The sequence below is a fragment of the Elgaria multicarinata genome, chromosome 3, assembly GCF_023053635.1.
Source record: "Elgaria multicarinata webbii isolate HBS135686 ecotype San Diego chromosome 3, rElgMul1.1.pri, whole genome shotgun sequence".
Lineage (NCBI taxonomy): Eukaryota > Metazoa > Chordata > Lepidosauria > Squamata > Anguidae > Elgaria > Elgaria multicarinata.
Window position 1 is genome coordinate 170,939,990 of NC_086173.1, and position 72,089 is coordinate 171,012,078.

At 43.4% G+C, this 72,089-nt stretch overlaps 2 protein-coding genes across 2 annotated transcripts in view; both read right to left on the reverse strand.

The window, feature by feature from the left end:
- LOC134395776 (vomeronasal type-2 receptor 26-like) overlaps window positions 1-9,890 on the reverse strand; it is a 17,402-nt gene extending 7,512 nt beyond the window's left edge. Inside the window, exons 1-3 of the mRNA XM_063121938.1 lie at window positions 9,886-9,890; window positions 6,388-6,679; window positions 2,296-2,511 (exon numbers count right to left, since the gene is read on the reverse strand). Of these exons, the coding sequence (XP_062978008.1) occupies window positions 2,296-2,511; window positions 6,388-6,679; window positions 9,886-9,890 (513 nt within the window). The remainder of the gene's footprint in view (window positions 1-2,295; window positions 2,512-6,387; window positions 6,680-9,885) is intronic.
- Window positions 9,891-16,514: 6,624 nt separating this feature from the next.
- Window positions 16,515-51,776, reverse strand: LOC134395777 (vomeronasal type-2 receptor 26-like). The gene is made up of 7 exons (XM_063121939.1): window positions 51,697-51,776; window positions 31,299-31,590; window positions 29,093-29,262; window positions 28,435-28,498; window positions 21,866-22,093; window positions 19,566-19,692; window positions 16,515-17,425 (listed from the first exon to the last, which is right to left on the reverse strand). The coding sequence occupies exons 1-7, from the start codon at window positions 51,774-51,776 to the stop codon at window positions 16,515-16,517; spliced, it is 1,872 nt and encodes a 623-aa protein (XP_062978009.1).
- Window positions 51,777-72,089: the final 20,313 nt, after the last annotated feature.

Genomic DNA, 72,089 nt, shown 5'->3' on the forward strand with positions numbered 1-72,089 from the left:
TATTATATACTCTTTCTGAATGCTTGGTTGCTTGTTTGTTGTACTAGATTTTTCTGTACTTGTCTACTACTTTATTTGTTCCATGGTAGCAGTATGCTGAATCTGTGAGTATGGATATAGGAAAGGTGATTGGGAAAGAGTGTTAAATGTTAGCAAAGGTTAGACTATGGTCATCCAGTGAAGGATTTGCAGTCAGAAAAGATATTTGAGGGAAGGGGAGACTGTATCACACAAAGTATAGCAAAAGCTTCAAAATAATAATAATAATAATAATAATAATAATAATAATAATAATAATAATAATTCTTACCTGCCTCTCCATTCTGATCAAGGCAGGGAATAACAGTAAATATAAAATACATAAAAATGAATTAAAACATAACATACATTGTTAAAAACCCCATAAAAACATACTAAAAGCATCCTAAAATTCCACTGGATAGGCCTGCCGGAAGAGATTAGTCTTTATAACTTTCTTGAATGCTAATAGACTGTTAAGTTGACGAGTCTCTTCCGGCAGCAAAAAGTACAGTAAAAGCTGCAAAAGTAGGAATGAGTGAAGTTAATTTCAGATACATTGAATGTCTCACTTGTCCTTTATTCCAATGATTTTAACATTAAGATGTTATGTAGAACAGGTTTGTCTTAATTGTGTGCTGTGAAATCAGACATGTGACCAAGGCCATGTTTGGGTCCACACGCACCCCTGGGGGCTGGGCATGTTGGTGGGTATGCCCCCTTTGGGGCAGCCATATTGTCCTCCATTTTGGTATCCAAAATATGGTCAGGCTAGCTGAGGGTGGGATCTGTGTCACTAGGGTGACCATATGAAAAGGAGGACAGGGCTCCTGCATCTTTAACAGTTGCACGGAAAAGGGAATTTCAGCAGGTGTCATTTGTATGCAGGCAGTCCCTAATGAAATTCCCTCTTTATCACAACAGTTAAATCTGAAGAAGCCCTGCCCTCTTTTGTATCTGGTAATGCTAGGCAGGGCTCCTGCAGCTTTAACTGTTGTGATGAAGAGGGGATTTCATTAGGGACTGTCTGCATACAAATGACACCTGCTGAAATTCCCTTTTCCATGCAACTGTTAAAGACGCAGGAGTCCTGTCCTCCTTTTCATAGGGTCACCCTAATCTGTGTTGGTCTGGGGTTCTGGTTCTATCAGGTCCTGGTCACCAGATTCTTTTGATTACCAAGGTGAAAGAAGCCACTTGTGCAAAAATAGTTATTTTAAAAACAGTAATTTTAACATATTATTGGTAGTAGTAGTAGTTGTTGTTGTAATCCTATCTGCCGTTCACCACTCCAAAATCTTGAATGTGGAGCAGTATACAAGCATTGTAAATAAAAGGAAGAAATCCAAGTTTATTGATAAAAATGGATGCAGAATATCAATGGAAAGGAAGCTCTTTGCCACATGCTGAATATCTGAGTCTCCAATATAGAGGGAAGTCCGTTCCTTAGGGCCACAAAAGGCCTCCAAGCATGTTCCACTTTGAAGTGACGCCAAAGTAAGAAGGGTTATTCCCAGTGCCCGTTTAGGAATGCCTGGTATCTCATGATGAGATAAAACCCAAAGATGCACCAGAACAGGTGAGTTTCTAAAATATTTTCATAGTCTGATTCCAAGACAATGAGTCTGCCATGGGACAGCTGTTTGTGGGCTTCCACCAAGATACCTGCCATGGCTGGACCCTTTGATATTCCATCCGGCTGCCACCCACCAACAGCATCCGCTTGGATCTAGATGAATAAACAGCATCTAAGGCACGGGCCACAGCCCAGACAGTGTTGTAAATGATGTAGTTGTCTAGAGAGAGGCTTCTGTCATGTATCTCCTGGGGTGGTGGAGTCACCAGTTCCTCTCTCTCTTTGCATCGTGTCCAACCTTTCACAGACAACACTTCCTTTGGCTCAAAACAATGAAATGCTTTCTTCACAAACTGCACCATAGCAGAGAACACTTCTGCAAAATCATCATATTTTGTTTTCCTCTTTGTCTGGATGAAGAAGGAAAAAAATCCATGGATGTTTTGGTAAGATAAATCACTATACACCAAATCCAAGGTGAGGTCCCACAAAGCTGTCGTGACCCAGACTTTCCCTGCAAGGCGATTCAACAAAGGCTCAACGTAGTATTGTACAAATAACATCCCATCTATGAAGGAACGAGTCTCAGCATAGTAAAGAAATACGTTGACTTGTTTCAAACTGAGAAATGAAGCAACCTGATTTGATTCTAGTGAAGTTATTCTTTTTGATGTTTCTGGGATTATTTGTGAGATGGCAACACAGATACCGCTCCTAATAAGCAGAGGGATCATGACCCTCATGAACCTCTCTCCGTTGTTAGTGTCTGGGACAATGAGACCGACCCACACCCATCTGAAATGCAGGAGCACTTTGATAATCTCTGGATACTGGGTTTCTTCTGTGGGGACCATGCGGTAGAGCAGAGGGAACTGAGTTTTATCGTTCAGAACATGGGAAACAAATGCGTAAGTGGCCTAATGAGGAAAAGAAGAGATGGGGGATTTATTTTGTTTACAGATCATAGAATCATAGATTAGTAGAGTTGGAAGGGGCCTCTAAGGCCATCAAGTCCAACCCCCTGCTCAATGCAGGAATCCACCTTAAAGCATCCCTGACAGATGGCTGTCCAGCTGCCTCTTGAAGGCCTCTAGTGTGGGAGAGCCCACCACCTCCCTAGGTAACTGGTTCCATTGTTGTATTGCTCTAACAGTGAGGAAGTTTTTCCTGATGTCCAGCCAGAATCTGGTTTCCTGTCACTTGAGCACATTATTCCGTGTCCTGTAGTAAGGGATGATCGAGAAGAGATCCTGGCCCTCTTCTGTGTGACAACCTTTCAAGTATTTAAAGAGTGCTATCATGTCTCTTCTGAAATACAATATTATTAATATCTAGTAGGGGTGTGCACTCCGCACTGCAAACTTGGTGGTCCAATAGACCTCTGAAATCTCGGTGTGGTTAGGGGGCGGTCTCAAAACCGTCGGAAGCCCATGGTGCAGTTAGAAGATTCTTTGGAGCCTCGATTGGATCCGTGGGTATCCGAAGGTTTTTCAAGTGATGGGAGAGCTCGTTTCATGTTGATGGACAACTAACTGAATACTTCCATATTAGGAAGACGCTGTCGCTGATGGGTGGGGGAGGGGTAGTTTTGAGATTGACATCTGTGGCTAACCAATAGCCACAGTCTCCTCCCTTTCCCCCTCCTCTCCAATTATGTTGCTTAGGGGGAGGGATAGCAAATCATAAAACCCATTTGTTCTTGGATCTCATCCCTTGTGGAGCGTTTAGAAGGAAGGAGAAGAGATTCCAAGAGAAAGAGAGAGAGAGAGAGGGAAAGAGAGAGAGAGAGAGATCACTTTGTTAGCTGTGCTTGCTCTGTCAGCTTTATTTCTAGTTGCTGAGAGAGAAAGAGCTCCTGCTTCCTCTCCCCCCCCCCCCGGGTTTCTTTTCTCTCTGTGTGTCTGTCTGCTTTTACTTGCTTGTTGTAGTACCACCCCATGCTTGCGTGTTTGTGTGTGTGTGTTCTTGTTCTACCCTATTATCCCCACTGTCATGTATAGCTTTACTGTGCCTGTATTGGGAGTAGGTGAGGCAGGTAATCAATCAGAAACAGATTCAGACTCAAAAGACGCCGAGCTAGACATCAGGCAGTTAGAGCCAGTGGGGGAGGAGGTTCACACAGGAGAGGCTCCAGCTGAGAATCTGCCCCCTCCAGAGTCTATCTCTTTAGGCCAAATTCTATGCTTTTACGGGACAGGGAGTCAACTTCCGGGGGTGAGCAATCAGAAACCTTACTTGATGCTAGGAATTGCCAGAAACTAAAACATTTAGCAAGGTTAGCAGCAAAGAGACAGTTGGACACATTGCATGAGAACTCATCCACGCATCAACCACCTTGAAGTGATGAACATTTGAAAAGCCTTTTCTTTGAACGGACAATTGTCTTACTTAGTTTGCGTAGTTTCTGCCTAAGGGAGAGTTTCACAGAAGGCGCCTAGTTTGTGTTACAGAAGTGTTCATTGCTTGCAATAAAGCTTTGTAAGTTGCCTAGCACTTCGCCTCATTTGTCTCCCAGAGAAAGCTGGAGCAGCTACAGTACATGACACCCACTGAGAAATTTAAAAAAAGAAAAAGGAAAAATCCTTTATCTTTCATTAAATCCCAGTCTTTCTGTCTCAGTCAATGTCTGTTCTTGTTGAAATCCAAGTTTTTTAAAGCACCGCACCCCACACTTCCGCTTTGTTGGTGTGTGTGTGTGTGTGTGTGTGTGTGTGTGTGTGTGTTTTACTGTTATGCAGTCTACTCCCTCCCACCAAAACTATATAAAATACAAAAAAAAAACCTCTTTATCTTTCCATTCCAATCCTTTATCTTACATTTCATCCCTCAGTGCCTGCTGTTATAGTGTGTGTGTGTGTGTGTGTGTGTGTGTGTGTGTGTGTGTTTAATCTACTAACCCTACACTCCTTTGTGAGTTTTCCCATCTAATTCCATCCTGTATCATGGAATGGGTGCTGCTGCTGGCTCTGCCTGTGTTGGGGGAGAAGGAGAGGTATTTCTAGTTTCACCACCACCACCAAAATTAGGTACACTCTTTTCTCTGCTGTCCCTGCTGCTGCTGGTGGTGGAAGTGGTCATCCTTCCAAGGAGCAGGAGAAGAAGGCTGTGCCCCTTCCTAGAGTCAGAAGACCTAAAGACAGCCGTGCACACCCTGGTAACTTTGAGGCTCAACTTCTGCAATGTGCTCTACATAGGGCTACCTTTGTGCGTAGCCCGGAAACTTCAACTGGTTCAAAATAGGGCAGCCAGGTTGGCCACCGGTACACCTAGGGGTGACCATATTAGATCAACTTTAAAATCTCTTCACTGGCTGCCGATTAGTTTCCGGGTGAAGTATAAAGTGTTGGTTATGACCTTTAAAGCCCTACATGGTTTGGGTCCAGGCTACCTGCGGGATCAACATCTCCCATACAATCCGCCCTACACACTCAGGTCCTCTGGGAAGAATCTACTCCAGTCAACAAAAACAAGGCTGACAACAGTTACCCAGAGGACCTTCTCTTCTGCTGCTTCCAGATTGTGGAATGGCCTGCCAGGAGAGATTCAGCAATTTAACAGCCTTCCGGAATTTAAGAAAGCCATAAAGACTGATCCCTTCTGGCAAGCCTACCTAGTTGATTTTTAAGATGCCTTTTAATAATCTGCTACTTTTAATAATTTATTAGTTTTATGTTTTATATATATATATATATATATATATATATATATATATATATGGTTTTTGTACCTCACCTCGATCCAGAGGGAGAGGCAGATGAAAAATAAATTATTATTATTATTATTATTATTATTATTATTATTATTGCTGATCTCTATTTTGATAAACAGAAGATGCACAACTGTGCATCAGCAAAGTAAAGGAGAAAAGCTCCCTCCATAAATGTTCAGGGGTGAATTAACACAGAAACAGAGGGGTGTGTGGGTGTGAGTGTGGGTGTGTTTATGGGGGGGAGGAATGGTTTGAGAGGGGGAATTTTAATAATTCCTAAAAATAAGAGGATGAACCAATCTGATTCAAACTTGGCCTGCCTAAAGTCCTACTTAAGAGCTATCAAGTTGCCAATTTCCATCTCTTTATCTTTAAAAATGTTGGTGGTTGTTGTTTTTTAATTAAAAAATTAAAACCATATTTTTAAAATAATAATCTAAAAATCAAGAGATGAAGGGATCTGCTTCAAACTTGGGGTTGCTAAAGCCCTACTTAGGTCCTACCAGGGTGCCAAATTTTAAAAATGACAGAGATGCATGCATTTTTGTTCATTCCCATTGACAATAATAGCACAGTTCTCAAAAAACAGAGTGGTTTTCCAACGAGTAATGATGTTTGGATAGCAGGAGGACTGCTAAACATTGGGCAAACTCAGTCTGGCATCCACCCACCCACCTACCCACACACACACCCTTGATAGGAAATAACACAATATATATTTTCATAGCAAAATAGCAAATCATTTCTTGATATAGGACATTTTGGGTATGTTGCTGTATCTTCAATGGTTGTATAGAAAAGGAACTTCAGCAGACGTCATTTCTATGCATGCAGCAACTGGTGAAATTCCCTCTTCCTCACAACAGTTAAAGCTGCAGGAGCTTCGGCCTCTTGACCAGATGCTAAAGAGGGCAAGGCTACTCCAGCTTTAACTGTTGTGAAGAAGAGGGCATTTCCAAAGGTGCTGCATACAAATAACACCTGCTGAAATTCCCTTTTCAATACAACTGTTGAAGATACAGGAGCCCTGTCCACATTTCCATAGGATCAGCCTGTGCAAATGCCCCACCGCACCTCATCCTACCTGTGGGATTTTGTAGATGTTGGTCATGGTTGAAATCTGGATGGAGTTTTCCGAGTCGGCCCCCTCAAGGACAGCCAGCAGGTGGCTCTGCTTTCCACAGCTGTAGTTTGGAACACTCTCCCGCCCAGTAGAAAGCAGGTCTACCAAGGCATCAGAAGACATTCGGGCATCGAAATAGTTGTCATAGATGTTGTAGCCCAGGGTGAGGTTGGGTAAGATCTGGGGATTCTGGTTGATCTCCCAAATGGCAAACAAGAAGGACAGGAGGTTCCAGGACTTTGCGGATCCTTTCCTGCAGAAATATACACAACTAGCAAAAAAGCCTGTCATACGACATGTGTAGAGGAGCAGTCTGGTGAGGAGGTTAGTGAGTTTGGGCCCCTCTGCTAGGCCGGAAGCTCCTGGTAGTTATCTTTCTTCGGAACTTGGAACTATCCTAGAAGGGCGCAGTTCCGAGAAATGTCCCTAGATGGCGCCAGAGGGCAAAACCTAGAAGTGGCTTGGAGGCGCCCTCTGGCCTTCTATCTTGGAACTTCCCTAGATGGCAGTTATTTTTCTTGGTAGAGGACAGTTGTTTTTCTGGGCACTTCCATAGAAGGCCCTGTGAGCTCAGAATTTTTAAACATGCAAATAGGAGAGAATGCAGAGGCAGTGGATTGGCCTATAAGTGCAAATAGGAGAGAACATGCAAATAGGAGAGAAGGCAGAGGCAGTGGATTGGCCTACTGGTTGGCAATGTCATTGTGACATCACCAACCAGTAGGCCAATCCACTGCCTCTGCCTTCTCTTCTATTTGCATAAGTGGCTTGGAGGAGGCCTCTGGGCTTTTATATAGAGAGATATCTTCAACCTGCATTCAATGGTTTTAATTTTGTGAACCGTCCAGAGAGCTTCAGCTATGGGGCAGTGTAAAAATGTAATAAATAAATAAATAAAAATAAATAAATTTTAAAAAATGATAGTAATATATTTAGGTCTTGCTCTTTGAATCCATGAGCCATTCCAAGCAACATAAAGGGAAGCATTTCACTCCTAGACCTTTAATCAGGGTTACACTGATCCAGATCCAAAACCAGAAGCACAACAACTAATTCCCATGCAGTGCCCTAGTTAAAACAGTGGAACAACCCAGACATGCAGGTGAAATCCACTTTGAATGGAAATTACCTTAAAATGTTCATTCATCAGCGTCTGCTATAAATCTGACTGTTCTGTGCTAAGGTTTTCATCTAAAATGGATTAGTTCTGTTCCATAAACTGCAATTCTAAGCACGTTTTTCTGGGAGCAAGCACCACTGAGTTAAATGGGGCTTACCTCTGAGTAAACATGCAAAGGGTTCATTTGAGTTCTGTATGGAGGTACAAGCATGTACATTGATGGTGCTATATAAAATAATAATAATAATAATAATAATAATAATAATAATAATAATGCAGATTGCTCTAGGAGTGTAATGGCTTTCTAATTCCTTTTGTGGCTTCCAGCATTTTGTGATTGGCTAGGGTGACCAACTGTCAGGATTTCCCCGGATTTGTCCTGGTTTTTGTTCTTTCCATGGTGTCAGGGGGGATTTTCTATAATTTTCAATAATGTCCTGGAATGGCATACCTTCCCCTTTAAGGCTGCCATTAGCATGGCAGGAGGGAGTGACATGCTTTCTTGAGGCACATCATTCCCCCACCCCGAGCTCCAATTGAGGTCTTAAAGGGGAAAGTGGGTCATTCGTGGACATTATAGAAAAGGCCCCAATTGGAGTGGATGGTGGTGGTGCAGAATGAAATCCTTTCCCCTCCTCCACTCCAATCGGGTTCTTTAAGGTGGCGGGGGAATAACGTACTTTCTGCAGGACTCAGAAAGCTGCTTCCCCACACACACGCTAGGTGTCCTCTTTTTTGGTTTCCCAAATATGGTCACTCTTTGATTGGCCATACACACACACACACACGCACACACACACACACACACACACACACGAAGCCATTTTTGTTACACGGACACCCCACCCCAGCAGACCCACAACACTTTCTCAAAATGGCAACTGTTCCCACAGGTAGGGTGACCCTATGTAAAGGAGGACAGGGCTCCTGTATCTTTAACAGTTGTATTGAAAAGGGAAATTCTGCAGGTGTCATTTGTATATATGGAGAACCTGATGAAATTCCCTCTTCATCACAACAGTTAAAGCTGCAGGAGCTATACTAGAGCGACCAGATTTAACTCAGAGGGACGATACTTATTCCTGGTGGGAAAATTAGAAGGCCAAGCTATTACACTAGCTTCAACATATGCACCTAACGTGCACCAATATTCTTTTTGGTCAAGGTCTTTAAGAAACTACTCAGTTTGCAATCGGGGTTCTAGGAGGTGATTTAAATGCTATATGTGATTTAGTCTTGGCTAGGAAGCCTGGTTCTCAATTAGATAAAGGCTCCATTGTTGAAACGTTTCCATTTGATTGACTCCTGGAGATGTCTGAATCTGGCATTTAGGGGTTTCTCTTATTTTCCCCCAAGGTTTCACTTTTTCTCCAGGTAAGATTATATCCTGGTCCCTCCATCATGGATCCCTAACCACATCTCATCCAATATTCTCCCCAAAATATTGTCAGACCATGCCGCAATCGAAACAGACTTAAATTCCTCTTACACGTAAAACAAAAATACTACTTTTCTGGTAACAAACATTCCAAAACGTTGGCCAGAGTGCTTAAAAAGAAACATACGAAATGCAAAATATATTCAATTAGCAGGAACGAGGACACCCTAACGTTTGATCAAATGCAAATTAATTCTCTGTTTGCAGACTTTTACGCACAGCTTTATCATATAACCTCTCTGGGGTAGATCTTATATCAAAATATTTGAAAAAAAAGTGGCATTACCCCAACTAATGAAAACCAACAAACATGGATATACTGGTGGAGGAGGTTGAGCAAGCCATTAAAGACTTGAAACACAATAAAGCTCCCAGTCCAGTTGGATCTGAAAGCTCTTTTAATAAACATTTTAGAGACATGTCTGGAAGAAGAAATGTTGGACATGGGCTATTTAGGGGCCCTGCCTTTTCAACCTATAAAACAAAGGAGCTAAACAATATTCAAAACCCATACACTAAGGCCTTAGCTAGACCTAAGGTTTATCCCGGGATCGTCCCGGGGTCATCCCTGTTCATGTAAATAACACACAGGATATCCCGGGAGCAGCCAGGGATGACCCCGGGACGATCCCAGGATAAACCTTAGGTCTAGCTAAGGCCTATTTTTCCAGTCTGGGTGCCTGTTTACCCTACCCTGTGCCTGTTTGCATTCTCTTCCCCTCCTAATTGTTTTATTATGATTTTATTAGAATGTAAGCCTATGCGGCAGGGTCTTGCTCTGTACAGCACCATGTACATTGATGGTGCTATATAAATAAATTAATAATAATAATAATAATAATAATAATAATAATAATAATAAGTGGCACTCCAGGCTGTCTCCAGTGTGGTCTCCCCTCACCCCATTCTGCTAGCTCCTTCATTACTCTTAGATACAGTTCATCGGAGATTTAAACTCATTCAGAGAAATTAGGTGTTCTTTGACCATTTCTTTATCAATCTCAAACTGCAATCCTGCCTCCTCAACTTCTGCTTCACTTTTTCCAGGAGGGGGTCATAGACCCGCTTTTAGGAGAAGACCGAGGCAAAGTAGGAATTAAGCACTTCAGCCTTTTGTTTGTCGTCTGTTATCAATTTGCCTTCCTCATTAAGCAGTTGAACCACCCACTGATGATCTATTTAGATGGCTCACTAGTTATCCAATATAGAGTAGTTAAAAGAGGGATTTCTTGCATTGTATTTTGTTCCATTGTAATGATTTTTGTTTATCCTTGCTTTTTGCCTTCCCTGTATTTTGTCTTTTGTGAAAAATCTTGCAAAGTCTGTAATCCACCAGCAAATGTATTTGTATTGTGAAGCCTTAGCCACAGATGATCTAAAAGAAGCTAGCAAGCTTGAGTTTTGTATTGCTTTAAGGGGGGGAAATTAAGCAGAACCACCTCCATTTTTAACAGGAAACTGCAAAGTCTCCATTGCACACCAAGCAAAATGTCATAATGCCCTGTATGAGAATGTCTCCTTGTGTGCGTCCTTGCATCCTTGATTACTAATATAAACAAGAGTCCTGGCTCCAGCTGTCTGTGCCGAAGTTAACTCTCTGTAACTTACTGTCAGGCCAAAGGTATTGTTTACAGGACTGTTTAGCATAATTAGCTATGCCCCAGTGTTATGTTCTGATTGGTTAATGCTGCTACTGGGCCCTGCCCCTTGAAAGCTTTAATACTGTACCATATTCCCTATGTCTTTTGTCTGATTGCTCCCTTTGAAGAGACCAGGCCTTGATTACTAATCAATAAAGCGCTTTTGAACCCTCTGTCGCTGGAATGGTGGAGTCGTGCTTAAGGGCTGTTTGGATCTCGTCCTTGGGTGAAAAGAACATTGATCTAACAAATATATCCCAGTAATTTAGATACAACTATCATCACTAAAATCTCTGAATGGAGAGAAAAGGCATATTTTCGAATGAGAGATTTTTATACCCAGGATAAACCAAACACAATAGAACAACTCAGAGCTGATCTAGGAGACCTAGGCCTAGGATGGCTACAAGAAGTACAATTATCCCACCTTCTTAGAGACCCCAACATCAAGACATATTTGCACTGGGAACCTTAACAGGATTAGAACAAGCAATGCTAATGGTCGGGGAAGGAGGGAAGGGAATTATAGCTTTAGTTTACGTTATCCTAATAGACACCCAGATGGGTTCAATGGTGGGCTTGAAGAAAGTGTAGGAAGGAGATTTTGGAACAGAATTAGATGATGCTAGCTGGAACAAATTATGGAACAATAGACCATTTAGATCAATATCAGCTTCCATTTGAGAAACTTCTCTGAAAATACTGCATAGATGGTATCAGACACCAATAGAGCTAGCACATATTACTTTCTGTAAACTGCCCAGAGAGCCCTGGCTATGGGGGTGATATATAAGTGTAATCAATCAATCAATCAATCAATCAATCAATCAAACATGCAGCCCCTTGGTTGGAGAAGCTGTGGGGTAAAAGGCACAGATTTTCATTTATGGTGGACTTGGCCACATATACAAGAATTTTGGATGTTAGTACATAGAACATAAGAAGAGCCCTGCTGGATCAGACCAAGGGCCCATGTAGTCCAGCACTCTGTTCACACAGTGGCCAAGCAGCCATCGGCCAGGGATGAACTAGCAGGACATGGTGCAACTGCACCCTCCCGCCCATGTTCCCCAGGAACTGTTGCACACAGGCTTACTGCCTTGAATACTGGAGGTAGCACACAACCATCAGGGCTAGTAGCCATGGATAGCCTTCTCCTCCAGGAATTGATCCAACCCCCTTTTAAAGCCATCCAAATTGGTGGCCATCACTACATCTTGTGGTAATGGGTTCATCATTTAACCATGTGCTGTGTGAAGAAGTCCTTCCTTTTATTTGTCCTGGATCTCCCACCCATCAGCTTCATGGGATGACCCCACTGGGCTCTAGTATTTTGAGAGAGGGAGAAAAATGTCTCCCTATCAACATTCTCCACGCCATGCATAATTTTGTACAGCTCTATCATGAATGCCCAGGCCTGTAATCATTTAACAGCTCTGTATGCTTCCTGAGCAAAGCCAAGGGGCATTTTGCCTTCTGTATCCCATATACTGCAAGGAGCAACAGAATCAATAGTTATTACTGGAGAAAGGATTGCATAAGAGCCAGAATTATTTTTATTATCAGTATACAAAGGATTTAATGCAACTTTGAAATGTACAGATTTATTATTATTATTATTACTAACTGCCACTCACCAGAATTATTTTTATTATCAGTATACAAAGAATTTAATGCAAGTTTGAAATGTACAGATTTATTATTATTATTATTACTAACTGCCACTCACCAGAATTATTTTTATTATCAGTATACAAAGGATTTAATGCAAGTTTGAAATGTACAGATTTATTATTATTATTACTAACTGCCACTCACCAGAATTATTTTTATTATCAGTATACAAAGGATTTAATGCAAGTTTGAAATGTACAGATTTATTATTATTATTATTACTAACTGCCACTCACCAGAATTATTTTTATTATCAGTATACAAAGGATTTAATGCAAGTTTGAAATGTACAGATTTATTATTATTATTACTAACTGCCACTCACCAGAATTATTTTTATTATCAGTATACAAAGGATTTAATGCAAGTTTGAAATGTACAGATTTATTATTATTATTATTGCTAACTGCCACTCACCATAATTATTTTTATTATCAGTATACAAAGGATTTAATGCAAGTTTGAAATGTACAGATTTTTTTAATTATTATTATTATTATTAACTGCCACTCACCAGAATTATTTTTATTATCAGTATACAAAGGATTTAATGCAAGTTTGAAATGTACAGATTTATTATTATTATTATTACTAACTGCCACTCACCAGAATTATTTTTATTATCAGTATACATAGGATTTAATGCAAGTTTGAAATGTACAGATTTTTTTAATTATTATTATTATTATTATTAACTGCCACTCACCAGAATTATTTTTATTATCAGTATACAAAGGATTTAATGCAAGTTTGAAATATAAAGATTTATTATTATTCTTACTAACTGCCACTCGCCAGATGATTCCACAGCAGTAAAAATAAAAATAAAAATGGACAATTTGAACTTATTGGCATGGTACCAAAATATATGTTCAGTGGAAATATCAGAAAAAATAACTCACGATTTGCTTCAGATCCAAGGAAAAACAGAACCATTGTCTTTTTATGCTGCATGGTGGAGATTTATTCAACATACGTCGCAGCCGGACTTACAACAATATATACCTGCTTCAGCTTTGAGCATTTGGACATTATAATAACAAATGAAGAGCATAAGGCACATTTATTAGTGTATTTGGTTAATCAATAATTTCTAATTTTTTTCTCCCTTTCTCTCTCTCTTTCTCTCTCTGTATTGTTCCCCCCCCTAAAATTGTATGAATTAATTTTTCTTACTCTTCTATAACAGCTGTTTAGACATCAATTGTTAGGGGACTGATCACATTTTGGTTAGAATTTTAAAATAAAATGTTAAAAACATTAAAAAGAGCTGCAGCATGTGAACTTGCAGGCTGTAAGCAGAGCCTTAGCGTGGATACATCCGCAATGTCTCCCACCATCACCACCATTTCTGCATGATATCTCCAGGGCCGGTGCCAGGCTATTTTGCGCCCTAGGCAAGGTGAGCTACTTTCACACACACCCCCCCCCAAAAAATGCCAACTTTGATTTTTAAGAACATATGTTTCCTGGAAAAAATAAGAAGCACAAAACTTGAAACTGCTAACTTTATTTTAAAGTGCAAGAAATACGTCATGCCAGTTATAGCAAACAAATTGGAAAGGAACATCTATGGGTCTAAAATGCATTATTTAATAGGAATATCACCTCCAAATCATCCCCCCCAACTCACACACGCGCGCGCACACACACTCAGCATCACTCACTCCAAACAAACGCACGCATGAAAACATGCATTCACTCAAAGACCCCCTGCACCCCATTCACCCATACATTCTCTCTCTCTCTCTCTCTTCTGGGCACGTTCCAGAAGTCCGAACGTGGAGCTGTCCCACCCCCCACCCCAGCGTCCCTGGCTTTGCTTCGGCTGGGCGGACGCAGGGTGCCATCTTGCCCACCCAGGCCCAGATGAATCCTCGGGCCGGGCCGGCTCACAGCCAATGCGCATGAGTGCTGCGCTGTGCCCGGCGCCCTCTTAGCTTGGCGCTCTAGACAGCCGACTGAGTTGCCTCTATAGTAGCACCGGCCCTGGATATCTCACCAGTAAAATCTGCCAGAAGGAGACTCCTCAAAGGTGGGCAGCTGAAACATAGCAAATGTTGTAGAGGTGACCCCACCAATCAGGTGGTCTCCTGGCCTGTAATAATTTAATGGTTCCGTATGCTCCCTGAGCAAAGCCAAGGGGCATTTTGCCTTGTGCATCCCATACACTGCAAGGAGCAGCAGCAGAAGAAGAAACAGGATCATTGTGTGTACAGCTGGTACAGTCATCTCCCTAGTGACTGCTCCTCCTTTCAACTCCCTGCCCAGCTAATCAGAAGTCAAACCCTCCTGCAAGACTTCAGTGGGTTTCCTCATACACATAGGACCAAGCCAGCGAAGGCTTCACATCTGAAGAGGATTATAGGATGCAAACCTGACATCCAAAGACCTGCCCTAAACCTCCTTCCAAGCTCCTGGTGGCACAGGAGGCATTTACGCACCAGTCCTTCCAGACTCAGATGAACCTCATCACCTCACGTTGCTCCCTAATTCAATGTGAGTGTTATGGGTCCCCAAGGCTATCATTTAGAAAAATCCCTGGCTTTTTGGTGAGAAGCAGAATCAATCACTATGATTTTCATAATTATAAGGAGAAAGAGGAGTCACTGGTGCAGCATCATGAAATCTCTGTGTGACTCCACACAGAGGAGGAAAAAACATCCTTGCTGTAGGGGATAATTCAAGGGAAACGGGTACATGGGATGAAGCTTATTGATTGAGAGGAACCTCGGTTTTCTATGTCATCAACAGCCTTGCTACTATCTTCATTGTACTTTCAGCGTTAGAACTTGTGTGCATTTAGGAATGTTTGTGATCTGCCCCATCTCAGCAAAAGCTTGTTATTCTCTTAGAGAGTTTGAGCAATAAAAATGTAATCTTTGATGCCATATTTGTGTTGTCTGGCTTGAGAGATGTCTCAGGGATCACTACTCATGTATTTTAATTCTTGAAGTCCAGAACCCTTGGGCGTGATCTACACCAAGCAGGATAGAACACTATGAAAGCAGTTTGAAAATGGCATGTGGAATGTGTCACGGGCCCCAACAGTTCTCAGTACACTTCAATACCATTATAAACCAGTAGGGTCTGAGGGCCTTCCTAGATGGGGCTTTAGCCCAGGGCAAGCCCCGGGCTCACCCCTGTGTGTCCAGATGATGCACAAGGTATCCCAGTCTCAGGCAGGGGTGAACCCTCCTGGGCCCGGGGTAACCGGCACCGCTTGAGACCTGGTTTTTCCTGCTGTCTCGGGTTGAGCCCGAGACCACAGGTGTGGAGCCAGGTCAGCCACTTTTCCCAGCTACCGGATTTACTCCTGAGTAGTCGGGAAAAGCAGTAGTCGGGAAAAGCTCCACAGGAGTGCTGCGGCCATCAGGGCTACGGTGGGGACATGGGTGGGGGGAATGGAGGCCGGGGAGATCGGGGGAATCGCAGCTCAGGGGACATCGGGGGGAGGAATTGTGGGCGGGGGACATCAGGTGAGGGATCGGACATCACGGGCGGGGGGAACGGGGGAAGGAGAATGGGGCCGGGGGGAGGGCGGGGGATCGGACATTGCAGGCGGGGGGTATCGGATATCACGGGTGGGGGGGCAGACGGGGAAAGGAGAATGCGGCCAGGGGGGGAGGTCATGGATGGGGGGGAAGGAGAATTAAAAAACAAACAAAAACCTCCTACTAACCTTTCCTGGCTCTTACGCTGCTGCTGCTGCTTTAAAAGAAAAAATGGCGGCCGCGACGGCTCTCCTCCAGAGCTCGTCGCAGCTCGCGTGTGAATAAGGGCGAGATCTCGTGTTATTCATAACATGAGGTCTCCCATCCTCTCCCCTGGATTTTCCACCATGTCTAGCAAAGCCCTCAGTGAGGTGTGTCCTTAGCTACATAAAGAAAGTTCAATTCAGCATATTAAGATGAATTTAGCTAGAATTGGATGTAGTGAAGTGGTACATACAAAACATTAAATCAGATGGGCCTGTGGTCATTCCATGGCCGAATCATGGGATGTCTGTTGTTTTTATTGTTGTTCGTTCACTGAGCATTCACCTTAATGAATTCATTTTGAGAGGAAAGAGAGAATAGTTCTAATAGTAATCCTTGGTTCCCGCTGGAAGAAATTGCTGGTTAATCACTATTGCCATACAGGGCACAGATTCCCAAAACAAAAAAAGGAGGGGGGAGGGAAGCAGAATATAAATGTAATATTAAATAAATAGGAATCATATGCCATCTTTAGTTTTCATCATGAGATGCTCCTTTGTATTCAGATCAGGCCTTAGTACAATAATGTAGCTCTTGGGAAGAAAGATGCAGCCCAGTAGACCAGCACTGGAGGCCAACATGGAGAAGACCTGCACGGCGACCATGTATTTCCCCTTGGTGCTCAGGTAGGTGGGCACAAAGGACACCCAAACGCTGCAGAAGACCAGCATGCTGAAGGTGATCAGCTTGGCTTCGTTGAAGGACCCAGGCAGCTTCCTGGCCAGGAAAGCCACCATGAAGCAGATGGCAGCCAGGAAGCCCATGTAGCTAAAGCTAGTGTAAAACATAGCAACAGACCCTTCATTGCATTGCAGTAGGATCTCTGTAGCTTGGGAGTGCATGTCAGAATCTGGGAATGGTGGGAAAGTTCCCAACCAGATGGTGCAGATGACAACTTGGACACTGGAACAGGAAATGACAATGGAGTTGGCCAAACTCTTCCCCAACCATCTTCTCACCCTGTTCCCTGGCTTAGTGGCCAGGAAGGCCAGGACCACAGTGATAGTTTTGGCCAACACAGAAGAGACGGCAAGTGAGAAGATGATGCTGAAGGTAGTTTGTCGGAGGAGGCAGGAGGCTTTCCTTGGCCGGCCGATGAAGAGGAAGGAGGATAAGAAGGAAAGCAGGAGGGAGACGAGGAGGATGTAGGAGAGGTCCCGGTTGTTGGCTTTGACTATGGGAGTTTCTAGGAACTTAATGAAGATTCCTAACACATAGACGGTGGTTAAGGACAAGAACAGGGCAATGGAAGCCAGGATGATCCCCAGATATTCTGCATAGGAAAGGAAAGTTATAGTCTTGGGGACACATTGAACTTGGTTCTTGTCTGGATGCTGATCTTCTGGGCACTTGGTACAATCATCCGCATCTGAAAAGTAGGGAAATGACATCGATGTAACTAATGTTAATATTGCATTCATAGTAGTGGGTATTCAGTCGCATTTCATCAAACACATTTTTCAGGGTGACAGCCAGAAAAGCCCAGTGACAGTGGATGGAAGATACCTAGGCCATAGCTAGACCTAAGGTTTCTCCTGGGATCATCCAGGGTTTGCCTCTGCCTGAGCACTGGATCCCCTGTGTGTCACCTAGATGAACAGGTTTGACCCCTGGATGATCCAGGGATAAACCTTAGGACTAGCTATGTCCCTAGAGTGGCCAAATATGGCAGAATTGGCAAGGGATAACATTTCATTGGTGGAGGACATGCTTGGCCTCTGCACCTAGGAAGGCAACAAGGGCAGTGAGGTGTTCTTCCCAAGTCACTGAACCCCTTCTAGTCAGGGTAGGCTGCCCTGGGGATAGATGGACCATAATTTGAATCAGTATAAGGCTGTTTTGCACGTTGTTCAAATAGCAGTGTAGCTAAACTTAAATTAACCCCCCTATTTCTTAGGAAGAAAATGTAAGTCTTGGGTCTGAAACAAATATTTGTGTATTACATTCCATTGAATCATAGAATAGGTGAGTTGGAAAGGTCCTATAAAGCCATCGAGCCCAACCCCCCTGCTCAATGCAGGAATCAACCTCAAAACGTTCTTATCAATGGAACCTTCTCAAACTGGGGAGAGGCAACGAGTGGGGTACCGCAGGGCTCAGTCCTGGGCCCAGTGCTCTTCAACATTTTTATTAATGATTTGGACGAGGAGGTGAAGGGAACGCTGATCAAATTTGCAGGTGACACAAAATTGGGTGGGATAGCTAATACCCTGGAAGACAGAAACAAACTTCAAAGTGATCTTGATAGCCTGGAGTGCTGTACTTAAAACAACAGAATGAAATTTAATAGGGATAAATGCCAAGTTCTACATCTAGGAAATAGAAACCAAATGCACAGTTACAAGATGGGGGATACTTGGCTCAGTAATACCATTAGTATTACTTAGAGTATTTTTATCCCGCACCTCAGCCAAAAGGCTCTCAGAGCGGCTTACAATGTCTCAATAAAGAAGACAGTCCCTATCCTCAGGCTTACATTCTAAAACAAAAAAAGACATGACACACAAGGAAAAGTGAATGGGGAGGGAAGAGGGAGAAAATAAAAATAAATTGAGGAGACTGTTTAGGCTGCTGGGAAGGTCTTGCTCTGTCCTCTCATCTCCCAATGGAGGGGCAAACCAACAGCTCTCTCTTCCCCACAAGGTGAAGATGTTAGCAGGAATGCAGGAGTCCACCCTAAAGGATTGCAGGAATGCAGGAATCCACCCTAAAGCATCCCTGACCGATGGTTGTCCAGCTGCCTCTTGAAGGCCCCTAGTGTGGGAGAGCCCACAACCTCCCTAGGTCACTGGTTCCATTGTCGTACTGCTCTAACAGTCAGGAAGTTTTTCCTGATGTCCAGCTGGAATCTGGCTTCCTTTAACTTGAGCCGGTTATTCTGTGTCCTGCACTCTGGGAGGATGGAGAAGAGATCCTGGCCCTCCTCTGTGTGACAACCTTTTAAGTATTTGAAGAGTGCTATCATGTCTCCCCTCAATCTTCTCTTCTCCGTCCCACCATTGGTAACTTCTCCCAAAGGTGGGATGTCAACCAGTGGGGTCCCACAAGGATCTATATTGGGACCAATACTTTTCAACATATATGATCTGGACTTCACTTGTAATTTGGTTGTTTACTAGCAAAGTGTTGTGTTAAACCTCAGGTGTCTGCCGTGTCACTCGCCCCTGAACCTCACATTACTAGGAAGGAGAAGGTGAGACTCTTAAGGAGGCAAAATATTTTTAAAGAGTTACGCAGGGGGTCCAGGTCACAGGTGGAACCATGACACATGCATAAAGGATGGTGTTGCTGAAGGCATTCACCGCTTTCCAGCCTCGACACACAGCATCCATTCTCCAAGACATATTTGTAACAACTTTGTGAAATTCATTATGGATGTTACACATCTAACAAACTAGAAAGGATCCAGATATTTTTTTTTTTTTAAAAAAAATGTCCTTCACCAAACATCTCTAGGAGAATCTTTGCCCTCTTCCCTAAGGAACACCCTTTCTTCTGGGGTCACCTACCTTTCTGAGTGGAGATTGTCCCTTCTGCACAGGGAGCACAGACATAGCAGCAAATTGGCTCGCCTTCTGTAGCCACCTTGACGTACCCAGGGCCACAGCTGTCGGAGCACCTTGAATGGGGCAGGCTCTAACCATAAAGAGAAGGAGCATTAAACCAAAGGTGGTAGGAGTAATTCATCTACAGAAGGGAGTCATAAACATGTGTGTGGAAGGGTCACTTCATGAGTTTATAAACTTTTGGTGGCTCGCAATAATAGAACAAGAGCAACAGAATCAACACAGCTTCCACAAAGGCAATCCTGTCTCACTATCTATTAGAATTCTTTGAGAGTGTCAACAAACATAGTATCATAGAATCATAGAATAGCAGAATTGGAAGGGGCCTACAAGGCCATCGAGTCCAACCCCCTGCTCAATGCAGGAATCCACCCTAAAGCATCCCTGACAGATGGTTGTCCAGCTGCCATGTAGTTGTCAGCTGGACAACCGTCTACATGGACAACGTACATGGCTGTCCATGTAGACGGGGGTGATCCAGTGGACATTGTTTACTTGGACTTCCAAAAGGCTTTTGATAAAGTCCCTTGTCAAAATCTCCTGAGCAAACTTAGCAGTCATGGAATAAGAGGAGAGGTCCTCTTATGGATCAGTAACTGGTTAGAGAACAGAAAACAGAGAATAGGAATAAATGGTCAATACTCCCAATGGTGGGAAGTAAATAGTGGGGTCCCATAGGAATTGGTATTGGGATCAGTTCTTTTTAACTTGTCCATAAATGGTTTAATTTGTTTTTAGCTGTGTATATTTGTTGTTTTATACTGTATGCTTTTATCTGTACGCCACCCTGAGATCCTAATGATATAGGGTGGGACCCTGGGCAACAGCTGGTTGGCCACTGTGTGAACAGAGTGATGGACTAGATGGACCCTCAGTCTGATCCAGCATCAGGGCTCTTCTTATATCATTATCAGAGGTCTCTGCTGGCACAGCAAGAAGTTCCTGGAGAATTTATGAACTGTGGGGAAGGCATAATTCCGTGAGTGTTAGAAACAACTATTTCTAAACCACCACCATCCCAAAACAAATGCATACAAAGTCAAATGCAGCAGCCAACCATGAATATCGGCCTGTCAGAAGCCAACTGACTAAGCCTTCTAAAGAGATTGATTTGAGAGCCCACTCAAGGAAAGTAGGACTATGCCTCCCCAACAACCAGTCAAAATTCAGATGTTGAAATCTCTCCACGTGGGACAGCCTCAGGCATTCTATTCCTAGATGGGGCAGAGCAGTGATATCATAGAATCATAGAATCAGAGAGTTGGAAGGGCCCTATAAGGCCATCGAGTCTTAACGGTGAAAATGGCTTCCCCTGAGCTAGGTTCGGATGGGAATACCTAGTGCTTGGAAGGACTTGAACACAAGCAAATAGAACAAAGTCTCTGCTGTTGCCTTTGCTGGTAAAGTCTTGGTCTGAAATTAACACCTGGATATTCTCAGCTACCTACAAAGGATGTCCCAGCCTAAGATAACTACAGCAATCTTTCCTGGGTGCTAGTGGGCAGTTCAAAGATATAATCAATAATAAAATAAATATAAATAAACATAACAAATGAATAAATTCCAGATCATGAATAACCTATTCTAGGTTTCTCTTAGGTAAGTATTTGTCAGGATCAGGCCCGTTCCCCCAACTGTGGCCCGCCCAGAGAGCTTTGGCTATTGGGCAGTATAAAAATGTAATAAATAAATGAATTGGACTTGGAGGTTGAAAAAGAAGGAGAAGTAGACTAGCCAAAACAGGCAGCAGGGGAGAATTTTTTTTTAGGACTCTCCAGTAGTCAAGGAGGCCTCTTTCCAGGAGTTTATCGGACAGGACGCCCAGGCTCAGAGATCCTCCTCCTGGCCCCAGGGAACTGAGGGCTCCTCTACACCAAGCAGGATATTCCACTATGAAAGCGGTATGAAAGTGGTATATAAAAGGCAGGAGCCACGCTACTGCTTTATAGCGGTATTGAAGTGCACTGACAACTGTTGGGGCCCAAGACACATCTACACCAAGCAGGATCTAACACTACGAAAGCGGTATGAAAGCAGTATATGGTATGTGTCAATGGGCCCCAACAGTTGTCAGTACACTTCAATACCACTATAAAGTAGTCATGTGGCTCCTGCCTTTATATACCACTTTCATACCACTTTCATAGTGGAATATCTGCTTGGTGTAGATGAGCCCTTAGTCTTTGTCAGAGTGGGAGGGAACAATGAGTGTTGCTTAATGGAACCACTGGTTTCCCCCATACCTGGTTGAGCCATTTGGGCCACACGATGGCATCCCCGTCAATGGAGAACGTTTGGCGAGCGGCTCCCTGTCTCTCTAGACTCCCAAATTTCACTCTGATGACAGACTTATTGGGAAACACCACCCAGTTCAGGATGTCAAAGTCGGCTGCCAGGTCTCCGTTCTCAGCCACATACACACCATCCATGGAAGTATTGTAAAAATGGGGGTTTCTCAGGAAAGGGTGAAGCTAGAAAGAGCAAACAGCAGTATTTGAGAATATAGAAAACTAGGCTTGGGATCTTAGTCCTACCAGAGATGAGGTTTCTCACTCAAAGTGCTGATAGGAAGAAGCTGGTTTTGTGAGGTAAAAATTGCATACATCCAACCGTTACATTTTGTCACACAAACTGAAGATGAAGGAGTTAAATATGCTTAGCATTCAGGGCCCTCCTCCAGGCGCCTCCTCCAAAGGAAGCTCAGAGGGTGGCAACAAAAGAGAGGGCCTTATTGGTGGTGGTGCCCAGTTATGGAATGATCTCCCTGACAAGGTGCTCCTAGTACCAACATCATTAATTTTTTTGTGTTTAGAGGGGAAAACTTAAGGCTAAAATTCTAGGATCCCCAATAATATATACTCACTCAGAAACACCCATCTCAATAGCCTCAGTTTCGTATTGTAGGTGCAGGTGCACTTGAGGATTCTATGATTCTATGGACAACCATCTGTCAGGGATGCTTTAGGGTGGATTCCTGCATTGAGCAGGGGGTTGGACTCGGTGGCCTTGTAGGGCCCCTTTCAACTCTGCTGTTCTATGATTCAAGACAGAATGTTTACATTCATTCAGATTACACTTAGAACTTGAAACTAGGGATGTGCTCCGCTCCGCTTAGAACCGGAGAATCAGAAGCGAATTGGCCTGATCCGCCTTGCCCAGAGGCAGAGTAGAAGCAAACCGGGGTCCTGGAGAAGCATGGCAAAGAGAAGCAGCCATAGGAGAAGCGCTTCTCTTTTCGCGGAGCGATCCGCCCGCCAATTTGGATAATTTCGCCCATAGGATTGCATTGTGGAAAAGATTAGGGGATAACTGTGTTGTTTTTAAAGTTATCTTTCTGAAATTTCGTCTGCTTAGAGAGTCGTGGCTGGGGGTCATTATTATTATTATTATTATTATTATTATTATTATTATTATTATTAATATAGCACCATCAATGTACATGGTGCTGTTCAATGTACATGGTGCTGTCATTTTGACCCTACTCTCAACGCTCTGCGTGGTGCGGTTTGCTTGCTATAATTTTTTTTAAAATAGGGTAAAAAAAGCGGGAGAGGTACCTTTTTGAAGTGCTGAGAGACAGATTCAACTCCCAATCCTGATGAGAAGTGATGACCTCATGAAGCATCCTCCAATCCCAGCGTTGGAGGGGGGACTAAGGCAGAGCCACCCTGAGAGCTTTCTCCTTTGTGTCTCTTTGTGGGTTGGCGTTCGTGGAGAGAGGAGTTAGTTATAGGTGCTGCTGCTGTGTTTGGAGTTGGAGGAGATTAGATTAGGATTTAGCGTGGGTTGTGTGTGAGTTTGTTTGCTTGTTTCTGACTGTTTGCTTAGTTTGCTCTGTGTTTTTCCCTTACGTTGATTTTATATAAACTTTATTTTAAAATTTTGGAGTGTTTGTTTGGTTGGTTGGTTCCCCCCCTTCCCCCTCTTAAAGCCTGACTTGTTTCATCTTCCTTCTTTCTTCTATATAAAAAAAAATACAAAAAAAATATTCTCTATTTATTCTCTCTCTCTCTCTCTCTCTCTCTCTCTCTCTCTCTGTGTGTGTGTGTGTGTGTGTGTGTTACTTGGACTGTGTGTGTGACTCTGTGTTATTGTGTGAGTGTGCTGTGTGCACTGCTTGTGAAGTACAAAAAAAGCCAATACAGTTTGAGCATTTCAAATCCAGTTTGGGCAAAGCATACACACTTGTCCCATTTCCCTAAATACATATTATTAGTAGTATTAGTATTAGTATTATATATATTATCATCATGAGAAGAGGGAGCAGGCGCACGTCTGTGGCTGGGCGTGCTGAAAGCAGTGGTGGTCAAGGGAAGGCTCAGGCTGGCACCAGTAAGCAGGCCGCCTCTCCTGCTGTGAAACTCAAACGGGCAAGTCCGTGGTGGGGAATCTGCCGGGACTGACTTCCCCATACTAGATCTATGGCGTATCTCTGCCTGGCTCTCTGCCCGCCTGTCCTCCTCCTCTGTGACCACCTCGCATGGAAGGTTTGTGTGTGTCTTGCTTTGTCTCAGGGGACAAGTCCTTCCTGTGCTCACTTAGACTTTTTGAAGTTCCAAATAAATTTTTCAAGTGTGGAAGAAGATTCATATTTAGGGTTATCTTCTCCCCAATTCATGGCATATTGGGATTTCCTTTGAAATGGCCCCATTGAGCTGTCTGCAGCTTTAAATCCCTGAGATACTGGGGTGTCCGATTTTCAAAAATTCCCCAAAAATCAGGGGAGGCTTGGATTAGCTTGAGGCTTGGCATGCATGTGTATACATGCATGAGGTGTCATGGTGCCAAACTTGAGGTTTCTAACATGAAAATTGACAGAGATATAGAAAGGGGTGTTGGAATTGGGGTTAGGGGTGCTGCGTTGGAGGTTAAAGCCCCCCCAAAAAATCAGGGGATGATGCAATCTGCTTGAAACTTGCCATGAATGCGGATGTGCCTGCTTCCAAGTTTTTATCTGTCAAAATGTCGGAGAAAAGCCCATGTCTGAAAATGGGGTGTCTGATTTTCATAAATTCCCCAAAAATCAGGGGAGGCTTGGATTAGCTTGAGTCTTGGCATGCATGTGTATACGTGCATGAGGTGTCATGGTGCCAAATTTGAGGTTACTAACTTTAACAGAAAAAAAGTTGTAGGCTTTTTTGGATTACAATGCAAGCCTAAGGGGGGGGGAAAGCGGAGCTCCGATCCGGATCTGGAGCTTCGCAGTGAACCGGAGTGGACTATAGGCGGAGCAGAGTGGACCCGATTCGGAAGTTGCAGATTTGGAAGAGAAGCGGATCGGGGGGGTCCGTGCACACCCCTACTTGAAACATCTACTCAACCTGTAAAAAGGTGTCAGATTTTTGGGACCAAGGCCTTAGCTAGACCTAAGGTTTATCCCGGGATCGTCCTGGGGTCATCCCTGCCTGCTCCCAGGATATCCTGTCTGACATTTACATGAACAGGGATGACCACTGGACGATCCTGGGACAAACCTTAGATGTAGCTAAGGCCCATGACTTTTTGGAAATTTCAAACATAATGGGAACAACTATAACTCAATCCCCAGAACTGGGGCTTCTAAACTTATCCCATGGCCAATATAAATACCTATTACATAAGGAACTGGTGGGATATCTATTAATAGCAGTGTGAGTTCTTATTGCCAGATACTGGAAAGATTTATAAGGGATTTCAATAACTAAATGGTACAATAAAGTATGAGGGAAATAGCACTAATAAAAAAACGGAATCATAAGTTACGTATAGCAAAAGGACAAAAAAAAATCAATTACATTTGCTGCTGAGTGGGGGGCTTTTATTAAATATATGTATCGAGGCGGGGAACAACATTAAATACAAAATCACAATAAAATTCATAAAACTGGATAAAAGTATGTAAAACTGATACAACATTAAAAAAGGGTGACCCTATGAAAAGGAGGACAGGGCTCCTGTATCTTTAACAGTTGCATAGAAAAGGGAATTTCAGCAGGTGTCATTTGTATACATTATTATTATTATTATTATTATTATTATTATTATTATTATTATTTATTTATTTATTTATTTATTTATATAGCACCATCAATGTACATGGTGCTGTACATGGGAAACCTGGTGAAATTCCCTCTTCATCGCCACAGTTAAAGCTGCAGGAGCTATACTAGAGTGACCAGATTTAAAAGAGGGCAGGGCTCCTGCAGCTTTAACTGTTGTGATGAAGAGGAATTCTCACCAGGTTCCCCATATATTCAAGTGACACCTGCTGAAATTTCCTTTTCAATACAACTGTTAAAGATTATTATTATTATTATTATTATTATTATTTATTTATTTATTTATTTATAAAGCACCATCAATGTACATGGTGCTGTACAGATTACACAGTAAATAGCAAGACCCTGCCGCATAGGCTTACAATCTAATAAAGTTGTAGTAAACAATAAGGAGGGAAAGAGAATGCAAACAGGCACAGGGAAGTGTAAACAGGCACCGGGTAGGGTGAAGCTAACAGTATAGAGTCAGAACAAACTCAATATTTAAAAGCTATAGGGAAAAGATACAGGAGCCGTGTCCTCCTTTGCATAGGGTCGCCGTACTTTAAAATAACAATTGGACATGTTAAAAAACATCTGGGTAGGCCTGCCAGAAGAGATCAGTCTTTGTGGCTTTCTTAAATTCCGGAAGACTATTAAGTTGATGAATCTCTCCCAGCAGGTCATTCCACAATTTGGGAGCGGCAGAAGAGAAGGTCCTCTGGGCAACAGTTGTCAGCCTAGATTTGGCTGGCTGGAGTAGATTTTTCCCAGAGCACCTAAGTGTGGGGGTGGATTGTACAGGAGAAGGTGATCCTGCACCTAACGTCCTTCAGTGGGGGCACCCAGAAGAGGCCCTCCATCTTGTTTGTATGGGGCTTCAGTTAATTACCCTCCTTTGGCATAGATTCTAGGGTTGTTGTTGTTGTTGTTGTTGTTGTTGTTGTTTTGTATAGGGGGCTGGAATTGTTGTTGGCTGCTGGCTTATATAGCCTCCATCAACACACACACACACACACACACACACACACACACACACACTTGCATAAAGGGAGGAGCATGGCAGAGAACATGAGGTGGCACCATGGAACCAAGTAGACATCAAAGTGACAGCCCAGTCAGGAGGCAGCAAGGCCCCAAGAGAACCAGTAGGGTCTCCCCTGCCCAAGGAAATGCCCATGTAGAGAGCAAGAGATTGTACTCAAGTCATACCATGAAGGAAATGGGCCACTGGGCTGTGTCCTTAAAAGAACCAAAGAGGAACCAGGACATGGAGTTCCATAAGTGAGCTACCCTCGGAAATGTGCACAATTTCTCCTCGCTGACACATCTAAAACATTCTCAGGCCTTAGCTAGACCTAGCAGTGTAGCGCGATGGAGGGGTGAAGGTCCCGCGATATTTTTATCACGAGATCTCCCCCTCTGTTCAGAGGAAGAGGCGTGGCGCCCGCCATTTTGGTTTTTTTTAAGATGATTTATTTATTTATTTATTTATTTATTACATTTCTATACCGCCCAATAGCCGGAGCTCTCTGGGCAGTTCACAAAAATTAAAACCATTCAAAATATAAAACAACAGTATGAAACCATAATATAAAATACAATATAAAACCTTAACCAGATAAAAACAGCAGCAATGCAAAATTACAAATTTAAAACACCAAGTTAAAATGTATTTATAGACTGTTAAAATGCTGGGAGAATAAAAAGGTCTTCATCTGGCATCTAAAAGCATATAATGTAGATGCCAAGCGAACCTCCTTAGGGAGCTAATTCCACAGCCGGGGTGCCACAGCAGAGAAGGCCCTCCTCCTGGTAGCCACCTGCCTCACTTCCTTTGGCAGGGGCTCACGGAGAAGGACCCCTGAGGATGACCTTAGGGTCCGGGCAGGTACATATGGGAGGAGGCGTTCCTTCAGATAGCCTGGTCCCAAGCCGTTTAGGGCTTTAAATGTTAAAACCAGCACTTAGAATCAGGCCAAGACCTGGACTGGCAGCCAATGAAGCTGGAAAAGGACTGGCGTGATGTGGTCTCATCGGCCAGTCCCTGTTAGTAAGCACAATGCCCTGTTTTGTATCAGTTGAAGTTTCCGGACCATTTTCAAAGGCAGCCCCACGTATAACGCATTGCAGTAATCCAAACGAGAGGTTATCAGAGCATAGATCACTGTAGCTAGGCTATCTCCATCCAGATAAGGGCACAGTTGGTATATCAGCCTAAGCTGATAAAAGGTGCTCTTTGCCACTGAGTTCACCTGTGCCTCAAGTGACAGTTTTGGATCCAAGAGCACCCCCAAACGACGGACCCGATCCTTCAGGGGGAGTGCAATCCCGTCCAGGACAGGGCAAACATCACCTCGCCGGACAGATGAACCACCCGCTAACAGTACCTCCGTCTTGTCTGGATTGAGTTTCAGTTTTTTAGCCCTCATCCAGTCCATTACCGTGCCCACGAGCGCACGAGCGCTCGTGCACAGAAGGTAAGTTTTTTTTAAAAAAAGAAAAATTCCCCGCTCCCTCACTGCACCCCGATGGGCGCAGAGCCCAGCCACACATTCCGCGGTCTTGGGCCTAAAGTGGAGAGAGAGATTCCAGGGCAAGGAAGGGATCATCCCTCCCTGATCCCGGGATCCCCTGTGCATCATGTAGATGCACAGGGATGAACCTGGGGATTGCCACGGGATAAAGCCCCATCTAACTAAGGCCTCAGAGACTGATTCCAAGTCAATGGGTCCGGAATGGTACAATGGTTAGTATTCTTCAGTTGAGTTACCTGTGAGGGAGAAAAAACATACCTGCCATGGCTGGACCCTTTGAGATTCCAGTTGGCTGCCACCCACCAAAAGCATCTGCTTGGATCTAGATGAATAAGCAGAGTCTAAGGCACGGGCCACAGCCCAGACAGTGTTGTAAATGATGTAGTTGTCTAGAGAGAGGATTCTATCATGTATCGCCTGGGGTAGTGGAGTCTCCAGTTCCTCTCTCTCTTTGCATCGTGTCCAACCTTTCACAGACAACGCTTCCCTTGAATCAAAACAATGAAATGCTTTCTTCACAAACGGCACCATAGCAGAGAGCACTTCTGCAAAATCATCATATTTTGTTTTCTTCTTCGTCTGGATGGAGAAGGAAAAAATTCCATGGACATTTTTGTAAGAAAGCTGGTTATACATCAACTCCAAAGTGAGGTCCCACATAGCTGTCGTGACCCAGACTTTCCCTGCAAGGCGGTTCAACCAAGGCTCAACATAGTGTTGTACAAATAACATCCCATCTGTGAAGGAACGAGTCTCAGCATAGTAAAGAAATACGTTGACTTGTTTCCAACTGAGAAATGAAGGAACCTTCCTTTGTTTTAGCAAAATTTTGCTTGTTGTTGTTTCTGGGATTATTTGTGAGGTGGCAACACAGATACCGCTCCTAAGAAGCAGAGGAATCATGATCCTCGTGAACCTCTCCGCGTTGTTAGTGTCTGGAACAAAGAGACCGATCCACACCCATCTGAAATGCAAGAGCACTTTGATAATCTCCGGATACTGGGTTTCTTCTGCGGGGACCATGCGGTAGAGCAGAGGGAACTGAGTTTTATCGTTCAGAACATGGGAAACAAATGTGTATGTGACCTAATGAGGAAAGGAAGAGAGGGTTGTTTTGCTTTGTCTACAGATGAAATGCAATATTATTCACATCTAGCAAAATATTAGGCATTCACAGTGATGCAGGGAGGGGAGGCCCACATGATGCTGGGGCGAGGACTTTTTTATGGCAGAGGTAGAATATACACAATAAAACGTTAAATATTTTAGAAACCAACATTTTTACAAGGGTTATCTTAAATAGGGTGACCACATGGAAAGGAGGACAGGGCTCCTGTATCTTTAAGAGTTGAATAGAAAAGGGAATTTCAGCAGGTGCCCTGTGTATGCATGCAGCACCTGGTGAAATTCCCTCTTCATCATGAGAAGTAAAGCTCCAGGACCACTGCTCTCTTTGTATCTGGTCAAGAGGGCAGGGCTCCTGCAGCTTTAAACTGTTGTGATGAAGGGAGATTTCACCAGGTTCTCCATATATACAAAGGACACCTGCAGAAATTCCCTTTTCTATACAACTCTTAAAGATACAGAAGCCCTGCCCTGCTTTCCATGTGTTCAACCTATGAATGACCTCATCCTTTGCTGGAAGGAGTGGGGGGAAGGTTTTTCCTATTCACAACATACCCAAAATGTCCTGTATCAAGAAAAGATCAGCTATTTTGCAATGACATATTGTGCATTCTTTCTTTGCCCAAGGAGTCTTCCTGCTGTCCAACCCCCGAGGAAACTACTGTAAGTCTGCAGATAAGAACATAAGAAGTGCCATGCTGGAACCGACCAAGGGTCCATCTAGTCCAGCAACGTGTGCTGTGTGAAGAAGTCCTTCCTTTTAGTTGTCCTGGATCTCCCACCAATCAGTTTCATGGGATGACCCCAGGTTCTAGTATTTTGAGAGAGGGAGAAAAATGTCTCCCTGTCCACATTCTCCGCACCATGCATAATTTTGTACATCTCTATCACGTCTCCCCTTAGCCTCCTCTTCTTCAAGTTAAACAATCCCAGTTGATGTCACCTTCCCTCGTAGGGGAGATGCTCCAGGCCCTTGATCATTTTAGTTGCCCCTTTCTGCACTTTTTTCCAGCTCTATAATATCCTTTTTTAGGTGAGGGGACCACAGGATTCGATCATTTTTGTCTGTCTCTTCTGCCAAGACGCTTGTTCATGCACTGGTTATTTCACGGTTGGACTACTGCAACCTTCTTCTCTCTGGCCTTCCTTCTTCTCACATCAGTCCGTTGGTTTCTGTTCACCACTCTGCCGCAAAGATCATCTTCTTGGCTCGCCGCTCTGACCATGTTACTCCGCTTCTGAAATCTCTTCATTGGCTTCCAATTCACTTCAGAATCCAATATAAACTTCTCCTGTTAACCTTCAAAGCTTTTCACGGTCTAGCTCCTTCCTATCTCTCCTCTCTCATCTCACACTATTGCCCCGCTCGTGCTCTTCGCTCCTCTGATGCCATGTTTCTCGCCTGCCCAAGGGCCTCTACTTCCCTTGCTCGGCTTCGTCCATTTTCGTCTGCTGCCCCTTACGCCTGGAACGCTCTTCCAGAACATTTGAGAACTACAAGTTCAACCACAGCTTTTAAAGCTCAACTAAAAACTTTTCTTTTTCCTAAAGCTTTTAAAACTTGATGTTGTGCAGACTTCTACTGTTACTTTCTACTGTTAGTTTTTCCCTACCCAGTGCCTGCTTACCCTACCCTGTACCTGTTTGCATTCTCTTCCCCTCCTTATTGTTTTACTATGATTTTATTAGATTGTAAGCCTATGCGGCAGGGTCTTGCTATTTACTGTTTTACTCTGTACAGCACCATGTACATTGATGGTGCTATATAAATAAATAATAATAATAATAATAATAATAATAATAATAATAATAATAATAACAATTGTACATAGTAACTGTGGTCGTACCATATATTTGTATAAGGGCAGTACGATTCTGGCCATTTTATTCTCAATTCCTTTTCTTATAATGCCTAACATGGAGTTTGCCTTCTTTACAGTGGCCGCACACTGGGTGGACATTTTCATGGTTCTGTCCCCCACCATTCCTCATCCTACCTGTGGGATTTTGTAGATGTTGGTCATGGTTGAAATCTGGATGGAGTTTTCCGAGTCGGCCCCCTCAAGGACAGCCAGCAGGTAGCTCTGCTTTCCACAGCTGTAGTTTGGAACACTCTCCTGCCCAGTAGAAAGCAGGTCTACCAAGGCATCAGAAGACATTCGGGCATCGAAATAGTTGTCATAGATGTTGTAGCCCAGGGTGAGGTTGGGTAAGATCTGGGGATTCTGGTTGATCTCCCAAATGGCAAACAGGAAGGACAGGAGGTTCCAGAACTTCGAGGTCGTCTTCCTGCAGAAATATACACAATATCAACATCCTGCATTCAATGAAAGTAATATATTCAGGTCTTGCTTCTTTGACTTCCTGGGTCTTTCCAAGCAACACCAAGCTCCGGATTTAATTCCTAGACTTTTAATCAGGCTTACACTGATCCAGGGCAAAATGAAAAGCACAACGACCAATCCCCTTGTAATGCCCTAGTTAGCACAGTAGACCAGGCATTTAATGGCACATATTGGGGGCATTTACGACACTCATCTAAGCAGGTCAGGTATTTAGCTGCCTAAATAAATTTTGAATTTTGTATGTTTAGATTTTTATGCTGTATTTTTTCCTGTACTTTTATGCCATATTTTATTGTCTTATAAATTGTTTTCAACCAACAAGAGAGCTTCAGCTATTTGGGTGGTAAAGAAATGAAATGAAATAATAAAGCAATACTACAAATGAGAAGGATCTTGGAATTGTTGTGGATCACAAGTTGAATATGAGCCAACAGTGCGATATGGCTGCAAGAAAGGCAAATGCTATTTGGGGCTGCATTAATAGAAGTATAGCTTCCAAATCAGTGAGGTACTGGTTCCTCTCTATTCGGCCCTGGTTAGGCCTCATCTAGGTTATTGCGTCCAGTTCTGGGCTTCACAATTCAAGAAGGACGCAGACAAGCTGGAGGGTGTTCAGAGGAGGGCAACCAGGATGATCAGGGGTCTGGAAAGAAAGCCCTATGAAGAGAGACTGAAAGAACTGGGCATGTTTAGCCTGGAGAAGAGAAGATTGAGGGGAGACATGTTCAATCGCAGCTTTTAAAGTTGAGCTAAAAACTTTTCTTTTTCCTAAAGCTTTTAAAACTTGATTTTGTTCTGACTTTATACTGCTAGTTTTACCCTACCCTGTGCCTGTTTGGTGCATTCTCTTCCCCTCCTTATTGTTTTATTATGATTTTATTAGAATGTAAGCCTATGCGGCAGGGTCTTGCTATTTACTGTTTTACTCTGTACAGCACCATGTACATTGATGGTGCTAAATAAATAAATAATAATAATAATAATAATAATAATAATAATAATAATAATAATAAAAGACTTAAAAGGTTGTCACACAGAGAAGGGCCAGGATCTCTTCTTGATCCTCCCAGAGTTCAGGACAAGGAATAACAGGCTCAAGTTAAAGGAAGCCAGATTCCAGCTGGACATCAGGAAAAACTTCCTGACTGTTAGAGCAGTACAACAATGGAATCAGTTGCCTGGTGAGGTTGTGGGCTCTCCCACACTAGAGGCCTTCAAGAGGCAGCTGGACAGCCGTCTGTCAGGGATGCTTTAGGGTGGATTCCTGCATTGAGCAGGGGGTTGGACTTGATGGCCTTGTAAGCCCCTTCCAACTCTGCTATTCTATGATTCTATGATTCTATGAAAGCAATACTAATATTAATCCAAGTTCTCTCACTAAGGTTTGGCCCGTTCCAGATTCATTCCAGTTCATCTTATATGTGGTACACTTCACATCTTAAAAGCTGTTTCTAGATATAGATATTTAGACATTTAGAAATTTGTAAACTTTTCAGATTTTAGATGTATTAAATATGTAATGGATTTCTTTGTATTTCTTTCACACTTCTCTAAGGAGCCATGATCGGTTTCACTCCACTTGCTTTGTGGCTGCTCGTCCTCCCCTCTCCTCGGCTGGGAGTTGGGCCTGACACCCCCTTAGATCTGAGATAAAAGGGGGCAGAAAAGAGAAACGTAGGGAGGGGAGGCTGGAAAGATTTCCCCTCTTTCTGCTCCCTTTTCCTAAGGAGGAGCTAAAGAGGGAGGGAGGGAGCCTCCAGGCAGGGTTAGTGGATTTAGTTTACTCAAAAGTAAATCCCATAATTTCAACTGCTAACGTGACATGCTGCCCCTTGGTCTGTGCTTGGAGGGGAGAGAAATAGACAGAAGGGGGCTATGGAAGCGGTGTGTAAGTGCAATAAATAAATAAATAAAACATAAAGTAAATCCCACTGAAGATGCACAGCTTTGGATGTCCAAAGGAATGGAAATGTGATCCTACGTTCCTCTGCACTAGTAGACTATAAGCTTCAATGGATTTGAGGGAGGAAATGTAAAAAAAATAATTAAAAATCAATGGATGACCCAATCTGCTTTGAATTCAGCATGCTGAAAGCTTTTTTTAAGGCCTACCGCTGTGCCAATTTTGATCTTTTTTAATCATTAAAAATGAGGGTGCTGCTGGCAAAGAGGGTGCATTTCCCACATTTCTTTGGAAGTGTAAATGGACGAGTTAAGATGGGGGAAGCAGGAGGAGGAAGGATTTGAATTGGCAATTAAAACACCCGCTGTATATGTTGCAGTTTGAGCAATGTGCTTTCGCATGACCGGAAGAACCGTACTTCCTGCATACCAAAATATTTCACTTCTTTTGGCTAAGAAGTGCAATTAAAGCAGGATGCATGGGAGAGCTTCACAATAAAAGCAGATTATAAATTGGAAAACTTTGGAGTCCTTTGCAAGCAATTCGCAGTGATTGCTAGTGTGATGAAGCTCAATATCTCACCAGTAAAATCTGCCAGAAGGGGACTCCTCAAAGGTGGGCAGCTGAAACATAGCAATTGTTGTAGAGGTGTCTCCACCAATCAGGTGGTCTCCTGGCCTGTAATAATTTAATGGTTCCGTATGCTCCCTGAGCAAAGCCAAGGGGCATTTTGCCTTGTGCATCCCATACACTGCAAGAAGTAGCAGCAGAACAAGACACAGGATCATTCTGTGTATGGCTGGTACAGTCATCTCCCTAGTGACTGCTGCTTTTTCAACTCCCTGCCCAGCTAATCAGAAGAAGTCAAGCCCTCCTACAAGACTTCAGTAGGTTTCCTCATAGACATAGGACCCAGCCAGCCAAGGCTTGACGTCTGAAGAGGTTGATAGGATGCAAACCTGACATCCAAAGACCTGCCCTAAACCTCCTTCTAAACTCCACTGTGGCACAGGAGGCAATTATGCACCAGTCCTTTCAGTCTGAAAGTGATGAAACACATCACCTCATGTTCCTCCGTAATTCAATGTGTGTGTTATGGGTCTCCAAGGCCATCATTTAGAAAAAATCCCTTGATCTTTGGTGAGAAGCAGAAACAATCACTATGATTTTCATAATTATAAGGAGAAAAAAGAGTCAACGGTGCAGCATCATGAAATCTCTGTGTGACTCCACACAGAGGAGGGGGAAAAACCATGTTTGCAAGACCTCACTGATGCAATTCCATACTCTTCATTTTGGCCAGGAGCCAGGGGCCAGGGGTAGAGCTTGGCCTAAGTTTGACAGATAAAGCCCTTTTGTATGAACCGAGATCAAGTCAATCTGTAAGCACCTTGAAAACAGTGCAGTTATTACTAGAAGCCAGCATTGATTGATTTATTATTGATTTATTTAAAACATTTATATCCCACCCTATATCATTAAGATCTCAGAGCGGCGTACAGATAAAAGCATACTATATATATATATATATATATACCCAGACTGCTCCTCCAAGCCAGTTATAATTTTTGCCTTCTGGTGCCATCTAGGGACGTTTCTCAGAACTGTGGTCTTCTAGGGAAGTTCCAAGTTCCGAGAAATAGTTTTTGCCCTCTGGTGCCATCTAGGGATGTTCCTCGGAACTGTGGTCTTCTAGGGAAGTTCCACGTTCCGAGAAATAGTTTTTGCCCTCTGGTGCCATCTAGGGATGTTCCTCGGAACTGTGGCCTTCTAGGGAAGTTCCAAGCTCCGAGAAAGATAATTGCCAGGAGATTACGGCCTAGCAGAGGGGCCAAAACCCACAAACTTCTTCACCAGACTGCTCCTCCTCACGATTAGAAAATAGTGAAAATGCCCCCCAAATGTAAACAAACTGTTGTGGAAGATGCAGCAATGAGGGAACTGGCTAAAAGAAGTGCTAACAAAATAAATACACCTGTCGTGTGATGGGCTTTTTTGCTAGTACAATATAAAACAACTAGCAAAAAAGCCCGACATACGACAGGTGTAGAGGAGCAGTCTGGTGAGGAGGTTAGTGGGTTTTGGCCCCTCTGCTAGGCCGGAAGCTCCTGGCAGTTATCTTTCTTCGAAACTTGGAACTTCCCTAGAAGGCCGCAGTTCCGAGAAATGTCCCTAGATGGCACCAGAGGGCAAAACCTAGAAGTGGCTTGGAGGCGCCCTCTGGCCTTCTATCTTGGAACTTCCCTAGATGGCAGTTGTTTTTCTTGGTAGATGGCAGTTGTTTTTCTGGGCACTTCCATAGAAGGCCCTGTGAGCTCAGAATTTTTAAACATGCAAATAGGAGAGAAGGCAGAGGCAGTGGATTGGCCTATAAGTTCAAGTTGGAGAGAACATGCAAATAGGAGAGAAGGCAGAGGCAGTGGATTCACCTACTGGTGGGCAATGCCACTGTGACATCACCAACCAGTAAGCCAATCTACTGCCTCTGCCTTCTCTCCTATTTGCATAAGTGGCTTGGAGGAGGCCTCTGGGCTTTTATATCTATAGATAAATTTTTCAAGAACAAATCCTGCCAGATTAATCTGACCTCACTTTTTGATCAGGTAACCTCCCTTGTGGACGGTGGGAATGCTGTCAGCATAATATATCTTTACTTCAGCAAAGCTTTCGACAAAGTGCCCCATGATATTCTCATTAGCAAAGTAGCTAAAAGTGGGCTAGATGGAACAACTATTAGGTGGATCCACCGATGGCTACAAAATCGGACTCAAAGTATGCTTATCAACGGTACCTTCTCAAACTGGGGAGATGCAACGAGTGGGGTACCGCAGGGCTCAGTCCTGGGCCCAGTGCTCTTCAACAATTTTATTAATGATTTGGACAAGGAGGTGCAGGAAACGCTTATCAAATTTGCAGATGACACAAAATTGGGTTGGCTGGCTAATACCCTGGAAGACAGAAATAAACTTCAAGGTGGTTAGACAAGTTCTTCGCCCCAGGGACGGGATCCAATCAGCCCCTAAGCACGACTCCACACTTCAGCAACAGAGGGTTCAAAAGCACTTTTATTGATTAATCAAGGTCTGGTTTCTTGAAAGGCGAGCAGTCAGACAAAGAAACAGGGAATTCGGTATAGCATTTGTAGCCTGCAAAGGGCAGTGCCTAGTAACAGCATGAACCAATCAGAACATAACACTGGGGCATAACGGTCTTCTTAATCCTTGCTAAACAATCTCGTTGCTCAACTGTAAACTAACGTTCGTGTTGGAGACAGAGGCTCCTGTTTTTGGTAGATAAGGCAGACACAAGGCGACACCCTTGGGTACATGGCACCTCGCTTGCTACATAATGGCTACTTCATAGTTTCTTCCCAAAATGGAGTCACTTATGCTAACAAAGTGATCTTGATAGGCTGGAGTGCTGGGCTGAAAACAACAGGATGAAATTTAATAGGGATAAATGCAAAGTTCTACATTTAGGAAATAGAAACCAAATGCACGGTTACAAGATGGGGGATACTTGGCTCAGCAATACTACAAATGAGAAGGATCTTGGAATTGTTGTAGATCACAAGCTGAACATGAGCCAACAGTGTGATGTAGCTGCAAAAAAAGCCAATGCTATTTTGGGCTGCATTAATAGAAGTATAGCTTCCAAATTGTGTGAGGTACTGGTTGCCTTCTATTGGACCCTGGTTAGGCCTCATCTAGAGTATTGCATCCAGTTCTGGGCTCCACAATTCAAGAAGGACGCAGACAAGCTGGAGCGTGTTCAGAGGAGGGCAACCAGGATGATCAGGGGTCTAGAAACAAAGTCCTATGAGGAGAGAATGAAAGAACTGGGCATGTTTAGTCTTGAGAAGAGAAGACTGAGGGGAGACAGAGGCAGTATGTCTATGGAAACTTGGTTTTTTTATTTATTATTTATTTACTAACTTTTTTATTTATTTCATCTTTACACTGCTCGTTAGCCAAGGCTCTCTAGCAGTGCACAAGTAAAACCATAAAATATAACAGTGTCAGATAAATTTTTTAAAAAAATTATTATTATTATTTAAAAAAGGGCAATATAAAACCAACTTAGTTAAAATCCAGGGAAAGCCTGGGTGAAAAGGTATGTTTTCATGAGGTGTTTAAAGGATGTGACATTTTCCGCTTTCCGAACCACACGAGGGAGGGTTCTCCAGAGGGTGGGTGCCACTACAGAGAAGGCCCTGACTGCGGAAAATCTTCATGGTGACATTCCATTCATTTCGGATTGGCCAGCAGGGCCTCCTCTGAGGATCATAACTGTCATCCGGGTGCATATAAGGGAAGACATACTGCTAGGTATCCTGGTCTCAAGTTGTTTAGGGCTTTATAGGATAACAACATAGCCTTGTTACGTGGCTCAGTAGCTAACAGGCAGCCAGTGCAATTCTTTTGACACAGGTGTTATTTGAGCATAGCTACTTATCACAGTGAGCATACTAGCTGCTGTGTTCTGCATATGTTGCAGCTTCTGAACCACACACATGGGTAGCCCCACTTAGAAACATAGAATAGCAAAGTTGGAAGGGGCCTATAAGGCCATCGAGTCCAACCCCCTGCTCAATGCAGGAATCCACCCTAAAGCATCCCTGACAGATGGTTGTCCAGCTGCCTCTTGAAGGCCTCTAGTATGGGAGAGGCCACGACCTCCCTAGGTAACTGGTTCCATTGTCATGCTGCTCTAACCATCACAAAGTTTTTCCAGCTGTCCAGCCAGAATCTGGCTTCCTGTCACTTCAGACCGTTATTCCGTGTCCTGCACTCTGGAATGATCAAGAAGAGATCCTGGCCCTCCTCTGTGTGACAACCTTTCAAGTATTTGAAGAGTGCTGTCATGTCTCCCTTCAATCTTCTCTTCCCCAGACTAAACATGCCCAGTTCTTTCAGTTTCTCTTCATCCTCCTTGCCCTCTTCTGAACATGCTCTATTAGAGCGCATTACAATAGTCTAATCATGAAGTTACCAGTGCATGAATGACCGCAGCTATGCTATTCCTATCCAGGAACAGGTGCACGCAGGCTTGTTACCTCAAATACTGGATGTAGCACACAACCATCAGGGCTAGGAGCCATGGATAGCCTTCGCCTTCTTCAGGAATTTATCCAGCCCCCTTTTCAAGCCATCCAAATTGGTGGCCATCACTACATCTTGTGGCAGTGATTTCCATAATTTAACATAATTTAAGAGAGGCTTGCAAATGTTTTGCCCTGAGCCCGCAACATCAGCATTCAGAGCCCTGCCCTTTAAACACAGGGACAGCTCCTCTGACAAATTTTATCACCACCACCCCTTCCTGGAAAGATAGTTAGAAAAGCGTGACCCTGTGGCTCGCCTCAACTTTCACATGAATGGTGTGCTCCCAATCTGGATGTGGGACTGAAAGACCCAGGAAAAGTGTGGGTGTATGCACGGTAAATTGTAAGCAACCACAATTTGTGGCATGGCACAACATTACAACTGATCACGGGGCACAGCAGAAAAGGCATCATTTTTCGTTTCCAATTTCCCGGCTCTGTGGAGTCATCTGGCCTTGAAAACCAGCAGGTTTTTTGATGACTGAATTTGGGTTTTGAAAAGCAGCGTACTTGCTTTTGAATTTGCCACTCTCAGCACTCTGGGCATGCTATGTACATCTGTTCCGTGTATCCTTAAAATTCTGTGTAAGGCCCAGCCAGGGGAGGTCAGAAATTAGACTGAAAGAACTGGGCATGTTTAGCCTGGAGTTATCCCTTAAGCCAGGATAACCGGATGCGGTTATGGCCCGGCTTTTCCGCAGCCCCGGAAAATGGGGCTGAGGCCGGGGCTGCAGAATGTCTAGCAGGGTCCGTGGCTTTTCCTAGCTGCTCACTTACTCGTGAGTAGCTGTGAGAAGCCACGGACTGGGCACAGCACTCATAGGAGCACTGTGCCCATCAGGCTGGGGGGGGGAATGATGGACAAGGGGTGGAGGGGGCATCAGACATGACAAGCAGGCAGGGGGCAGGCATGACAAGCGGGCATAATGAGCAGAGACGGGCATGGCAGATGAGGGGAAGAAGGACGTGTACAGGGCCTGGCGGACAGGGGGGGAAGAAGGACGGGGACAGGGCCTGGTGGACGGGAGGAAGAAGGACAGGGACAGGGCCTGGTGGATGGGGTGGGGGGAAGAAGGACAGGGACAGGGCCTGGTGGATGGGGTGAGGGAAAGAAGGATGGCGACAGGGCATGGCGGATGGGGGGGACGAGCAAGCAGGCAGGGGGCATCAGGTACTGTGGGGGGAATCAGGGGAAAAGGATGCAGAGGACCCTTTTTAAAAACAACAACTACGTTTTTGGTGGTGCGCTCCTGCACACATGAACCTTTAAGGGGGGGGAAAGATGCCAGATGCAACGAGGCTTTCCCTTGCCCCATCGCGTGTTACGTCTGGAAAAGGGCAACGGTGCACGCCAGCTGAAGAACGCCATCGCCCCTACTCCGGACCGGATTATCTCGTAGGTCTAGCAAAGCCCTGAATAGTTCTAATAGTAATCCTTGGTCCCCTCTGGAAGAAATTGCTGGTTAATTACTATTGCCATAGATTCCCAAGACAGAAAAGGAGGGGGGAGGGAAGCAGAATATGAATGTAATATTAAATAAAAAAGAATCATATGCCGTCTTTAGTTTTCATCATGAGATGCTCCTTTGTATTCAGATCAGGCCTTAGTACAATAATGTAGCTCTTGGGAAGAAAGATGCAGCCCAGTAGACCAGCACTGGAGGCCAAGATGGAGAAGACCTGCACGGCCACCATGTATTTCCCCTTGGTGCTCAGGTAGGTGGGCACAAAGGAGACCCAGATGCTGCAGAAGACCAGCATGCTGAAGGTGATCAGCTTGGCTTCATTGAAGGACCCAGGTAGCTTCCTGGCCAGGAAAGCCACCATGAAGCAGATGGCAGCCAGGAAGCCCATGTAGCTAAAGCTAGTGTAAAACATAGCAACAGACCCTTCGTTGCATTGCAGTAGGATCTTTGTAGCTTGGGAGTGCATGTCAGAATCTGGGAATGGTGGGAAAGTTCCCAACCAGATGGTGCAGATGACAACTTGGACACTGGAACAGGAAATGACAATGGAGTTGGCCAAACTCTTCCCCAACCAACTTCTCACCCTGTTCCCTGGCTTAGTGGCCAGGAAGGCCAACACCACAGTGATGGTTTTGGCCAACACAGAAGAGACGGCAACCGAGAAGATGATGCTGAAGGTAGTTTGTCGGAGAAGGCAGGTGGCTTTCCTTGGCCGGCCGATGAAGAGGAAGGAGGATAAGAAGGAAAGCAGGAGGGAGACGAGGAGGATGTAGGAGAGGTCCCGGTTGTTGGCTTTGACTATGGGAGTTTCTAGGAACTTAATGAAGATTCCTAACACATAGACGGTGGTTAAGGACAAGAACAGGGCAATGGAAGCCAGGATGATCCCCAGATATTCTGCATAGGAAAGGAAAGTTATAGTCTTGGGGACACATTGAGCTTGGTTCTTGTCTGGATGCTGATCTTCTGGGCACCTGGTACAATCATCTGCATCTGAAAAGTAGGGAAATGACATCAATGTAACTAATGTTAATATTGCATTCATAGTAGTGGGTATTCAATCACATTTCATCAAACACATTTTTCAGGGTGACAGCCAGAAAAGCCCAATGACAGTGGATGGAAGATACCTAGGCCATAGCTAGACCTTAGGTTTCTCCTGGGATCAGCCAGGGGTAGCCTCTGCCTGAGCACTGGATCCACTGTGTGTCATCTAGATGAACAGGTTTGGCCCCTGGATGATCCAGGGATAAACCTTAGGTCTAGCTATGGCCTCAGAGTCTAGTTTTGGTGCAGGCAGAGGCAGCTGCTGGTGGAGTTTTTTTAAAAAAAAACAAGTGTCACTGGACGCAACCAAGCCACAAGCTGTTGCCCTACTCCCAGCCACAGGGTACAAGTGCACAGCCTGGCTGGACCGTTGGGAGACTACAAGGCCATCGAGTCCAACCCCCTTCTCAATGCAGGAATCCACCCTAAAGCATCCTTGACAGATGGTTGTCCAGCTGCCTCTTGAAGGCCTCTACTGTGGGAGAGCCCGCAACCTCCCTAGATCACTGGTTCCATTGTCTTACTGCTCTAACAGTCGTGACGTTTTTCCTGATGTCCAGCCAGAATCTGGCTTCCTGTCACTTGAGCCCGTTATTCCGTGTCCTGCGCTCTGGGAGGATCGAGAAGAGATCCTGGCCCTCCTCTGTGTGACAACCTTTGAAGTATTTGAAGAGTGCTATCATGTCTCCCCTCAATCTTCTCTTCTCCATCCCACCATTGGTAACTTCTCCCAAAGGTGGGATGTCAACCAGTGGGGTCCCACAAGGATCTATATTGGGACCAATACTTTTCAACATATATGATCTGGACTTCACTTGTAATTTGGTTGTTTACTAGCAAAGTGTTGTGTTAAACCTCAGGTGTCTGCCGTGTCACTCGCCCCTGAACCCCACATTACTAGGAAGGAGAAGGTGAGACTCTTAAGGAGGCAAAATATTTTTAAAGAGTTACGCAGGGGGTCCAGGTCACAGGTGGAACCATGACACATGCATAAAGGATGTGTTGCAGAAGGCATTCACGGCTTTCCCGCCTCGACACACAGCATCCATCCTCCAAGACATATTTGTAACAACTTTGTGAAATTCATTATGGATGTTACACATCTAACAAACTAGAAAGGATCCGGATATTTTTTTTTTAAAAAAAAAAGTCCTTCACCAAACGTCTCTAGGAGAATCTTTGCCCTCTTCCCTAAGGAACACCCTTTCTTCTGGGGTCACCTACCTTTCTGAGTGGAGATTGTCCCTTCTGCACAGGGAGCACAGACATAGCAGCAAATTGGCTCGCCTTCTGTAGCCACCTTGACGTACCCAGGGCCACAGCTGTCGGAGCACCTTGAATGGGGCAGGCTCTAACCATAAAGAGAAGGAGCATTAAACCAAAGGTGGTAGGAGTCATTCATCTACAGAAGGGAGTCATAAACATGTGTGTGGAAGGGTCACTTCATGAGTTTATAAACTTTTGGTGGCTCGCAATAATAGAACAAGAGCAACAGAATCAACACAGCTTCCACAAAGGCAATCCTGTCTCACTATCTATTAGAATTCTTTGAGAGTGTCAACAAACATAGTATCATAGAATCATAGAATAGCAGAACTGGAAGGGGCCTACAAGGACCGCCCAGAGAGCTTTGGCTATAAGGCGGTATAAAAATGTAATAAATAAATGAATTGGACTTGGAGGCTGAAAAGGAAGGAGAAGTACACTAGCGAAAACAGGCAGCAGGGGAGAATTTTTTTTAGGACTCTCCAGTAGTCAAGGAGGCGTCTTTCCAGGAGTTTATTGGACAGGACGCCCAGGCTCAGAAATCCTCCTCCTGGCCCCAGGGAACTGAGGGCTCATCTACACCAAGCAGGATATTCCACTATGAAAGCGGTATGAAAGTGGTATATAAAAGGCAGGAGCCACACTACTGCTTTATAGCGGTATTGAAGTGCACTGACAACTGTTGGGGCCCATTGACACATCTACACCAAGCAGGATCTAACGCTACGAAAGCGGTATGAAAGCAGTATATGGTATGTGTCGATGGGCCCCAACAGTTGTCAGTACACTTCAATACCACTATAAAGTAGTCGTGTGGCTCCTGCCTTTATATATTGTCACGTATGGGACATTTATACTCAAGTTCAGGACAAAGAATCTTTTGCATATACTACTAATGTTTAAAGTGAAACGATTTATTTTGCAGCATATGAATACAATGGTCATTACTAGCAGAACAGGGTTAGTAACTTTAAATTCAGCAAGAAACAATTATCTTAGAAAAAAGTTGGGACACAAGAATTTCCATCTTAGTGCACGTGGTTATCTTCAATTAAACATTTCTGTGAACTGTGAACTTGAAACTAATTCAACTTTTTTCTGATTATTCCTGAGATATCACCTCACATTTATATCCATGTTAGACTTAATTTTTACATTTTAGCTCAGTCAAAAAAATGTTTTTTTGATGTCACGTATGGGACATTCTCTGTCACGTATGGGACACTGTCTGCACTACAATATAAATAACTCACTTAGGACTACTTTTTTTTTCCAACAACAACAACAACAACAACAACAACAAAACAACAACATGATACATAAACATAAAATTGCCTTAATATCATATATTCATACTTAATCTATTAAACATATTCATACTCAACATAACAGTGCTCCCCGCACCTCGGGATCTCATTCCTGTTTCCAAAAACTCATAGTTTCTTCTGTTGGTGGTTTCCCGCTTCCCTTAGAAAACACAAACTCTAGGAACTTTATCCATATTCCCTCAAAATCATTCGTTTTTACTATACCTCTTTTCATTTTAATATTACATGTCAATTTATCATTTATAGCAATATCCCACACTTCTTTATACCATTCTTCAATACAATAGTCTCCTTGCATCTTCCAGTTCCTAGCTACGATTAACCTCGCAGCCATCAGCAGATTCGTTATCAGTTCTTTAGTTTCTTTACTACATTTAAGATCTTCTTGCAGTGAGAGTAATGCAATCCTTGGTGTATCCTCTACTTTAAATCCCACAATCTGCTCAATCTCAAAGAACACCATCTTCCACAACTTTTGCACATATTTACAATCCCACCACATATGTAAATACGTTCCTTTTTCACCACAACCCCTCCAACAATCTGCTGAATGCTGATTATTAATCTTATTTAATCTAACCGGAGTTAAATACGACCTCCATACAAGTTTATAGTAATTCTCCTTTATTCTTACTGACATATTTCTCAACACTCTCTGTCTTCATAGTCCTTCCCAACTCTGCTGTCCTATCTGTATCTTCAAATCAGTCTCCCAAACCACTTTCCCTACACTATCCGACAATCCTTTCTCAACTAATATAATATATAATTGACTCATTAACCCTTTTGTCCCTATATTTTGTCCCTTATCGATTTCTTTTTTTTTCAATTAATTTCTCAAATTTCGTCATCTCTCCACACTCTCCATTTTCTCTTACCCAATTTTTAGTCCATTGTTCCAATTGCCCATAATTTAACCACATTAATTTTATATCTTTTAAAACCTCCTCCAACCTCTCTCTTGTATTCATCCCTCTTAGCCATTCTCTTAATTTCATTTTATTTTTTTCTATTAAAACTTTACTTAATCTATTCTTTAGATCTTCAGGAAAATTCTTTAACATTATCACCGGTGTTAAGGAGGAGCTGCTTGAAAGCAATTCCTTTTTATATTTGTTCCAAAGTTCCCAATGGAACTTCAAAAACTGATTATCTAAATCATTCACCCATTTTCCTTTCCCTTTTTCCTTAAAGAATACATTCTGCAATTTTAATTCTATATTACCTGTTGTTTTTTCCTCCATCCAATCTAAATCCCCTACCCCTAAAATTGCTTCAACAATATGTCTTAACCTGTTTGCTAGATAATAAGACTTAAGGTTTGGGAGACCCAATCCTCCCTTTCTTTGGCTTAAATACCATTTACTTTTATTAATCCTTGATTTCTTCTCAGCATTACAATAATTATTTATAAGATTCTGCCAACTTTTTAACTCTAAATCTGAAATTCTTATTGGTAGCATCCTAAAGATAAAATTAACCTTAGGTAAAATTTTCATCTTTATTAACACTATTCTTCCAAACCATGAAAGGTTCAGTCTCTTATACTTCTTTAACTTTTCTACTATCTCTTTTTTCAATCCATTTAAATTCTCACTTTCCAAATCTTCTAAATTTTTAGTAATCTTAATACCCAAATATTTAATTTTTCTTTACTTTTCAAATCTGAAACCTTCCCTTCCCACTCCTTTTCTTCCTTTTTAGTGTAATTAAATAGCATCAATTCCGATTTTGCCCAATTTATTCTTAATCCCGTAACTTCTTCAAATTCTTTCAACTGCTGTTTAATTCTTTCCATTTTTCCTATAGGATCTCTAATAGTTATTAACGTGTCATCTGCAAACATATTCAACTTTATTTTATTACTGTTACCTATCCCCTCTATCTCCCCATCTTCTCTTATTGCATTTGCCAACAATTCCATCACCAATACAAACAGGAATGGCGAGAGTGGGCATCCTTGTCTTGTCCCTCTGGCTAGTCGTATCTTATCCGTACTTCCATCATTTACTACCACTACGGCTGTGTTTTGGGAATATAACTGCTCTATTATTGCTCTAAATTTATTACCAAATCCCATTTTATTTAAAACCAACTTTAAAGCTTGCCAACTCACACAATCAAAAGCCTTGAAAATATCTAACGCTAAAATACCCGCTTTAATCTTTGACTTTCTTATCCCCTGAATTACATTCAAAACTCTACCTACTAAAGTGTGCATCTGTCTTCCTGCTATAAAACCACATTGGTCTTCCCCTACATACTTAGCTATAAATTTATTTAGCCTTTTAGCTAAAATAGTTGAAAATTTTTTGCATCTTGATTTATTAACGAAATTGGTCTATATGAATCAGGGAGAGTCAAATCCTTATCCGGCTTCGGAATTAAAATTATTATAGAATGCTCCCATGTTTCTGGGATCTTCTCCCCTTCCATTATTACATTATATAATTTCAATAACTTTGGCACTATTAATGTTTTAAATTTTTTATAGAACTCTGGTCCTAGACCATCTGCTCCCGGTGATTTCCCTACTTTAAGCTGGTCTATGACCTCCTCTATTTCACTTTGCAATATATTTTTGTCCATTATTTCCTTATGTTCTTTTTCTAATCCTTTCTTCAAAAAATTATCCACATACACTTCCATCCTCTTCCTTTGGGTATCTTTTTCCTTATATAAATCTTCAAAAAATTCCTGAATTTTTTTTAATCTTATCCTTCATCATATGACAATAATTACCTTGCTTATTTTTTACTGGCCCTATCCCATTTTTAGCTTTTTCCTTTTGTGTGAGTTTGGCAAGCATCTTCGAGTTCTTATTACTATTTTGAAAGTATTCCCTTTTCATATAAATTAAATTCCTCTAAACCTCTTCTAAATTTATATTATCTAATTCCCTTTTCTTTGCCTGTAATTCTATTAACTTATGTTTATTCTTAGTTTGCCAATATTCTTTTTCCAACTTTATTATCTCTTTCTCTAAAGTAACCTGCCTTGCCTCCTGTTGTCTTTTTAGGTTACACGTTTCCCTAATACAAATCCCCCTAAACACAGCCTTCATGGTATCCCAGACCACTGCGGTTCTTGTTTCCCCCTTTTCATTTATTTCCCATGTTTCTGACAATTCCTTTTGCATTTTCTCAATTACTTTATTATGCTTAAATATCTTAGTATTCAATCTCCACCTTAATGCTTCTTTGTAATCCTTACTAACTGCAAAATCTAAACTTACCAATGCATGATCCGTTTCCTTAATTACCCCTAATTCCATTCTGCATATCTTAGTTACAAACTCTCTAGATACAAAAATATGATCAATCCTAGAATATGTATGATGGACTGGAGAGTAAAACGTAAATCCCGGGTTTGCCCCTCTAAGAACTCTCCAACAATCAACAAAATCCTTTTCTTTAATTAATTTATTTAAAATAGTAACATTGTTTCTCTTTTCTACCTTAGAGGGATTTGACCTATCTACTCTATTGTCCATAACCATATTAAAGTCTCCAGCCAAAATAACATACCCCTCCTTGAATTCTTCTATCTCTCTTAATACCTCTTCATAAAATTATTTTTGTTTATTATTTGGTGCATAAACATTAATCAAAGTATACATTTTCCCTTCAATTTGACCCTTAATCAAGAGATATCTCCCATTCCCATCCTTTTTAATATTCTCCAACATAAACCCACTTCTTTTTGAAATCAAAATGGCTACCCCATTTTTTTTTGACGTCCCCAATGACTTTTCATAATAAACTGACCATTTCAAGCGAATAGCATTAGTCTCTTCGTTAGATTGATGCGTTTCTTGCAGAAAAATGATGTCAGAACCATCCCTATTTAACAATTGTTCAATCCCTTTCCTTTTCACGACTGCCCCCAGACCTTTAACATTAAGCATTGAGATTCTTATCTTCTTATCCATATTCAGTTCTTTGATCTTCTTTCCGATCCCATATGTGTCAAAAACCTAACTTACATACATAAAAACACAGCACCCCAAACATACCCTTTCCCCCCCACCCCACTTCCCCTTTGCCTCCCCCTACCCTCCCTCCCATATCTTTTCCCCCCAATACTTCCCCGGGAGTCTAACACTCCGGCCATTATTTAACCCTTGGGGGGGAGGCAAGCCAGGAACACAGAGCCAGCAGGATCTAATATAATTATACTACTTATCATCACCATATTATCCACTTTACACCCCACCCCCTACTGCGCCTCTTTCTTTCTCCTCATCACTCTTTGCGTCACCACCAACTTCTTCTTGTGGACCCAAACCTAAGCTCTCCATGCCTTGCTGAAAAGAAAAAAACTTATGATTTTTCTCCTTATATGAGAAACGCAGAAAAACTGGATACCCCCAGGCATAGGGGATCTTCCTCTTCTTCAATTCCCCTGTTATAGACTTAACACTGCATCTCCATTCCAAAGTTTGTTGACACAGATCATTAAAGACCTGCACTGGAGCTCCTTGAAACTTCAGCTCTCCCAATGCTCTTAGCTCCCTCATCAATTGCTCTTTCTTGTAATAATTTGAAAATTTCACCAAAACATCTCTGGGAGTTGAGCCGCTTCTAAAGCCACCAACCCTGTAAACGCGCTCCACGTCTTCTTCCCTTAATTGCAGGATTGAGACTAGTTCTTTGAACCAGCTTGGGATATTCTTCCTAAGGTCCTCCCCTTTCTTTTCCACCATATTATGAACGCACAGATTTGACCTTCTAGAGTTGTCTTCCAAAGAAAGCAGTCTCTTATCATGATCGTTAAATTTTACCTCTTGCTCATCCTGGATCTTTTTAATTTCTTTAACTTGATTTCTCATCTGGTCAACTTCTGTCTTCAAAAAGCCTAATTGCTTGTCTCTTATAGCCATTTCTGCAGCCAGATCATCCACACGCTTGTTTGTTTTACCAACTTCCGTTTCAATTTTCATAAAGATCGCATCTTTAACTCCCTTTAAGAGAGCTGAGATTTGTTCCATCGTAACTTCTTGCCCTGCTGGCTCCAAGCCAACTTTGGCAGCCATCTTAAGCTCTTTAGTAGCTTTTTTCGGTTCTTCTTGTTTATTATCTTTTTGTTTGTCCTCTCCTTCTAATTCAGCTAATTTTTGCAGTCTCTTGGCCGTATTGTTAGAAGCGTGTAATCTATACCATTTCGGTTTCACCGGAAGATCCTTCTTAGGTGGCATATATTCCTTCAATTACAGCTGCTGTTAGTTAGTTTTGCTTTTAAACCAAACAGTTGCCAAGCTCAGAAGGGGATTATTGCCGTGTTTAACAGTAATTACTGATTGTTGAAGAAGGGGTAGCTATCAATCATTCTCTCCAGACGCTGGCTTCTTCAATTAAAATTCCCTTTTGAGATAAGCACTCCGTCCGGGAGAGTTCTTATGAAACCGCTCTTAAAAGTTCTTGACAAGAACTTCCTCTCCACTGCCCCCTTACTTGCCGTTTAAATGTCCATTACACAGCAAAATGCTTTATTCTTTAAATCCCCAACTGCAGCACAAAGCTTCCTACACATTCTTCACCATTCTTCACCATTTCCAGCCCAGATACTTTAGATGATAAGATTTTTAAAACCTACTGACCGGCAGGAACGATTTTCCCTACTGCTCCATTGGCACGCTGGCTCCGCCCCCTCACTTAGGACTACTAAATATGAATTATTAGTTGATTTAAGACACTAGCATCAACAAATAATGTAGTTAGAGTGTTTAAGCATAGATATTTGAAAAGTTCCTTTACATTAGAATAATTCTGAAAATGTATACATGGTGCAGCGAAGAGACTTCGAAGCCACAGTTGTTGGGTCAGTCTTCCTAATCACATCCTTAAAGGAGTATGTAATACAATCAGGAGTGTGGAGCCACTTATAATGATGTTTGTTGGCAGGAACCATTACGCTCACTTTAACTCCATAACACTGCCTGGGTAGGCCACCTTATTATAACTCACCAAGCACCTATATTGAGTATCACATTTGAAGTAGGCCTAGTAACAGGAGCAGATTCTTCACTCTCCAGGGCATGGTGTTTGAAGGAAATTAGACCATTTGGTTTAGCCTGCACAATGTGATATGATGCTATCCCAAGCACAGTGATAGTTCCTTCCCAAGGCTTGTCTTTCTCTACTTGGGAATGTATTTCACTCTGGGAAATGTACAGAGTGCGTGTTGAGGGAGCAAGTTCATTTGCTAACTGTGCAAACTCCACTGCATTCTGTACAACACTGACATTGCCTTGGCTCATGGTCTTTTGTCGTACAAGCCTTTTCACATTGCCTCCCACACCATCAACTATTCCTATGCCATGTGAGGTGGCAAAATATTTCCAACTGAATTTTCTTTGGTATTTTTTTTTTTTTTTTTGCTAGAAGCTTCAGCACATGTACCATGTATTTGTTCTTGAACTCGGATGCAGGTCCATCGCTCCAAATGATGTCCTGAGTAACACCAGTTTCTTCACTCATTATCTCATAGAGTTTCATCAGCATTACATACACAGTGTGTTTGTCCTTCTGTGTTATATCTGAGCACAAGAGGAAGGTTCTACAAGATCCATTTAAGAAAACAGTTGCAGTGAAAAGCATTACACTTGCTCGAGACCAAAGGGCACTCTGAATCTTGTTCTGATACTCACAGCTATAAGACATAGCAAAATCAATTTGCAGCACTCTTACATTTTCCAGTTTTGGATCACTTAAGAAAGCATTTGTTTGTGTTCTTTTTATGTGAACATGACCCAGAAAGTTTTCATAACTTGAAACAATATCTTCGTGTAATTCACCAGCACAACCATCTTTCATGCTTAACACTAGTCTTCCATCAGCATCCTTTTCCCACTGCTTCCATGTGACGTGCTTTGCTGGCTCTTCAGGAAATGGAATATTTTTTCCACTGGAACTTTTTTCACATGTATTTAGTTTTTTTCTTGCATGCTCTCTGCAACCTCTTTCGGTCTCTTTCATACTTCTTCCTCTGCAACTTCTCTCTGCTACTCATATACATATTTTTCTTTCTTCTCAGCTCTTTTAACCTTTCATTTTCCTTTTTTTGAAATTCTGGATCCTCCATCTTCTTCTTTAGTCTCATTTTCTTCATTCTTTCAGCACTAGTGCTCTTTTTATTTTCAGTTGACACATTCATTGTGCATTATCTGCATAATAAGTGTCATGTATGGGACAATAAATAAAGGGACGTATAAACTGTTTAAAATACAACATTAACATTAAGAAAACATTTCATTGTGGACAACATTACTTTTGTTTTAAATCTGCTTTACTGCATTTTAAATGCTACAAATAACATATATAACCTAAAAAGTGCACTTTTTCATGTCACGTATGGGACAGCAAAACTATATGCATAATTAGCTATACATCTGCTAATAAACACAGTTTCTAATGTTTTAACATGTAGGCAGCTGCTTTAGGACCTTACCTTTGCTATCAGAATGAAAACAACACTTAATTCACTGTACAATATAATGCTAACACTTAATCAAATGTAACCTCATTTAGCATGTGACTGATCTTGACAATGGTAGCCATTTTGAAAACCAGGTTGTGCAATAATAATAGCAAAAAAAAATCTTTCATCATCAAAATACCCTCTTTCCACTATATATAATACAAAATATTAACTATTTTTTCATTTTGAAATTTCATGTGTTTTGTCCCTGTTTCAGTGGAATGCTCCTATACCACTTTCATACCACTTTCATAGTGGAATATCTGCTTGGCGTAGATGAGCCCTTAGTCTTTGTCAGAGTGGGAGGGAACAATGAGTGTTGCTTAATGGAACCACTGGTTTCCCCCATACCTGGTTGAGCCATTTGGGCCACACGATGGCATCCCGGTCAATGGAGAACGTTTGGCGAGCGGCTCCCTGTCTCTCTAGACTCCCAAATTTCACTCTAATGACAGACCTATTGGGAAACACCACCCAGTTCAGGATGTCAAAGTCGGCTGCCAGGTCTCCGTTCTCAGCCACATACACACCATCCATGGAAGTATTGTAAAATTGGGGATCTCTCAGGAAAGGGTGAAGCTAGAAAGAGCAAACAGCAGTATTTGAGAATATAGGAAACTAGGCTTGGGATCTTAGTCCTACCAGAGATGAGGTTTCTCACTCAGCTGATATGAAGAAGCTGGTTTTGTGAGGTAAAAATTTAAAACATCCAACCATTACATTTTGTCACACAAACTGAAGATGAAGGAGTTAAATATGCTTAGCATTCAGGGCCCTCCTCCAGGCGCCTCCTCCAAAGGAAGCTCAGAGGGTGGCAACAAAAGAGAGGGCCTTATTGGTGGTGGTGCCCAGTTATGGAATGATCTCCCTGACAAGGTGCTCCTAGTACCAACGTAATTAATTTTTTTGTGTTTAGAGGAAAAAACTTAAGGCTAAAATTCTAGGATCCCCAATAATATATACTCACTCAGAAACACCCATCTCAATAGCCTCAGTTTCGTATTGTAGGTGCAGGTGCACTTGAGGATTCTATGATTCAATGGACAACCATCTGTCAGGGATGCTTTAAGGTATTTAGTTTTTTTCAGCAATGAGCAGGGGGTTGGACTCAATGGCCTTGTAGGGCCCCTTCCAACTCTGCTATTCTATGATTCTATGATTCAAGACAAAATGTTTACATTCATTCAGATTACACTTAGAACTTGAAACATCTACTCAACCTGTAAAAAGGTGTCAGGTTTTTGGGACCAAGGCCTTAGCTAGACCTAAGGTTTATCCCGGGATCGTTTCGGGGTCATCCCTGCCTGCTCCCAGGATATCCTGTGTGTCATTTACATGAACAGGGATGACCCCAGGATTATCCCAGGATAAACCTTAGGTGTAGCTAAGGCCCACGTCTTTTTGGAAATTTCGAACATAATGGGAACAACTATAACTCAATCCCCAGAACTGGGGCTTCTAAACTTATCCCATGGCCAACATTAATACCTATTACATAAGGAACTGGTGGGATATCTATTAATAGCAGTGTGAGTTCTTATTGCCAGATACTGGAAAGATTTATAAGAGATTTCAATAACTAAATGGTACAATAAGGTATGTGGGAAATAGCACTAATAAAAAAAAAGGCACTCAAAAGCTACGTATAGCACAAGGACAAAAAAAATCAGACACATTTGCTGCTGAGTGGGAGGCTTTTATTAAATATATGTATCGAGGCGGGGAACAACATTAAATACAAAATCACAATAAAATGCATAAAACTGGATAAAAGTATGTAAAACTGATACAACATTAAAAAAGGGTGACCCTATGAAAAGGAGGACAGGGCTCCTGTATCTTTAACAGTTGCATAGAAAAGGGAGTTTCAGCAGGTGTCGTTTGTATACATGGGGAACCTGGTGAAATTCCCTCTTCATCACAATAGTTAAAGCTGCAGGAGCTATACTAGAGTGACCAGATTTAAAAGAGGGCAGAGCACCTGCAGCTTTAACTGTTGTGATGAAGAGGGAATCTCACCAGGTTCCCCGTATATTCAAGTGATACCTGCTGAAATTTCCTTTTCAATACAACTGTTAAAGATACAGGAGCCCTGTCCTCCTTTTCATAGGGTCACCGTACATTAAAATAACAATTGGACATGTTAAAAAACATCTGGGTAGGCCTGCCAGAAGAGTCTTTGTGGCTTTCTTAAATTCTGCAAGACTATTAAGGCGACGAATCTCTCCCGGCAGGCCATACCATAATCTCGAAGCGGCAGAAGAGAAGGTCCGCTGGGCAACAGTTGTCAGCCTAGATTTGGCTGGCTGTAGTAGATTTTTCCCAGAGCACCTAAGTGTGGGGGTGGATTGTACAGGAGAAGATGATCCTGCACCTAACGTCCTTCAGTTGGGGCACCCAGAAGAGGCCCTCCATCTTGTTTGTATGGGGCTTCAGTTAATTACCCTCCTTTGGCATAGATTCTTTGGCCACCGCCGAGGAGAGCTCTCCGCCGGTGAGGAGAGCTCAGCAAAAGAAGGCGGGGTGGAGAGCTTCTTCCGCTTTTCACCCCGCCTTCTTTTGCCGAGCTCTCCTCGGCGGCGGAGAGCTCTCCTCGGCAGCGGCGGTGGCAGCGGCGCCATGGACGGCTCTTCGTCGTTTCTTTTACAGGCAAGTCACACTATAGTTTTCGGGGTGCACTGGGACCGCATAAAAGCGCACTCGGCGCAACGTGCGGATCCCCCCCAAGAGAACCAGCGGTTTCTCCCCTGCCCAAGGAAACGCCCATGTAGAGAGCAAGAGATTGTACTCAAGTCATGCCATGAAGGAAATGGGCCACTGGGCTGTGTCTTTAAAGGACCCAAAGAGGAACCAGGACATGGAGTTCCATAAGTGGGCTTCCCTCAGAAATGTGCACAATTCCTCCTCACTGACACATCTAAAACATTCTCAGGCTTTAGCTAGACCTAGTGGTGTAGCGCGATGGAGAGGTGAAGGTCCCGTGATATTTTTATATGAGATCTCCCCCTCTGTTCAGAGGGAGAGGCATCATGCCTGCCATTTTGTTTTTTTAAAAAAGATGATAGAAGATGCACACGAGCGCTCGTGCACAGAAGGTAAGTTTTTCTAAAAAAAGAAAAATTCCCTGCTCCCCCACCGCACCCCTGATGGGTGCAGAGCCCAGCCACACATTCTACTGTCTTGGGCCTAAAGTGGAGTGTGAGATCCCAGGACAAGGGAGGGATCATCCCTCCCTGATCCCGGGATCCCCTGTGCATCATGTAGATGCACAGGGATGAACCTGGGGATTGCCACGGGATAAAGCCCCGTCTAACTAAGGCCTCAGAGACTGATTCCAAGTCAATGGGTCTGGAATGGTACAATGGTTAGTATTCTTCAGTTGAGTTACCTGTGAGGGAGAAAAAACATACCTGCCATGGCTGGACCCTTTGAGACTCCCGTTGGCCGCCACCCACCAGTAACTTCTGCTTGGATCTAGATGAATAAGCAGAGTCTAAGGCACGGGCCACAGCCCAGACAGTGTTGTAAATGATGTAGTTGTCTAGAGAGAGGATTCTGTCATGTATCGCCTGGGGTAGTGGAGTCTCCAGTTCCGCTCTCTCTTTGCATCGTGTCCAAGCTTTCACAGACAACACTTCCTTTGGCTCAAAACAATGAAATGCTTTCTTCACAAATGGCACCATAGCAGAGAACACTTCTGCAAAATCATCATATTTTGTTTTCTTCTTTGTCTGGATGAAGAAGGAAAAAATTCCATGGACGTTTTTGTAAGAAAGCTGGTTATACGTCAACTCCAAAGTGAGGTCCCACGTAGCTGTCGTGACCCAGACTTTCCCTGCAAGGCGGTTCAACCAAGGCTCAACATAGTATTGTACAAATAACATCCCATCTGTGAAGGAACGAGTCTCAGCATAGTAAAGAAATACGTTGACTTGTTTCCAATTGAGAAATGAAGGAACCTTCCTTTGTTTTAGCAAAATTTTGCTTGTTGTCGTTTCTGGGATTATTTGTGAGGTGGCAACACAGATACCGCTCCTAAGAAGCAGAGGAATCATGATCCTCGTGAACCTCTCCGCGTTGTTAGTGTCTGGAACAAAGAGACCGATCCACACCCATCTGAAATGCAAGAGCACTTTGATAATCTCCGGATACTGGGTTTCTTCTGCGGGGACCATGCGGTAGAGCAGAGGGAACTGAGTTTTATCGTTCAAAACATGGGAAACAAATGTGTATGTGACCTAATGAGGAAAGGAAGAGAGGGGTGTTTTGCTTTGTCTACAGATGAAATGCAATATTATTCACATCTAGCAAAATATTAGGCATTCACAGTGATGCAGAGAGGGGAGGCCCACATGAACCAATGTGGCTCCACAAAAAGCTTAGAGATGACCTGAAAACAAAAAGGGATACATATAGGAAGTGGAAGGAAGGCCGGGCTACAAAAGAAGAGTACAGACAAGTGGCGCAGAAGTGCCGAAATGGCGTCAGGAAGGCTAAAGCTGTGAATGAGCTGAGATTAGCGAGGGATGCTAAAAGCAATAAAAAGGCTTTCTTCAGATACGTGAGTAGTAAAAGACAGAGGAAAGAAATGGTGGTTCAACTGCTTAATGAGGATGGCAAATTGATAGATGACAAAGAAAAGGCTGAAATGCTCAATTCCTACTTTGCCTCGGTCTTCTCCCAAAAGCGGGTCTATGACCCCCCTGGAAAAAGTGAAGCAGAAGTTGAGGGGGCAGGATTGCAGTTTGAGATTGATAAACAAATGGTCAAAGAACACCTAATTTCCTTGAATGAATTTAAATCTCCAGGGCCCGATGAACTGCATCCAAGAGTAATGAAGGAGCTAGCAGAAGAACTCTCAGAACCTTTGTCTATTATCTTTGCAAAATCATGGAAAATGGGTGAGGTGCCGGACGACTGGAGGAGGGCTAACGTTGTCCCTATCTTCAAAAAGAGCAAAAAGGAGGAACCTGGGAACTACAGACCAGTCAGTCTGACATCCATCCCTGGGAAAATTCTGGAGCAGATTATAAAGAAGTCAATCTGTAAACACCTTGAAATCAATGCAGTGATTACTAGAAGCCAACATGGATATGTCAGGAATAAATCCTGTCAGACTAATTTGATCTCATTTTTTGATAGGATAACCTCCCTTGTGGATTGTGGGAATGCTGTGGATGTCATATATCTTGACTTCAGCAAAGCTTTTGACAAAGTACCACATGACATTCTGATTAACAAACTAGCTAAAAGTGGGCTAGATGGAACAACTATTAGGTGGATCCACAGCTGGCTACAGAATCGGACTCAAAGAGTACTTATCAATGGAACCTTCTCAAACTGGGGAGAGGCAACGAGTGGGGTGCCGCAGGGCTCAGTCCTGGGCCCAGTGCTCTTCAACATTTTTATTAATGATTTGGACGAGGAGATGCAGGGAACGCTGATCAAATTTGCAGATGACACAAAATTGGGTGGGATAGCTAATACCCTGGAAGACAGAAACAAACTTCAAAGTGATCTTGATAGGCTGGAGTGCTGGGCTGAAAACAACAGAATGAAATTTAATAGGGATAAATGCCAAGTTCTACATTTAGGGAATAGAAACCAAATGCACAGTTACAAGATGGGGGACACTTGGCTCAGCAATACTACAAACGAGAAAGATCTTGGAATTGTTGTAGATCACAAGCTGAATATGAGCCAACAGTGCAATATGGCTGCAAGAAAGGCAAATGCTATTTTGGGCTGCATTAATAGAAGTATAGCTTCCAAATCACGTGAGGTACTGGTTCCTCTCTATTCGGCCCTGGTTAGGCCTCATCTAGAGTATTGCGTCCAGTTCTGGGCTCCACAATTCAAGAAGGACGCAGACAAGCTGGAGCGTGTTCAGAAGAGGGCAACCAGGATGATCAGAGGTCTAGAAACAAAGCCCTATGAAGAGAGACTGAAAGAACTGGGCATATTTAGCCTGGAGAAGAGAAGATTGAGGGGAGACATGATAGCACTCTTCAAATACTTAAAAGGTTGTCACACAGAGGAGGGCCAGGATCTCTTCTCGATCCTCCCAGAGTGCAGGACACGGAATAACGGGCTCAAGTTAAAGGAAGCCAGATTCCGGCTGGACATCAGGAAAAACTTCCTAACTGTTAGAGCAGCGCGACGGTGGAATCAGTTACCTAGGGAGGTTGTGGGCTCTCCCACCCTAGAGGCCTTCAAGAGGCAGCTGGACAACCATCTGTCAGGGATGCTTTAGGGTGGATCCCTGCATTGAGCAGGGGGTTGGACTCGATGGCCTTGTAGGCCCCTTCCAACTCTGCTATTCTATGATTCTATGATGCTGGGGCGAGGACTTTTTTTATGGCAGAGGTAGAATATACGCATTAAAACATTAAATATTTTAAAAACCAGCATTTTTACAAGGGTTATCTTAAATAGGGTGACCACATGGAAAGGAGGACAGGGCTCCTGTATCTTTAAGAGTTGTATAGAAAAGGGAATTTCAGCAGGTGCCCTGTGTATGCATGCAGCACCTGGTGAAATTCCCTCTTCATCATGAGAAGTAAAGCTCCAGGAGCCCTGCTCTCTTTGTATCTGGTCAAGGGGGCAGGGCTCCTGCAGCTTTAAACTGTTGTGATGAAGGGAGATTTCACAAGGTTCTCCATATATACAAATGACACCTGCAGAAATTCCCTTTTCTATACAACTCTTAAAGATACAGAAGCCCTGCCCTGCTTTCCATGTGTTCAACCTATGAATGACCTCATCCTTTGCTGGAAGGAGTGGGGGGAAGGTTTTTCCTATTCACAACATACCCAAAATGTCCTGTATCAAGAAAAGATCAGCTATTTTGCAATGACATATTGTGCATTCTTTCTTTGCCCAAGGAGTCTTCCTGCTGTCCAACCCCCGAGGAAACTACTGTAAGTCTGCAGATAAGAACATAAGAAGTGCCATGCTGGAACCGACCAAGGGTCCATCTAGTCCAGCAACGTGTGCTGTGTGAAGAAGTCCTTCCTTTTAGTTGTCCTGGATCTCCCACCAATCAGTTTCATGGGATGACCCCAGGTTCTAGTATTTTGAGAGAGGGAGAAAAATGTCTCCCTGTCCACATTCTCCGCACCATGCATAATTTTGTACATCTCTATCACGTCTCCCCTTAGCCTCCTCTTCTTCAAGTTAAACAATCCCAGTTGATGTCACCTTCCCTCGTAGGGGAGATGCTCCAGGCCCTTGATCATTTTAGTTGCCCCTTTCTGCACTTTTTTCCAGCTCTATAATATCCTTTTTTAGGTGAGGGGACCACAATTGTACATAGTAACTGTGGTCGTACCATATATTTGTATAAGGGCAGTACGATTCTGGCCATTTTATTCTCAATTCCCTTTCTTATAATGCCTAACATGCAGTTTGCCTCCTTTACAGCGGCCGCACACTGGATGGACATTTTCATGGCGCTGTCCCCCACCATTCCTCATTCTACCTGTGGGATTTTGTAGATGTTGGTCATGGTTGAAATCTGGATGGAGTTTTCCGAGTCGGCCCCCTCAAGGACAGCCAGCAGGTAGCTCTGCTTTCCACAGCTGTAGTTTGGAACACTCTCCTGCCCAGTAGAAAGCAGGTCTACCAAGGCATCAGAAGACATTCGGGCATCGAAATAGTTGTCATAGATGTTGTAGCCCAGGGTGAGGTTGGGTAAGATCTGGGGATTCTGGTTGATCTCCCAAATGGCAAACAGGAAGGACAGGAGGTTCCAGAACTTCGCAGTTGTCTTCCTGCAGAAATATACGCAATATCATCATCCTGCATTCAATGAAAGTAATATATTCAGGTCTTGCTTCTTTGACTTCCTGGGACTTTCCAAGCAACACCAAGCTCCAGATTTAATTCCTAGACTTTTAATCAGGCTTACACTGATCCAGGGCAAAATGAAAAGCACAACGACCAATCCCCTTGCAACGCCCTAGTTAGCACAGTAGACTAGGCATTTAATGGCACATATTGGGGGCATTTACGCCATTCATCTAAACAGGTCTAGTATTTAGCTGCCTAAATAATTTTTTAATTTTGTATATTTAGATTTTTATGCTGTATTTTTTCCTGTACTTTTATGCCATATTTTATTGTCTAATAAATTGTTTTCTACCAACAAGAGAGCTTCAGCTATTTGGGTGATAAAGAAATGAAATGAAATAATAAAGCAATACTACAAACGAGAAGGATCTTGGAATTGTTGTAGATCACAAGTTGAATATGAGCCAACAGTGCGATATGGCTGCAAGAAAGGCAAATGCTATTTTGGGCTGCATTAATAGAAGTATAGCTTCCAAATCATGTGAGGTACTGGTTCCTCTCTATTCGGCCCTGGTTAGGCTTCATCTAGAGTATTGTGTCCAGTTCTGGGCTCCACAATTGAAGAAGGACGCAGACAAGCTGGAGCGTGTTCAGAGGAGGGCAACCAGGATGATCAGGGGTCAGGAAACAAACCCCTATGAAGAGAGACTGAAAGAACTGGGCATGTTTAGCCTGGAGAAGAGGAGATTGAGGGGAGACATGATAGCACTCTTCAAAGACTTAAAAGGTTGTTACACAGAGGAGGGCCAAGATCTCTTCTTGATCCTCCCAGAGTTCAGGACACGGAATAATTGGCTCAAGTTAAAGGAAGCCAGATTCCAGCTGGACATCAGGAAAAACTTCCTGACTGTTAGAGCAGTACGACAATGGAATCAGTTGCCTGGTGAGGTTGTGGGCTCTCCCACACTAGAGGCCTTCAAGAGGCAGCTGGACAGCCATCTGTCAGGGATGCTTTAGGGTGGATTCCTGCATTGAGCAGGGGGTTGGACTCGATGGCCTTGTAGGCCCCTTCCAACTCTGCTATTCTATGATTCTATGATTCTATGAAAGCAATAATAATATTAATCCAAGTTCCCTCACTAAGGTTCCACATTCATTCCGGTTCATCTTATATGTGGTACACTTCACATCTTAAAAGCTATTTCTAGATATAGATATTTAGAAATTTAGAAATTTGTAAACTTTTCAGATTTGAGATGTATTAAATATGTAATGGATTTCTTTGTATTTCTTTCACACTTCTCCAAGGAGCCATGATCGGTTTAACTCCACTTGCTTTGTGGCTGCTCATCCTCCCCTCTCCTCGGCTGGGAGTTGGGCCTGACACCCCCTTAGATCTGAGATAAAAGGGGGCAGAAAAGAGAAACATAGGGAGGGGAGGCTGGAAAGATTTCCCCTCTTTCTGCTCCCTTTTCCTAAGGAGGAGCTAAAGAGGGAGGGAGGGAGCCTCCAGGCAGGGTTAGTGGATTTAGTTTACTCAAAAGTAAATCCCATTATTTCAACTGCTAACGTGACATGCTGCCCCTTGGTCTGTGCTTGGAGGGGAGAGAAATAGAGAGAAGGGGTCAAGGAAGACAAAGACCTTCCTTGCCCCCTACCTATGATTTTAATACATGTTGCCTAGGCTACAGCCATTCCCCTAACCCTCCCTCTGTGGCTCCTCCTTAGGAAAAGGGTGCAGAAAGAGGGGAAATCTTTCCAACCACCCCACTCACTGTTTCTCTCCCCTCCAAGCACAGGCCAAGGGGCAGCATGTCACGTTAGCAGTTGAAATCAATGGGATTCACTTTTGAGTAGAGTAAATCCCACTGAAGATGCACAGCTTCGGACGTCCAAAGGAATGGAACTGTGATCCTACATTCCTCTGCACTAGTAGACTATAAGCTTCAACGGATTTGAGGGAGGAAATGTAAAAAATCATTAAAAATCAATGGATGACCCAATCTGCTTTGAATTCGGCATGCTGAAAGCTCTCCTTAAGGCCTACCGCTGTGCCAATTTTGATCTTTTTTAATCATTAAAAATGAGGGTGCTGCTGGCAAAGAGGGTGCATTTCCCACATTTCTTTGGAAGTGTAAATGGGCGAGTTAAGATGGGGGAAGCAGGAGGAGGAAGGATTTGAATTGGCAATTAAAACACCCGCTGTACATGTTGCAGTTTGAGCAATGTGCTTTCGCATGACCGGAAGAACCGTACTTCCTGCATACCAAAATATTTCACTTCTTTTGGCTAAGAAGTGCAATTAAAGCAGGATGCATGGGAGAGCTTCACAATAAAAGCAGATTATAAATTGGAAAACTTTGGAGTCCTTTGCAAGCAATTCGCAGTGATTGCTAGTGTGATGAAGCTCAATATCTCACCAGTAAAATCTGCCAGAAGGAGACTCCTCGAAGGTGGGCAGCTGAAACATAGCAATTGTTGTAGAGGTGTCCCCACCAATCAGGTGGTCTCCTGGCCTGTAATAATTTAATGGTTCCGTATGCTCCCTGAGCAAAGCCAAGGGGCATTTTGCCTTGTGCATCCCATACACTGCAAGGAGCAGCAGCAGCAGAAGAAACAGGATCATTCTGTGTATGGCTGGTACAGTCATCTCCCTAGTGACTGCTACTTTTTCAACTCCCTGCCCAGCTAATCAGAAGAAGTCAAGCCCTCTTACAAGACTTCAGTAGGTTTTCTCATAGACATAGGACCCAGCCAGCCAAGGCTTGACGTCTGAAGAGGTTGATAGGATGCAAACCTGACATCCAAAGACCTGCCCTAAACCTCCTTCTAAACTCCACTGTGGCACAGGAGGCAATTATGCACCAGTCCTTTCAGTCTGAAAGTGATGAAACACATCACCTCATGTTGCTCCGTAATTCAATGTGTGTGTTATGGGTCTCCAAGGCCATAATTTAGAAAAAATCCCTTGATCTTTGGTGAGAAGCAGAAACAATCACTATGATTTTCATAATTATAAGGAGAAAAAAGAGTCAACGGTGCAGCATCATGAAATCTCTGTGTGACTCCACACAGAGGAGGGGGAAAAACCATGTTTGCAAGACCTCACTGATGCAATTCCATACTCTTCATTTTGGCCAGGGGCCGGGGGCCAGGGGTAGAGCTTGGCCTAAGTTTGACAGATAAAGCCCTTTTGTATGAACCGAGATCAAGTCAATCTGTAAGCACCTTGAAAACAGTGCAGTTATTACTAGAAGCCAGCATTGATTGATTTATTATTGATTTATTTAAAACATTTATATCCCACCCTGTATCATTAAGATCTCAGAGCGGCGTACAGATAAAAGCATTATATATATATACCCAGACTGCTCCTCCAAGCCAGTTATAATTTTTGCCTTCTGGTGCCATCTAGGACGTTTCTCAGAACTGTGGTCTTCTATGGAAGTTCCACGTTCCGAGAAATAGTTTTTGCCCTCTGGTGCCATCTAGGGATGTTCCTCGGAACTGTGGCCTTCTAGGGAAGTTCCAAGTTCCGAGAACGATAACTGTCAAGAGCTTCCGGCCTAGCAGAGGGGCCAAAACCCAGAAAATTCCTCACCAGACTGCTCCTCCTCACAATTAGAAAATAGTGAAAATGCCCCCCAAATGTAAACAAACTGTTGTGGAAGATGCAGCAATGAGGGAAGTGGCTAAAAGAAGTGCTAACAAAATAAATACACCTGTCGTATGATGGGCTTTTTGCTAGTACAATATAAAACAACTAGCAAAAAAGCCCAACATACGACAGGTGTAGAGGAGCAGTCTGGTGAGGAGGTTAGTGGGTTTTGGCCCCTCTGCTAGGCCGGAAGCTCCTGGCAGTTATCTTTCTTCGGAACTTGGAACGGAACTTGGAACTTCCCTAGAAGGCTGCAGTTCCGAGAAACGTCGCTAGATGGCGCCAGAGGGCAAAAACTGGAAGTAGCTTGGAGGCACCCTCTGGGCTTCTATCTTGGAACTTCCCTAGATGGCAGTTGTTTTTCTTGGTAGATGGCAGTTGTTTTTCTTGGAACTTCCCTGTGAGCTCAGAATTTTTAAACATGCAAATAGGAGAGAATGCAGAGGCAGCGGATTGGCCTATAAGTTCAAGTTGGAGAGAACATGCAAATAGGGGAGAAGGCAAAGGCAGTGGATTCGCCTACTGCTTCTGCCTTCTTTCCTATTTGCATAAGTGGCTTGGAGGAGGCCTCTGGGCTTTTATATCTATAGATAAATTTTTCAAGAACAAATATTGCCAGACTAATCTGATCTCACTTTTTGATCAGGTAACCTCCCTTGTGGACGGTGGGAATGCTGTCAACATAATATATCTTTACTTCAGCAAAGCTTTCGACAAAGTGCCCCATGATATTCTCATTAGCAAAGTAGCTAAAAGTGGGCTTGATGGAACAACTATTAGGTGGATCCACTGACGGCTACAAAATCGGACTCAAAGAATGCTTATCAACGGTACCTTCTCAAACTGGGGAGAGGCAACGAGTGGGGTACCGCAGGGCTCAGTCCTGGGCCCAGTGCTCTTCAACTTTTTTATTAATGATTTGGACAAGGAGGTGCAGGGAACGCTTAGCAAATTTGCAGATGACACAAAATTGGGTGTGGTAGATAATACCCTGGAAGACAGAAACAAACTTCAAAGTGATCTTGATAGGCTGGAGTGCTGGGCTGAAAACAATGGAATGAAATTTAATAGGGATAAATGCCAAGTTCTACATCTAGGAAATAGAAACCAAATGCACAGTTACAAGATGGGGGATACTTGGCTCAGCAATACTACAAACAAGAAGGATCTTGGAATTGTTGTAGATCACAAGCTGAATAGGAGCCAACAGTGCGATATGGCTGCAAGAAAGGCAAATGCTATTTTGGGCTGCATTAATAGAAGTATAGCTTCCAAATCACATGAGGTCCTGGTTCCTCTCTATTCGGCCCTGGTTAGGCCTCATCTAGAGTATTGCATCCAGTTCTGGGCTGCACAATTCAAGAAGGATGCAGACAAGCTGGAGCGTGTTCAGAGAGGGCAACCAGGATGATCAGGGGTCTGGAAACAAAGTCCTATGAAGAAAGACTGAAAGAACTGGGCATGTTTAGTCTTGAGAAGAGAAGATTGAGGGGAGACATGAGAGCACTCTTCAAATACTTAAAAGTTTGTCACACAGAGGAGGGCCAGGATCTCTTCTCGATCCTCCCAGAGTGCAGGACACTCAAGTTACAGGATTCCAGATTCCAGTTGGACATCAGGAAAAACCTTCTGACTGTTAGAGCAGTACGACAATGAAACCAGTTACCTAGGGAGGTTATGGGTTCTGCTTCACTAGAGGCCTTCAAGAGGCAGCTGGACAACCATCTATCAGGGATGCTTTAAGTGGATTCCTGCATTGAGCAGGGGTTTGGACTTGATGGCCTTATAGGTCCCTTCCAACTCTACAATTCTATGATTCTACGAAGGTTATAAAAGACCAGAGTTTGATCAGTTTAAGAGAGAGAGATCCTGGGAGAACGAGAAACCTGCCATGGGTACTTCGGCTGTCATCACCCACCCATGCCTTCCATTTAAGTAAATATGAACCTTTGCTACTAACTCTTAGATTGAGAGGAACCTGGGTTTTCTATATCATCAACAGTCTTGCTACTATCTTGGTTGTACTTTTAGCGTTAGAACTTGTGTGCATTTAGGAATGTTTGTGATCTGCCTCATCTTAGCGAAAGCTTGTTGTTCTCTTGCAGTATATGAGCAATAAAAATGTAATCTTTGATACCATATTTGTGTTGTCTGGCTTGAGAAATGTCTCAGGGATCACTACCCATGTATTTTAATTCCTGAAGCCCAGAACACTTAGGCCTGATCTTCACAAAGCAGGATAGAACACTATGAAAGCCGTTTGAAAATGGTATATGGAATGTGTCACGGGCCCCAACAGTTGTCAGTACATTTCAGTACCATTATAAACTAGGAGTGTAGATACTGCCTTGGTCAAGATTTGCAAATCTATCACTGAGTCAGGTCTGTCCTTAGCTGCATAAAGTAAGATCAATTCAGCTTATTAAGATGAATTTAGCTGGAATTGGATGTGGTGAAGGGTTGCATGCAAAACATTAAATCAGATGAGCCTGTGGTCCTTCCAGGATCATCATGCATTCGTCAAGCAGTACAAGTTGCTTTTGTGAGAACAATAAGGGGCCTAGTTAGAGTAGGTTGACCATATGAAAAGGAGGACAGGGCTCCTGTATCTTTTACTGTTGTATAGACAAGGGAATTTCAGCAGGTGTCATTTGTATATATGGGGAACCTGGTGAAATTCCCTCTTCATCACAACAATAAAAGGTGCAGGAGCTTGATGGCCTTGTAGGCCCCTTCCAACTCTGCTATTCTATGATTCTATACTAGAGCGACCAGATACAAAAGTGGGCAAGGAAGAGGAAATTTCCTTGTGAGGAAGAGGAAATTTCACCAGGTTCCCCATATATACAAATGACACCTGCTGAACTTCCCTTTACTACTACTGTTAAAGATACAGGAACCCTGTCCTCCTTTTCATAGGGTCACCCTAGTTCATTTCTAAATCCATTCACTTGCATTCATTATTGCCATAATGGAGACGGATTCACAAAACTGAAAAGAATAGATTAAGAATCAGACACCACTTTTACTTGTTGCTGTTAGATGCTCCTTTGCATTCAGATCAGGCCTCACTACAATAATGTAACATTTGGGAAGAAAGATGCAGCCCAGCAAACCAGCACTGGAGGCCAAGATGGAGAAGACCTGCACGGCCACCATGTATTTCCCCTTGGTGCTCAGGTAGGTGGGCACAAAGGACACCCAAACACTGCAGAAGACCAGCATGCTGAAGGTGATCAGTTTGGCTTCATTGAAGGCTCCTGGCAGCTTCCTGGCAAGGAAGGCCACCATGAAGCAGATGGCAGCCAGGAAGCCCATGTAGCCAAGGGCAGCATAGAACATGGTGACAGACCCTTCATTGCATTGCAGGATGATCTGTTCAGGCTGGGAGTGCATGTCAGAATCTGGAAAGGGTGGAGAGACTCCCAGCCAGGTGGTGCAGATGACAACTTGGACACTGGAACAGTAGATGACGATGGAGTTTGCAAGACTCTTCCCCAGCCATCTCCTCACCCTGTTCCCTGGTTTTGTGGCCAGGAAGGCCAGCACCACAGTGATGGTTTTGGCCAAGAGAGAAGAGACGGCAACTGAGAAGATGATGCTGAAGGCCGTTTGTCGGAGGAGGCAGGTCGCTTTCCTTGGCCGGCCAATGAATAGGAAAGAGGTCAAGAAGGAAAGCAGGAGGGAGATGAGGAGAATGTAGGAGAGGTCCCGGTTGTTGGCTTTGACTATCGGAGTGTCTAAGTATTTAATGAAAATCCCTAACACAAAACCTGTAGTTACCGTCAAGAGTAGAGCCAAGCAAGCCAGGATGATCCCCAAAGGTTCTTCATAGGACAGGAAGATTATATCCTTGGGAACACAGTGAACTTGGTCCTTGTTTGAATGCATATCATCTGGACACTTCTTGCAATTATCTGCATCTGCAAAGAAGAAGAGTGACTTCAGCATAACCCATTCCAGTATTTATATGTACATACCTTACAATCGAAGAAATACGATAATACTTTTTTGTTTTTTGTTTTTAAAACCTTACTTCAATACTTTACTTTCATATAAACAGCATATTTATAACCTAGCATATAAAATTATACTTTCTGACATATTTATAAAGCTTACTCTCGTTCACGCACTGGTTATCTCTCGGTTGGACTACTGCAACCTTCTTCTCTCTGGCCTTCCTTCGTCTCACATCAGTCCGCTGGTCTCTGTCCACCACTCTGCCGCTAAGATCATCTTCTTGGCCCGCCGCTCTGACCAGGTCACTCCACTTCTGAAATCTCTTCATTGGCTTCCAATTCACTCCAGAATCCAATATAAACTTCTCCTACTGACCTTCAAAGCTCTTCACTGCCTAGCTCCTGCCTATCTCTCCTCTCTCATCTCACACTATCGCCCCGCTCGGGCTCTCCGCTCCTCCGATGCCATGCTTCTCGCCTGCCCAAGGACCTCCACTTCCCTTACTCGGCTTCGTCCTTTTTCTTCTGCTGCCCCTTACGCCTGGAACGCTCTTCCAGAACACTTGAGAACTACAAACTCAATCACTGCTTTTAAGACTCAGCTCAAAACTTTTCTTTTCCCTATAGCCTTCAAATATTGAGTTTGTTCTGACTTTACACTGTTGGTTTTGCCCTACCCTGTGCCTGTTTACACTTCCCTGTGCCTGTTTGCATTCTCCTTCCCTCTTTATTGTTTACTACAACTTATTAGATTGTAAGCCTATGCGGCAGGGTCTTGCTATTTACTGTGTTATCTGTACAGCACCATGTACATTGATGGTGCTATATAAATAAATAATAATAATAATAATAATAATAATTTATATATTTATTTATTGAGTACATTTTTATACTGCTGAAAAACCAGGGCTTTCTGGACAGTTCACCATTAAAAACGTAAAATACAGCAAATCAAAACATAATTATAAAGCTTTCAAAATTTAAAAACACCATGTAAAAACAAAATAAATCCAATAACACGTAAAGCCAAAATAAATCCAGCAGCATGTATAGCCCAGGGAAAGCCTGTGTGAAAATGTGTGTTTTCAGGAGGCATTTAAAGGATGTTACATTTTTTGCCTCCTAAACCACACGAGGGAGGATTTTCCAGAAGGTGGGTGCCGCTACAGAGAAGGCCCTGGCTTAGGGTGACCATATGAAAAGGAGGACAGGGCTCCTGTATCTTTAACAGTAATGTAGAAAATGGAATTGCAGCAGGTGTCATTTGTATATATGGAGAACCTGGTGAAATTCCCTCTTCATCACAACAGTTAAAGCTGCAGGAGCTACACTAGAGTGACCAGATTTAAAAGAGGACAGGGCACATGCAGCTTTAACTGTGTTGATGAAGAGAGAATTTCACCCTCTTCAATTGACACCTGCTGAAATTCCCTTTTCTACATTACTGTTAAAGATACAGGAGCCCTGTCCTCCTTTTCATAGGGTCACCCTACCCTGGCTGTCGAGGCTCTTCATGGCGATGTTCTATTCATTTCAGAATGACCAGCAAGACTTCCTTTGGAGATCTTAAATGTCATCTGGGTGCATATAAGGGAAGGCAGTCTGCTAGGTATCCTGGTCCCAAGTTGTTTAGGGCTTTATAGGATAATAACATAGCCTTGTTATGAGGCTCAGTAACTAACAGGCAGCTGGTACAGTTCTTTTAACACAGGTGTTAGGTGAGCACACCTAGTTATCCCAGTGAGCACCCTAGAAAAAGTGCAGAAAAGGGCAACTCAAATGATCAAGGGGCTGGAGCATCTCCCCTGTGAGGGAAGGTTACATCAACTTGGAATTGTTTAGCTTGGGATAAAGGAGGCTAAGGGGAGACATGATAGAGGTGTACAAAATTATGCATGGTACGGAGAATGTGGATAGGGAGACATCTCTCTCTCTCTCTCTCTCTCTCTCTCTCTCTCTCTCTCTCTCTCTCTCTCTCTCTCTCTCAAAATACAAGAAACCAGGATCATCCCATGAAGCTGATGGGTGGGAGATCCAGGACAAATAAAAGGAAGGACTTCTTCACACAGTGCATAGTTAAATTATGGAATTCACTACCACAAGTTGTCATGATGGCCACCAATTTGGATGGTGAACCACATCTCCCGGACTCTGAAACCACTCACCCACAGGGCTTCCATCTTGCCAGGATTCAATTTCAATTTATTGGCCCTCATCCAACCCATTACTGAGTCTAGGCACTTATTATTATTATTATTATTATTATTATTATTATTATTATTATTATTATTATCATCCTGCCTTTTGCTCAATACTGGGCCTCAAGGCGGTCTTACAAAGTTTAAAACATACATTGTAAAACCTAGGAAAAGAATTTTTTTTAAAAAAAAGTTTAAAATACACAACAAAATTATAAGTCCTTAACATAGATGGAGGATCAAATTACTCTCCAAAGGCCTGCCGGAACAAACAAGTTTTAGCCTGCTTCCGAAAGCCCATCAAGGAGGGAGCCAGCCTAGCTTCCCTGGGAAAAGAGTTCCAAAGCACTGGAGCAGCCACCGAGAAGGCCCTCTCCCATGTTCCCACCAAGCGTGTCTGTGAAGATGGTGGGACTGAAAGAAGGGCTTCTCCAGAAGATCTCAAAGCATGGGCAGGCTCATAAGGGAGAATACGTTCTTTCAGATAACCTGGACCTGAGCCATATAGGGCTTTATATAGCACTTTGAATTGTGCCTGGAAACAGACTGGAAGCCAGTGGAGCTGTTTTAACAGGGGAGTTGTCTGCTCCCTGTAACCAGCAACAATCTGGCTGCAGCTCTTTGAACCAGCTGGAGTTTCCGAACACTCTTCAAAGGCAGCCCCACGTAGAGCGCGTTACAGTAATCTAATCGGGATGTAACTAAGGTATGTGTCACCGTGGCCAGGTCCTGCAACTCTAGGAACGGGCGCAGCTGGCGCACCAGCTTTACCTGTGCAAATGAACTCCTGGCCACCGCCGAAACCTGGGCATCCAGGCTCAGGGCTGAATCCAGAAGTACACCCAAGCTGCGGACTTGCGTCTTCAGGGGGAGTGTAACCCCATCCAGCACAAGCTGAATCCCTATTCCCTGATCTGCCTTTCGACTGACCAGGAGCACCTCTGTCTTATCTGGATTAAGCTTCAATTTGTTCGCCCTCATCCAATCCATTACTGCCAACAAACACCGGTTTAGCACAGAAACTGCTTCCCTGGAATTGGGTGGAAAGGAGTAGTAGAGTTGGGTGTCATCAGCGTACTGGTGGCACCGCACCCCACAACTCCGGATAACCTCTCCCAACGGTTTCATGTATATGCTAAAAAGCATGGGGGACAAAACAGAGCCCTGAGGGACTCCACAGGCCAATGGCCAAGGAGTCGAACAGGAGTCCCCCAGTACCACCTTCTGGGTCCGTCCATCCAGGAAGGAATGGAGCCACTGTAAAACAGTGCCTCCAAGACCCATCCCAGCAAGGCGGCCCAGAAGGATACCATGGTCGATGGTATCGAACGCCGCTGAGAGGTCCAGCAGAACCAGCAGGGACACACTCCCCCTGTCCAGTTCCCGGCGAAGATCATCCACCAAGGCGACCAAAGCTGTTTCTGTCCCATAACCAGGCCTGAAGCCAGATTGAAATGGATCTAGATAATCCATCTCATCCAGGAATCCCTGGAGTTGGGAGGCCACCACATGCTCCAATACCAGTTATTGAGATTCAGCTTCAGTTTATGGGCCCTCGTCAAGCTATAACTCTATCTTGGCACCGGTTCAGAAAGTGCACAGCCTCTCCCGATTAATTTTTCACAGAGAAATACAGTTTAAATAGAATCATAGAATCATGGAGTCATAGAATGGCAGAGTTGGAAGGGGCCTACAAGGCCATTGAGTCCAACCCCCTGCTCAATGCAGGAATCCACCCTAAAGCATCCTGGACAGATGGTTGTCCAGCTGCCTCTTGATGGCCTCTAGTGTGGGAGAGCCCACAACCTCCCTAGGTCACTGGATCCATTGTTGTACTGCTCTAACAATCAGGAAGTTTTTTCTGATGTCCAGCTGGAATCTGGCTTCCTTTAACTTGAGCCCGTTATTCCATGTCCTGCACTCTGGGAGGATCAAGAAGAGATCCTGGTCCTCCTCTGTGTGACAAGTATTTGAAGAGTGCTCTCATGTCTCCCCTCCATCTTCTCTTCTCCAGGCTAAACATGCCCAGTTCTTTCAGTCTCTCTTCATAGGGCTTTCTTTCCAGACCCCTGATCATCCTGGTTGCCCTCCAGCTTGTCTGCGTCCTTCTTGAATTGTGGAGCCCAGAACTGGATGCAATACTCTAGATGAGGCCTAACCAGGACCAAATAGAGAGGAACCAGTACCTCATGTGAATTTAAGTTCTTTTCACGTTAAAAGATGCTTTACATTTTTCAAGATTCCTATGCATGTTTAATCAGACGTAACATCTACTCTGTTTAGTGGATCTTACTCCCAGGTATGTGTGTAGAAGACTGCAGCCTGAAAAATAAGAATGCCTTACAATCCAATTTTGTAAACCTTCTAGTCAAAAGTAAGCCTAATCGAGTTCATTGAGAATACATCCAATACTAGAGAGAAAGAGAAAGAGTTGTAAATTGCTTCAGTCTCTGCTACCTAAGTCCACCTAGCTTAGTTTGTGCTGTTTACGGTGGGCTTTTTTGACATACCACTTCCCCCGGGATGTCACCCTACCCTTTAATCCCAGGCCGTTGCTAGATGAGGGTTTAGCCCAGTGCGAGACCCGGGCTCCCTGCTGTGCATGTAGATGACGCACAGGGGATCCCAGGGTCAGGTAAGGCTAAACCCTCCCTTGAACCAGGATAACTGGCCCGGTGTCATGCCCTGCATGGAGATGGAGTCGGGAGATGAGGGGGAAGTGGCAGAGGCTGGACCTAGTGCCGAAAGGCCCGGCTCAGGTGATAAGGAGACTGAACTGGCAGTGACTGTGGCAGAGCCTCAGGGAGAGGAGCCAAGGCCAGCTGGGACCTCTGCCAGCTCTGAGGGCCTGATGCCAGCAAAAACTACGGAGGAGCCGCAGGAGTCTGAGGAAGAGGCGGAGAAGCCTGGTTTCAGCCAGTTGTGGGCAGAGAAGGCAACCAGACGCTGGTCTCGCCGCCTCCACCAGAAACGCCAGGCAATCAGAGATCAGCTGAGAGACCATGACTCAGCACTCTGACTGAGCATAAAAGCGCAGCCGTGAGCCATGCCAAATTGTCAGAGATTATCTGAGCTTTCTGGCGGAAGCTTTGGCTCTTAGATCTCGTGACCTCGTGCCTTGCTCCAGATACCTAGTTCCTGAATCCAGCCTTGACTCCCGGACCCCGTGACCACGTCTGCCTACTCTGGAATCCTGTTTTGACCTCGGACTGCTTTGTGACTACGTTTTGCCTGTGACTACTCC

Bases quoted from the DNA above. Each gene is read 5' to 3' on its own strand.
- LOC134395777 (XM_063121939.1), bottom strand. From the start codon at position 51,776: ATGGATGGTGTGTATGTGGCTGAGAACGGAGACCTGGCAGCCGACTTT. The intron at 22,094-28,434 runs GTATGTTTTTTC...TGCTCTTTCTAG, and splicing joins AAAGGGTCCAGCCATGGCAG to CTTCACCCTTTCCTGAGAAA. The intron at 17,426-19,565 runs GTAGGTGACCCC...CCTACTTTTCAG, and splicing joins GACAATCTCCACTCAGAAAG to ATGCGGATGATTGTACCAAG.